Raw genomic sequence first — 72089 nt, forward strand, 5'->3', positions numbered from 1 at the left:
GCGCTCTGCATCCTCGTCTACATCAGCCTAAAGCGGATCCACCGGACCAAGATTACTTACGGCCGAATGATCACCTGAACCCGAAACTCCCCAGACTATCCGAATGCGAGAACCCTCGGGAGGATCCGCCCTAGAAATCTTCGCAGGGGGGGGACTGGTCCCCGGCTGACCCGGATTAGGATCCGGATCCCCTGATGGCATAAGGCCAGCTAAATAAGCCTTACGCATTAACAAGACAAAGTCTGCCGAAAAGGAGGATTGGCCCTTTAAATTTCCCCATGGGGGGGGGGCCCTAGAGGCCCAGGGGAGGCTGGCACCGAATCCTGGGGAGACCCAGGGCTCTGATTCTGTGGAGACAACTGCGGAGGGGGACCCCTCCCCTCCCCCTGCAGAGAAATCAGCAGCAACTAAAGATGGCCACCATTCCTGCGCTCCGCGGGATCGGGGCAGGCCTAGGACCACGAGACAGACTTGGTTTACCCGCGCCACGGGGCCATGCCGAAGACTTCCCCCTCCCCGCCAGCTGCCGCCGCCGCCGGGCCCTCTCCCCCAGGGATACAGCGGGAGCAGGTTTTCGCGGGAGAGCCTCACTGCTGGCTCCCCGCAGGCAGCACAACACTATGTGCGTGTGGCATCACCGCGGTGCAGTGGGAAGTCTAAAAATAACCTCCGGAGCCCAGGAGACCCTAAAAGCCGCTGACACCTAAATCTCAGGCCTCACCAGAGGAATAAGTGACCACCTTCTCTGAGCCAGGGGGGGAGGGGCCGGCCCACTGGTAAATCCCCCCCCCCCCCCTGTTACTCACCGGTGTAGAAAAGCTCCAGGAATGAGGGCTGCTAAAAGCTAACCCCTGCAAGCCTGCAACCAAGGAAGGAAGCTCAGAAGAAACTTCCCCTTCGGAAGCAAAGTGCTCTCTTTTTTTTTTTTTTTTTTTTTAAGAAATATCTGATTTAGCTAGACTGGAATAGATTCTGCTGTTTTTTTGTTTTTTTTTTAAACACCTAAGTACCAGGACCGCAGGTTCTGCCACTTTCATCTGCTGGAGACAGAGAAATACTGAAGGGGGCCGCAGATGGTGCACCCTACTTACATGGGGTGCCCTTCAAGTTTTTCTCTGTCTCCATCTGCTGGAAGGAAGGCAAAACCCAGCAGTCTGGACTGATCCGGGTACCTACAGGGAAATCATAAGAACATAAGAAGTTGCTAAACTGGGTCAGATCAAGGGTCCATCAAGTCCAGTATCCTGTTTCCAACAGTGGCCAATCCAAGTCACAAGGTAAGTACCTGGCAAGTACCCAAACATTAGATAAATCATGAGCTCCTGTTGCTTATTAATTACTGTAATAGTTTATGGATTTAACCTCTAGGAACTTATCCAAGCCTTTTTTAAACCCAGTAACACTAACTGCTGAAAGCATATCCCCTGGCAATGAATTCCAGAGTTTAACTATGTGCTGAGTGAAAAAGAATTTTCTTCAATTTGTTTTAAATGAGCTATTTGCTAACTTCATAGAGTGGCCCCTGGTCTGTCTATTATCTGAGAGTAAATAACCGATTTACATGAACTTGTTCAAGTCCTTTCATGATTTTGTAGACTTCTGTCATATCCCCCCTCAGTCGTCTCTTCTCCAAACTGAACAGCTCTAATTTCTTTAGTCTTTCCTCATAGGGCAGCTGTTCCATTCCCTTTATCATTTTGGTTGCCCTTCTCTGTACCTTGTGGATCGCAACTATATCTTTTTTGAGATGTGGCGACCAGAATTGTACACAGTATTCAAGGTGCGGTCTCACCATGGAGCGATACAGAGGCATTATGACATCCTCCATTTTATTTACCATTCCTTTCCTAATAATTCCTAATAATCATCTCTACCTATATAATTATCTAAGATATTCTGAAAAGACCTGCCTAAATGAAAAGGTCTTTAACTTTAGCTCTTGAAGCTCTTAAGATGGACAGACAATCAGCCAGAGCTGCTAAGGTAGGTCGTTCCAGAGAGTGAGGGTAGCCACAGAAAATGCACATCGAATGTCAGCTAGCCGTGCCTGATACATGGCTACAATGTCTAATAAGCCTCACTGTGATGTTTTTGTAGAGGTCTTGTGGGATTGGATATCCGTAGTAATGCATTAGTCCAAGGAAAACAGTTCAAAGATAGCAATTTATGAACAAGAACTGCAATTTTGTTTTTGATCCTCCACTAGACATAAAGGCACACAAAACAGACATAATATGTTCTCATTCTATGGCCAGAAATCAACAGTGTCATGGCATTTTGAAGTAACTGGAGTGCTTTTAGTGTTGTCATAGGTGAACCTAAGTATACAAAACTGCAGTAGTCGAGCAAGGGTACAACAGAACAAAAATCTGCTGGCTGCAGAAGAAGCTTAAGGCAGCACACTAGCCAAAGCTAGTCTATTTAATATTATTTATTTATTTATTTATTTAATACTTTTTTATACCGACCTTCATGAAAAATATCATATCAAATCTGATGAGCAAGCGATAATTTTGAATCAATTTCTCTTAAGTTCCTTGCCTAAGAAACAATTTTCAGTTCTACATTCTCAATTTTAATGCCGAGAGGTAGTGAAAAGTTGTTTCTGTGCTGAATGATTGTAATTTCAGTTTTCTAGCGTGTAGCAGATGGACTCAGAACCAATGGGTATAGTGTACGTACGAGCACACTATACCCATTGGTTCTGAGTCCATCTGTCTACACTAAGGAAAATGAAATTATCAGGTAAGTAATTTCTCCATTTTCTGAGATGCGGTGACCAGAATTGTACACATTATTCAAGGTGAGGTCTCACCATGGAGCGATACAGAGACATTATGACATTTTCTGTTGTATTCACCATTCCCTTTCTAATAATTCCCAACATTGTTTGCTTTTTTGACTGAGCAGCAGCCATGACTCTTCCCTCCTCCCTCCCCACCAGAGCTGTAGCTGTATCCTCATAACTACTACTACCTTTCTTCTCCCTGCTATTTCCAGGTAGGTTTGCCAGATACATTACTGTATTGTTTCTCCACTTAACATCGTTTTGTTTCTTGGAGTTGACAGCCCAGTTCAACAAATTTCTATCTGCCACTCTCTTCATCTAGTGTAAACGTTTGTTAATGTATGATCCAAACTTTTCACCTAGGCTCTTGGTTCCTCGCTTGGGCAGAGGCAGGCCATCACTGCAGTAGTCTTTTTATCTCTCCAAGAAATCCAGCACCAGCTTTTTCACATCAGTTCTTCAGCCATGCACTGAAGTTCCCAGTGTGAATGTTTTATCCTCAGAAAACACTACTGTCCTTGACAGCTGCTTAAAATCCTACCCTAACAGGCACATGTAAATGTGTGCACAACTTTACTCTGTTTAACTAGGAGTTTAGTGTGCAAACATGAGTAAAAATGTTCATACAAATTAGCACTCCTCCATGCATTAGAGGTTTTAATTGAATTTTTTTTGCAATTGGAACCTTTTATTGGATATTCACAAAGAAAATAATATAATAAAAGAGACGAATAGATAACCATAGTTTTCTGTATATACCCCAGTCCCACCCACTCACGAGTGCAGCATATAACATTGAAACCATGCACCTCACTGCACCAGTCTAAAAAGTAACACCAAGAAAATTTTACTGAAAACATCATCTTATAGAGTCACCTTGAGAGCATGCATCTTAATAAAGATGATAATAGTAAAGAAAAACTAAAACCCAATAGTTGGAAACGCTTTTGGAAACATCGTCCATTTAGGCAGAAACTAAGGAGCACTCACACCTCTTGAGACCAGTGCCATTTATCCAGCAGGTCCCAAATTTTCCTAAAGAGTGGCACACGTTTATGGCACAAAGCTGTGAGATAAGCTAGTCTGAAGAGAGGGGACCTCAGAATGTTTCCAAAGTAAAACAATCTCTCACCTAGCTGCGATGAAGACTTGTTAACACAATCGCTGTTGATGAATTGCAAGACCTTCAACTGGTTTCCCAAGCAAAATGTAGCGGGCATCATATACATCCCCCACCCCCATAATAGTCAATATCCACGCAGCAATTCGTTGCCAAAAGGGCACAATAACCTTACAATGCCACCAAATATGTATATAAGTACCCACCTCCCCACAATGCTGCCAGAACAAATCATTCACAGAGGGATAAATATGATGAAGCTTGGCAGGAGTTAGGTGCCAGTGAAATAATACCTTGAACAATTTTCTTGAAGGCGAGCAGAGATGTAACATCTGCTAGCACAAGAGAAAATAGAATTCCAGTTGTCTTCACTCAGAGAATCCCCCAAATCCATTTCCCAGGCCCGTATATAGTAAACTTTATCCGAGATGGGCCTATTGAGCAGACAACATACTTTAGAAACTAAACCGCTCAGTGAATCAACCTGGTTGCAAAACTTTTCAAATAGTGACTTCCCCTCCCTTAGAGCTGCCGTTTTCTGTAATGCCAAGAAAAAATGTCGATGTTGAGCATATTCTTATAAATTCAGCCTCTCCATATGATACTTACCTGAAATATCATTGGGAAGCAAAAAATCACTGTTGCAGAAAAGGTGCTCTATTCGTGTTATACCATTCACTTTCCAAGAATCAAACACTTTAGAGTGCAAACCTATTTGGAAGGATGTGTTGTGAGAGAGGTAGAAATAAGAACTGTTACCCACCAATTTAGGCTTCCACTGAAACCAAACCCTCAGCGTTATTTGTAGAGATAGAGGGATACATTTTAGAAGATGCCAAGTGGGTCAAGGTTGCCGTGGGAGTGCAGATAAAGGCATCCTACGTATTAGTTTGCTCAAGTGTAACCCATTGCTTGATAGTATTAAGTCTATGAAAATCAAGACGTGCATGAAGTTGAGAGGCCGCAAAATTACATAGGAAGTTGGGGACTCCCAAACCACTCCATTGCTTAGGCTGAAACAATATGACCTGTGAAACCCTAGGGGGACGCTTTTTCCATATAAAGTAAAAACTCATCTTGACAGGAACGCAAAATCGCAGTAGTGAGATATGGGTAGAGTTAAAAACAGGTAGAGAAGTCTCGGAAGAATATTCATTGTAACTATGGCTATGCGACCCAGCCAAGAGAAGCTTTCCCTATTCCATTTACTCAAATCTTTCTCTATGGCTTTCAACGGCCTATAATTCAGGGAAAACAAATCACCCACATTAGCCCAAATATAAACCCCCAAATATTTCAAAGAATTCTTAGCCCATCTAAAGGGAAAGGCTTGATGTAGTACATTTAACAGTAGACTTATCCAAATTGATGTTCTAATTTTCAGACTTTTCAAAGTTAACTATAAAGCCTGAGACCACACTAAAGTGAGTCAATTCAGCCAAGACTGCTTCCAATGAAGAATAGAGATCGGTAAGGATGAAAAGAATATCATCAGTAAATAGTGATAATTTGAATTGCAAATCACCTATCCCAACCTTTTTAATGTCATTAGAAAGGTTAACCCTAGTAGTGAAAGGTTCCAAAAAACGGCAAACAAAAAGTGGGACAAAGGACAACCTTGTCTCGTACTATGGCCAATTGTGAAACTATTCCCTATAACCCTCTTTGATCTTGACTCAAGCTTTTGGTGAATTGTACAGTGTTTTAAGCCACTGAAAAAAGAAAGGGCCAAACCGCATCTTCTCCAATGTCTTAAACAGGACTAATGCACCATGTCAAATGCTTTCTCCACATCAACAGATAATATACTAGGGACACTTTCTTTATGTACCACCATATAGATCTAAATTTTATGGACATTATCTGCAGCGGACCGATTAGGGATAAACCTTGCCTGATCATGGTGCACTAGATTAGGCAGGATCCGATTTAAGCACCCAGCCAACACTAGCTAAAATTAAGGTCTAAATTAATAAGTGAAATCAGTCTATATGACCCGCAGAGAGCAGGGTCCCTACCTGGTTTTGCAATTACTGAAATCCTCCGCCCTTAGAAAATTAAATGTATCAGTTAAAGGGGCCACTACGATGTGAGAAAGGTGTTTGTAACAACCACTAGAGAGTCCATTGAATCCTGGAGATTTACCTCTCTTCAAAGATTTGATCACTTGCAAGATCTCCAGAGTGCTAATAGGATTGTCAAAAAGGCATTGTTGCTCAGGGAAGAGAGATGGTAGATAAATACTTGTCTATGACATTGCTATAGCAACATCTACACTATAAAGATTTGTATAAAAGTGGGTAAAGCAGTGCCGAATATCAGCAGATTGAGTGGTCAAAACCACCTGCACATTTTTAATTTTTGCAGTGGAGCTCTGCATATGAAGAGCTTTCAGACACCTTGCTAAGTATCGTCGTACTTTGTTCCCTCCCTCGAAATGCTCCTGCCTAATCGATTCAAGATAATGGACCACAAACGCATCTGCAAGAGATTGCAATTCGGACTGGGCTTCCAACAGTTTCTTGAATATGGATTTGGATTGAGTCTGCATATGGGTTTGAGAGAGTCATAAAATCAGATTAGATATGTTTTAGGTTCCTTTGCTTTTTTGCAATAAGAAGCCCAAGATATAAAGCGACCTTGTGTAACCGCTTTAGAACTGTCCCAAATCACTGCCTGCGAAGTGGGTATAGAGGCCTGTAGATGAAAATACTTTTGTAAATGCCCACCTAAAGATTGAAGGAACTCCTCCTCATTCAGAAAGCTTTCATTAAGGCGCCAATATCGCTGACCACAATCCAAATCCTGTAGAGCAATAACCATCCAAATGGGCACATGGTCAGACCATATAATATTCCCAGTATCAATGCTGTGCTGGCTCAGTAAGAAACACCCGGGTTTCCCCTCTTCCATACAGCTAACTTATCTTCCCAATCAGTCTTCAGGCAAAGATCTTTTAAGTTTGAAATTATTTATTGTACAGATAATTTTCCATTACTTACAATTGTTGCTTCCAAACATATATATGCCCCAGGCAGAGATCTTTGTAGCTGCAGATAGGCAAGAGAAGGGAGATGGGAGTTTCTTGGGATTCAGGGTGAGAAGACAAGGGGTTCTGAAGCTGATTTATCTTTAGCATTAAAGCGATAAGAAGAAATGTAAAAGCTAATTGTATTCCAGAGGCTGCAGGCACTTCTAGCTATGAGGCAATATGCTTGAGAGTGACTAACAGTCTTGGAGAGTGATTACAGGAAACGTCCCCACAAGCTGGGGCTAGAGGGCGAGATCCACTGGCAGCGAGCCTAGGATCCATGTGACGTGGGGGGGGGGGGGAGCATGAAGGGCAGTTCCTTGAGCCAATAAGGCACTTAAGAAGACTCAAGTTAGATTGAGAGAGCATGCAGACCCTTCCCAATGAGAGAAACAGGGGGGAGGGAGTTTCTCTTAAAGGCAAAACTCCCCTTAAAGGTAAGGCGCTCAGGCTTTTATCATGGGTTACAAATAAAGACTGCACTAGACATAGTTAAACTACAATGTATATGCAGGTACCACATGTACCCACTGCTGGGGACAGAACAAATGCCCATGACCCAAGTTTACAACAGCTTGTCAATAAGAAAATAATGTGTGAGTAAGTATTGTGGGGTGTTGAGAAAAAAATATAGAAACAAAAGTTGGATACTTCTGTCTCCAGGTGTCAATCAAAACCCACTGAGACATTATAGAGAAAAGCATTTTCCTTGCTCCAGTTGGTGCTGAGGTAGAGGGCTGCAAGTTGTCCAACTTCAAATTCTTAGTGAGATTAAAGTTCCCTCCCAGGAGGATGATTCACTTCGCATGGGACAGCAAGATACCATCTATCGATAACAGGAATGACCACTGATCAGAACATGGTGAACATAAATTGATTAGTGTAAATATCTCTCTACCCACTCTGAATTTCAAGAGAAGAAACCTGCCTTGTGAATCAGGAAGTTGGAGAAAGATTTCATATGTAAAAGAATTGGAAATCAAAATGGCCACCCCAGTATATTTAGCCCCCATGTGACTAGCAACCAAAAACTGGTGAGGATAATCTTTATAGAACAGAAGGCGCTCATCCCATTTTTTTAAATGAGTCTCCTGGACAAATGCAATAGAAACTCTATTAACAGTTAATTCCTGGAATAAAAGCTGGCGTTTCTGATGGGTATTAAGACTCTTAGCATTAATAGATAGGATTTGAATTGACATTGTAATAATAAAAAAGCCAATGCCACCAAATTCCTAGCATAACTCTCAAGTGACCTTTACAGAAAAGTTCTGACAGAAGTGCACGTACAGAGCAGTGTATCAAGAGTGCGTAGTATCCCCCACTCAAAAAAGTGCCCCCCCCCCCCAATATTCGATCCGCCTGACCTTCACAGCGGATCCACCCAAACGTGGGGACAAAAGTGACCAACCAAGGAAGGATGAAAGTTCTGCCCCCTGATTGCCCATATACAACAATGTAAAGAAGATTCGCAAAATATTTCCATCAAATAAGCTAATAAAAAAAACAGCAACAAAAAACAATGCTTAAAGAACTGCAACTCCAGCTAGCTCGCTGAAGCTATAAAATTGAAAGCTGTAACCACAAATGAGGCCAAGCTGTAATGTCCACAACAAGAAAACAAGTCAGTTACTCTTCTCATCTCTCAGCCTTGATCTGACAAAGCTGAGTACAACTCTTCTGACTGCCGATGCAGCCTTCAACCGCCCTTCACAACACTCTGCCAACTAGGTTGATTGTCTGTCTTGGGTGTAGTGGCCGCCATCTTCGGCCCAGTGAAGGAAATAGGCAAACTCGCTTTTTTGAAGATGTCCACCGCCTCTGGGACAGATTTTACTTGGTAAGTGGCCTGTGTGATCATGAATTGTAGCACTAAAGGAAAAGTCCATCAGGACTGGACCTACTCCATATTCAGCGCCCGGGTCACTTTTCTAAGCTCAAAACACTTGCGTAGTGTAGTGGGAGCCAGATCTTGGAAGATGGCAATAACGTGACCATTCCAGGTCCACTCGAGTTGCTTCTGTGCAACATCGTAGATTAGGGCTTTTTGCTGCAAGCTAGGCAGACAGAGAACAATATCTCTGGCCCTGTTGGGTTTTAGGCCTAACGCCCTATGAGCCTGTTCGATTTTCATGAGAGTATTTGAGCCAACCACGTCAGTATTTTCACCTGTGTTGGCAGCAAGGAAAAAAGTGCAAATTTTTACAGTCACTGCCGACATGTCTTTGTAAGCTTGAGTCTCTGGCACCCCTGTGATTCCTAAGTTGCAGTGCTTTGAGCGGTTCTCAAGATCCTCCAACTTGTCAGCTAGGAGCATGTTCTTTCTTTTTTAAACTATAACTCTTGAGTCAGAGCATACACAGAAAACTGCTAAACGGTACATAATAGGTTAAGATAACAGGGTATCAAAGATTGTCTCCTTAATACACATGATACTCTAAAGCAAGTTGAAAAATTACCTGTATTGTTCCCAAATCTTATCCCACAACATAAAAGTCAGTTTCTCTAGTAATACCACAGAGTGAACCTGACTTCTCCAGTCTTCCAAAGTTGGGACAGACCCATTTCCAGGTGATTGCAAAGCGAGCAGCATGTAACAATTGCTGAATCATGAGCTTTTTATATTTATCCAGCCTCTGAGACACCCACACCCCAAGAAGAGAGACCTGGGTTCAGAGAGAGAGTACAACTAGCTATCTGCCCTATGAGTCTCTCCACTTGCACCCAGAAAGCAGATATAATGGGGTACTCCCACCAAATGTGGAAATAGGATCCAGGCTGACTGCATCTACTCCAGCAGAGTGGAGAAGACGCATCAGAAAAACAGGAGAAAACCAACAGGAATCTGTGAGCGTGCATAATTAGGTGTACCAATAGTTCTGCCCTCTTGGCGCAGAGAGAGGATTTATGTGCCCTTCACCAGATCCCCCTCCTCTCCTTTGGGCTAATCGTGATCCCCAGGTCCACACACCACTGCTGTTCTACCCTCAAGATGGGCTCCCGGTCTACATTTGCCTGAATAATTGCACGATAGAGAAAGAAGCTCATCATCCGCCGCATAAAACCCTTAGTAAAGGCAAGTTCCAGGGAGGTGAGAATGGCCCAGCACCTCCTTGTTCTCTCCTAACTAGTTCCTGCTTCAAAAGATCATAGTAAGGTTGGCTAGTGACCGGGATTTTGAATTCGTTCTGAAGCTCAGAGAAGGACAACAACCTGTTTCCTTCATAAAGCCGCCCACCATTGTTTTGCAGCCAAACTAAATGTTTGGAAGAACCCTGCCTTGTCAAGGTAAAGAGGTGAAAAAGCATAGGGCCCCTTGCTTATAATACCCAGCCCTCTGCAAATGGCTCTCCATGACTTAACAGTGCACGCAATGAGAGAGCAGTTGCGGCGTGCCCGTCTGCCTGTGGGCAATGGGGGACAACAAAAGCAGTGACACCAGATCAACCTCATCAGCAAGATATCTCTCAATTGCGAGCCAGGGTGAGGCCCAATCCCGATATAGCCAAGTAAAAACCCCTGATAGACATACTGCCCAAAAATATGCCTGGAGGCAAGGAAAGGCCATTCTCCCCCCCCCCCTCCCCCATTCTTTGGGCCTAACTAACGTATGCAGACTGACCTGGGCAGGTTTCCCTTATCACAGAAAATCTAGTAGCACAGTATAGAAGAAAAGAAGCCACTCGGCAATAAGCAGGGAACATGTTGAAAAAGATGAGTTAGGCGAAGTAAGATATTCATTTTAATAACATTGATCCTCCCTCCCCAAGAAAGAAAATGACCCCGCCAGTCCTGTAGATCCTGTTTGATTGCCGTGACTACTGGGGCATAATTTAGCCTATATAGATCACTCAAATTTCCTGGTACATAGATTCCTAGATATTTTATTAAAGTTATCATCTGTTTGAAAGGAGCAAAACAAGCTGGGATCCTCTCATGCGTATATCTACCAATGGGGAATAGTACTGATTTGAGGAAGTTGACCTTATAGCCCGACACAGCTCCAACGGCTGTCCGTTCTGCCAACAGCACTGGTCCTTCCCGTTTCGGGTCAGCATAGAGAAATCAAATGAAAATGATCACCAATCTGAAAACCATGCAGATCTGGATGTGCCCACAATTTCACAGCTAGAGGCTCGATAGCAAGGTGAAAAAGTAAGGGTGACAATGGGCAACCTTGCCAAGTACCCTTCATGATGGGAAAAGATCCCAACAAGAGACCATTCATGAATATCCTAGCTTTAGGACTATTGTATAAGGCCCAAATCCATCCACAGAACTGCTCAGGAAATCCCAATTTTGCTAAGACTGCAAACAAAAAGCACCAGCTTAAATGATCAAAGGCTTCTTTCGCGTTGAGGCTAACTTTTAACCCAGGAACCTTGTCTCTTTTGGCCATTGCCATGATGTCAAATAAGCGCTGTGTGTTGTTCAGAGCAGCGATCACTAATAAAGCCAGACTGATCAGGGCCAATTAGTTTTCACCATACAACTCTCAAGCTGCAGCTGCAGTACTTTCACAGATCTTGATGTCCACATTTAGTAAAGAAATAGGTCTACATTTATCCCGCCCGAGCTTATGTAGAAACACTAATTGTCTCAGAAAGACTACTTATATGATCAGGATGGGTCTGCAGATGATCAAAAACATATTTGAATGGTCCCACCAGGTCAGTTAAGAAATTCTTCTAGAATTTGACTGGGTATCCATCGAGACCAGGGCTCTTCCTCCCCGAGGAGATGGGAGATCGCGTTTTGGATCTCCAGAGTAGAAATTGGAGCCACCAGCCTCTCCCTCTGAGGATCAGTCAGGGAGGGCAGAGGTAAATCAGCTAAATATCCCGCAATATCAGCGGCCGAGGTAGGACTATCTGTGGAATATAATTGTGCAAAGAATTCCTTGAACCAGACATTAATACTCTTGGTAGAGTATACCAGTGATTCGACTTGCCAACGGATACCTGAGAGTAGCATCTTCTGTGATCGACGTCGCAGCAAGTGAGCAAGCATTGGCCCAGCTTTGTTCCCAAATTAATATACTCTCTGACGAGAATAGTGAAAAATTCACTCAACCTCTTCTAGGTGCAGCTCGCGAAGATCAGCCCTGTACTACTTCGTGTTCTCTTTCAGTAGGAGCTGTTGTTGCGCCACTAAATTATTAATGGCTTTGGCGTGCCCCTCTCCTTTAACATCTAGTTCATTAACTTGGGCGCCCAATGCCACTAAATCGTCCTGTTCCTCCAAAATGGAATCCAGAAGATCTTTTTTTGTGTTGCTTCAAATCAGCTCTCAATTCCATAAACCAACCCCGCAGTTCCTCGCTGCTTGGCAGGTCAGCTGAGCTGGAGCTCAATAAGGAGATAGAGTGTATTTTCTAGTGTGATTTCTCCAGAGTCGGCCGTGGCCTGACGGGCATCATCAGTAAGAAGGTAGGCGGCATGCTTGCTGAAGGAGAAATGTTTTCAGTCCATAGTTTTGCATTTAGTTGCCATCCCAAAGTATTAGGCAGCGATTTGGCATGGAAAGATGTGTGTTTAGATGGATTTAGCAATCAAGGGTGAGGAGCTTTCAAATCAAACGACCATCTTGGTTGGCCTCAGAACAGCACCCCCCCCCCCCCCCCCCCCCCCCCAGAGGTTTTAATTGAATTTGAAAGAAAATTGAAACAAAATAATACATATTCAAGAAAATAAATCTGCAATTCAAGATATATAACAAATTTAAAAAGTCCTAATAAGTAATTAAAGCCAGAGATGTCTTTTATCAAGCCCACAGAGTAGAAGAGCATATAAAGTACAAAAAAAGAAATATCGCAGTGATTGCATTTTTTTTGTAGCAATGATTATTCTCAAATCCCTTCCACGTCCAGATACCCCATCATCCAACAACTAGAGGGGCAAACATACAACTAAGCAATATCATAAGCTGATGCAGGTGACTGAATACATACACTGTGGAGATAGAATATAACTCCTTAGTCCTGTCCTACCCTTTACTCCAAATCAAACACTGTGGTTAAACTGGTATCTATTTGTTAACATGTCTATTAGCCAACAAAGTTTTGTACACCCCTTACTCATAGACAGGCCTATCCAGTACCGAGCGGTAGGAAGAGCTGCGTTAGTGCCTACGGCACCCGCGGTTACCGCCCGCACAGTGCAGCTCACCTACCGCTCGATCCTGAACCCTAATGATATGTAAATGTAAACCGCGTCCGAAAAGCCTTAGGCCCGCGCAACCCAGGATACTGGATAGAGCGCCTATACAGTATCCTGGGTGCGCGGGCCTAAGGCTTCACGCCACGCTGGTATCTGTCATTTCAAATGTCATTTGAAATGACAGATACCAGGAAGTCTGGTCCGATCGGATGCAAAAGTAAGTTGCTTCGCCGCTGTCAGTGTCCCCCCTCCTCTCGGAGCAGGGCGCGAAAAGCAGCCTTGCTCCGGGAGGAGGGGGGGCACTGACAGCGGGGAAGCAATGGCGAAGACAGCGGCGAAGCAAAAAAAAACCAAAAGCAATTTTGGGTTTTTTTTTTTCCAAAAGCGACTTACTTTTGGGATCTGTCAAGATCCCAAAAGTAAGTCGCTTTTGGACGCCTGCCAACTTACTTTTCTGAAGCCATCATCAGGAACCCATGCGATCGTAGCTCCTCCCGACCAAGATGGCCGCCTGCACAGGGAAAGCGTGCAATTGGCCGCTGAAGACGTGACATCGTGACGTCCCGTCTTCAGCGGCCAATTGCACGCTTTCCCCGTGCAGGCGGCCATCTTGGTCGGGAGGAGCTACGATCGCATGGGTTCCTGATGATGGCTTCAGAAAAGTAAGTTGGCAGGCGTCCAAAAGCGACTAACTTTTGGGATCTTGACAGATCCCAAAAGTAAGTCGCTTTTGGAAAAAAAAAAATTTGTCGCTTTTGAAAAAAAAAACCAAAATTGCTTTGGTTTTTTTTTTTGCTTCGCCGTTGCTTCCCCGCTGTCAGTGCCCCCCCTCCTCCCGGAGCAAGGCTGCTTTTCGCGCCCTGCTCCGAGAGGAGGGGGGACGCTGATAGCGGCGAAGCAAAAAAAAACCGAAAAGTCGCTCGCCGTTCGCCGTTGCTTCCCCGCTGTCAGTGCCCCCCCTCCTCCCGGAGCAAGGCTGCTTTTCGCGCCCTGCTCCGAGAGGAGGGGGGACACTGATAGCGGCGAAGCAAAAAAAAAATGAAAAGTCGCTTTGCCGTTGCAGTCTCCGTGGCAGCCCCAGTCCGGACATCGGAGGGGGTCTGCAACTTTTTTTTCGCTTTTTTTTTGGCTTCGGGAGCAGGGGAGAGGACTGGGGCTGCCACGGAGACCGGCACCCATGATCGCGGCCGGGGCAGGTGAGCGGGGGCTGGGGGAAAGCTTGCCATCTACCCTTACCCATGCCTCTACTGCCTGGGTCAGGGTAGGCGGTAAGTTTGCAGGTTAAACGCGCGACAAAACGGCAGGAAAAACTAGCGATAGTCGGGGTGCGGGTTACGGGATGCTAGGGAATAGCTAATTGGCTCATTTGCATGCAATATCCATGCCGCGTGCGGAAGGGGTTGCCCGGGGAATTTAGGACGCGGTAGGAGTAGGTTAAAGGGGATTCGGGATCGCAGGAAGGGCTAACGCGGCCGAAAACGGAGTAAAAAGCGGCTTAGGAGCAGGGTAAACGCGGCCGCACTTTACAGGATTGGCCTGAGAGTGAGTGTTCCACAGTAGACTGATATGGTGTAGGGTCACATTACTTTATTTAATTATCTTTTATTCATTTTTTTGCATGTTTTTTATATTAATAAAATCAATCTTCTGAATATATTAAATTCCAAGCTCTGACACCCTCTGGCATCTAATGTGCTATATTCTGAAATTTATACTAACAAGTCCTAGTCACAGTCGCAAAACAACTTCAACAATGATACTCATCGTGTTTTGTATCCCTTTACTCCTCCACCAATGTCCTCCTCTACTGGGATCTTCCACCATTAAACTAAATTCTCCTTCATGCTGGGCCTGCACCTTCAAACTTTCTGTTTGCACATAGGATATGACTGCTGTAAGCCTACAGGACATACTGGAAGGAAGTGGTTAGCATTTCTATAGAAAAATGAATACTTGCCATGGATTTTGGGAGAAGCAGCACAAGAGTGACAAGATAAAACAAAGAGACTCTCTTTAAAATATTGCTTTATTCTGAGTAAATTCTTAGATGAAAACATGATAGAAATAACCAAAAAGTGTTTAGCTTTCAGTTTTATTTTATCCTTGAAATGCTGTCTCCTCTTATAGGGTGTCAGATTGCTCTCCTTGGCTCTGCTGGATCTGCTGCTGCATCTTCTGCAGCATTTCTTGCATGCGCCGCAGCTGTGGGGGAGAATGAATATTTATTTCGCCACAGGGGAAGTCTTAATTTAGTGTTAATACCTTGCTTACCCCACCCCTCAGTATTACAGTGCCCATCCATGTTAACCCCGCTGGGAGAGATAAGAGAGGGTAGAGTGAGGGAACCTGAGGGTTGGAGGGCACTTGAGGACTTGTGGATCTCAAGGTGTGGGGGGAGTGTCACAAATATGATTGCCTGCCCCAGGCACTAAAATGCCTAGATGCATTATTGGTACATTGTAGAGACAGTCATAATTCAATGTTCATGGAAGAGATGTATACTGCCTGGGAGTTACCATTCAATGTTAATGTACTATATGCTTCAGTAGGAGCTGCTGTTCAATATTAATGAATGGTTTTACTGCAGGGAGAGTCATCTGTTGTTGCTGTTTCCTCATAATTCTCCTTACCTCTTCATCCTTCTCTCGGATGAGTTTTTCCGTGTCAGCTAGAGGTAGCAGTGAGAGCTCTGTCACACTTTGCCGTGATAGCTTGCTGCATGAAATGGAAAAATGTTTAGTACAGAATGTCCCCAGAGAAAAGGGCATTCAGACCTGCCTTTACCATGTCTGTTGCTGAAGGACGTACCCTTCACATCGCTACAAATAGGAGGTCAATGTTATTGCACCAGAAACATAAACAAAGTAGTTATCTTAGTAGAGGTGTGTCAATTATGTATTTATGTGCTTTTGCCTTGTGGATGACTTGTTGAAGTTTCATCTTTAAATCTGCCTACCTGTGATGAAAGAAACGCAGTGGTTGCTCTGGCCTTTCCCAAAAGCCAATGTAATAAGGCGCGCTAGGCTGTGGTCGTAGTTACTCCCGTTTGCGCACGTGTTAGTGCATGTTCCTTTGCTCAAGATTTAATAAGGACTTTGGCCCGCAGAAATGTGTGCACATATTAGTGCTCCTCCTTGTAAAAACCATGCTAATGAAGGAAGAGCAACTTTGCTTATCGTAAATGGTGTTTTCCTTAGATAGCAGATGAATTAGCCGTGCTGTCTGGGACATCCTCCATGCCACTAGGTGTGTCTCCTCAGTCCATATCAAAGCAAGACGAGATGCAATACCGGAACTGTCCGGGGAGGCGGGCGGGTCAGCACGGCTAATTCATCTGCTATCTTTCCCATAGATAAGCAGAATTAATTAGCCATGCTGTCTGGGAGTCCCCAGCTGAAGTATTGAGTGTGTATTGTTTAAATAATGTGTCCATGACGTAGTGAGGTAATGGCGCTCAATACAGTAGAATATAGGTGGACAGTTCTCATGAGCCGTTGTGCTGTGCTGCAGAGGTGCCTTTCTTGAGAATAGTCTGTCCCATGTGTGCGTCATCCGCAGCCTGTCTATCTAAACAGTAATGGGATGTGAACGTATGCAGTAAGGACCATGTGGCTGCTTTACAAATGTCCAGGAGAGGCACTTCATTGAGCTGAGCAATTGAAGCAGCCATCGCACGGACCTGAAGCGCCTTGGGGTGTGGCAGATAGGGTCTCTGAACGCTGATATTGAAAGAACAGGGATTCATATTTGAATGGCAAACCCTTGTCCCTAAAGGTTTAAACAGGGAAATTGAGTGGCAGGCATTATTATAGGTGAAGGCAGTTTTATATCATTATTGCATAGGTTAAAAGCAGTAGTGTATGTGTAGAAAAGTTTTTGGCATATGGCATTATGGGAATTGATGCAAAAATGAGTGTGAGGGTTTAAAAGAGTGTGGGGGAAGTAGGAGTACGCAGGCGCGGCGTCTTCATGAGGGAGGCAGTGTTCCAGACGGCATGGCTGTAAAAGGTATGGTGGATTTTGAATGGTTGTAGTTTTAACATCTTATAAGATGATGGATTTTGAATTGTTATACTTTTTAATACCCTATATATGGGGAGCTTTGAAACATTATGGGGCGGATTTTAAAACCCCCGCGCGCGTAAATCCTCCCGGATTTGCACGCGCAGAGCCCCGGGACGCGCAGAAGTCTCAGGGCTTCCTGAAAGGGGCATGTCGGGGGCGTCGCCGAATGACGCGGCGTTTGGGGTGCCGGCCCGGGGGCGTTCTGAGGGCGTGGCTGCACCCTCCGTAACAGCCCCTGGGTTGGGTCTTGGTGCGCCAGCAGCCCGCTGGCGCACGCGAATTTACGTCTGCCTCCAGCAGGCGTAAATCCATGGATAAAGGTGGGGGGGGGGGTTAGATAGGGCCGGGGGGGTGGTTTAGGTAGGGGAAGGTGAGGGGAAGGTGAGGGGAGGGCGAAAGAAAGTTCCCTCCGAGGCCGCTCCGATTTCGGAGCGGCCTCGGAGGGAACGGAGGCAGGCTGCGTGGCTTGGCGCACGCAGGCTGCCCAAAATCGGCAGCCTTGCGCACGCCAATCCTGGATTTTATAAGATATGCGCGGCTACGCGCGTATCTTATAAAATCCAGCGTATTTTTGTTTGCGCCTGGTGCGCCAACAAAAGTACGCAATCGCGTTATTTTTTAAAATCTACCCTTATATCTTTAATACATTATATATAGGGGTGTGTATAAAAAATGTAAGATGGTTTAAAAGTGAAAGGAAGTAGGAGTACGCAGGTGCAGCGTTTCTAAAGAGGGAAGCAGTGCTCCAGATTGTGTAGGTAAGGAACTCGTGAGGGATTTCATACTTTGAATATATGGGTTAAGTATTGGACTTGTGGATATTTGACTTGAGAGATGAGTCGGATGTTTGTGAAAGGACACGCGGGTAAGAAAGTGGGATCGTGTAGGTGATTGTTTTATTTAAAGGTTTTGATAAGAGTTGTCTGTTAGAAATAATTAAAAGAGTAGAAGATTTTTTTGTAGAGAAGAAACTTATTTAAAGAATTGGGAAAAACATTTCTATTTTTAGATTAAAAATGCATCGGGTATAACATCCGGGGTAACAGGAGGAGTGGCAATAATAGTGATGAAGTATTTGGTTGATGAAACAACAGGAATGGATGTTGTGGTAAATCATTGAGGTAAGAGATGACATATTCTTTATATGGTCAGGTCCTGAACAAGTATTAAGGGAGTTTGTATTATGGATTAATACAATTGATGAGAACCTTAAATTTGAATTCACATGTAAACAAAGTAGTATTCCATTTTTGGATATAATTATTAGTAAGTATAGAGGACAGTTGAAAACGTCAATTTATCGAAAGGAGACTGATAAAATACATATATATTTATGGTATTTTTTGTATAGTATTTGCAGAGGTCGATAAAAAAAAGAATAAGGGAAGAGAGTAGTGGACCCATTGAAAAGAAATTGGAAGAAAAATTAGAAAATCAAGTGAATAAAATTTAAGAAGAATAGGAATTTACATCAAAAGTGGAGAACATATTTAGGAGCGAGAGATAAAATTGTTTTTTGATGTAAAAGTGATTGTTGATATATTCCCTGAGGAAGCCTAACCTAAGCGAGCGAAACAAATAGGATCCTAATTTGTTGGAGTTTTAGTAATAAGTGTATTGAATGAATGTGCGTGTGTTTGAAAAAATGGGGGGAATATTTTAAAAAATGTATTGTTTACATATAAAAGTTTTTGTATTAATAAACAGAATATTTTGCACATAGCAAATTGTGTTTCCTTATGTGGTGGTTAAATGATTGATCAATGAAACAAGTTTTAACCTTCTGTGATATGTTACCATGGTGATATTTTATTTATTAACAATGTACCGACTTTAATTGCTTTTACCCAAGAGTCTGTTATCTATATCTTTTAATTATTTATGATGTACCATTTATCTTTTACTAGTTAAAATTTTAGTTCATATTACCAGGTGTATTTAAATTTTATAATAGTGGTTTTGTTTATGTTTTAATGTTATGTTGTAGGTTGTTTTATATGTAATTGAGTTTATTTAATTGTATATCGCTTTGATTTTGACAAGAAAGGTGATCAAGAAAATTTAATTCAATAAACTAAACTATAAGTAGCTTGGAATCTGTCTATCCCTTGGGATCCTGCCAGGTACTTGTGACCTGAATTGGCCACGGCTGGAAACAGGATACTGGGTTTGATGGACTTTTAGTCTGACCCAGTATATGACACATTCTGCTTACATTCTTTATTAGTTTGTAGGTTTTTTAGTTTATTGGTTGCACTGTTGTGTTCTTCCTGTAAGGCATCATGTAAATAAAACTTTTTTTTTTTTTAAATAAAGAATGTAGATATCGGGGTGGCTGCTACCTGTGAGGATCGCTTGATAACTTGCCTGCCTACTGCGAAGCCAGCAGATTTCATGCATCATTCTGATAGGATTTTAGAGCGTGCTGGGAAAGAGGTAGCAATTGTAGACTTCATAGTTTCCAAAGGGGGTTTTGAAGAGTAAGAAACCCATTTGGAGCAAGCAGAGATCCCACTTTCCAGCAATTGTTGCTACTCAAATGGCATGAGAATTTATATGTTTGTGCTATAGACTGTTGAGACTATACAAACTGTATTTTCTTATTTTTATGCTACTGAAACTTTTTGTATTTTGTCTTCAGTAAAAGTATATTTTGTTTTGGAACAACTCCTGTTGTGTGGACTTTTTTTTTTGAGAGACTGTGATGATCCCGTTCAGTGTTACAGCTTTGCTGTCTCCTACTGGAGAATCATGATCTGGAGCTGCAGTCAGTTTTTCCCTACTCTGCAACATGTGAAGGTGGCTCCTTGCCTATTTCAGGGAGTACCCTGAGAAAATGGGCTACCCAAACAGGGACCCGAAGATACATTTTGTTCCAAAATGTGATTTTTTTTTTTTTTTGTGGTTTTACTGAAATCTGCTACATTTTGTGCCATAGAGACTATTGTGGTGAAAATTCACATTTTGGCCTCCCATTGTCTTGAATGGGCCAAGATGGCCACCATATGTGCCCGTGGAGGGGTGGAGTTAATGATGTACACTGAGGAAAAGCAGGGAGGTCCCAATGATTACAGTTTGAAGAGGAGGATCAGCCTGCCATTGTCTCTGGAGGTACTGCAGCCTGCTGCAGGAGAGAGGATGGGCTGAGAGGCAGAACATTTCCCCACTCTAGGGCCTGCCATGGTTGAGTGTTGCCTAAAGCTTGAGCCATCGCTGCCACTGTCAGAACCTTCCCCGGGGTAAAGGAGCTTATGGGTGGGGAGGTGGAGAGCCAGTAAAGCTGGGAGAAATCTGCCACGGGAACCGGCGGTGTGGCCATTGAAGTGAGCCAGGTCTGGAGCACACACTGCTATGTGGAAGCTGAAGAGTTTGTTGTGCAGAAACTGTTTGCTACCTCTGGATTCCAACTGCAGGCCGAGCCGCTGCCACTGCAGCCCACTGCCCCTGGCACCCTCTCTGTGGTTGTAGAGCAGGAGTCTGTGTCTGCCGGCTGCTCAGCAGAAAATCCGCTGCAATGCAGCCGGCGAGAGGAGAAGCCAGGACAACTTGAGGCTGAAGCAAAGTAGAGTGTCAGCTCACACCAGAGTCTGAGGCTGGGGACAGTTGTGGGTTTTAGAGCCGGGGTGGTGCAAATGCACTCTTAAAGAGAAGGAGCCTTTCCCTTGCAGCCAATGGAGCCAGCAAACAAGACCAGAAGGCGGCAGAGAGGGGCAAGAGGGGGCCACTGTTGACAAGGGATAGGAAACTGCCCACCTTGTTCCTGGGGGTTTGGAGCCAATCAGACCAGGAGGGGCAAAAACCCCATGCAGCTTTCTACTAGAATTCTTTGAAGGGGACTGGCCGTTTGGCTGGGGCTGGGGATACTGTGGAGGCAGCATTCACATCCGCTAAAGGGGAGGGAGTCACGGTAATCATTAAGGGTGACACCTGGTGGCTGGATTTAGAACCCATGATAGATGGTTCTGGAAGGAGCCCTGATGCATGGCTTCTGACCTCAGGATTATTGCTGTTTCCCTAGATTAGTAAAACATGACTTTCCTTTGCTAAATCCATGATGGCTCTTTCCCATTAAGCTCTGTTTAGTTGTACGCTCACTAATTTTGTTCTTAACAATAGCTTACACTAGTTTACCGGCAACAAAATCAGGCTTGCTGGTCAACAGTTTCCTGCATCACCCCTGTAGCCCTATTTAAAAACGCAGCCCTTAAAGTTCAGGAAAACTTCATTTCTGTTTTGCAGCAGGGGTGTGCAACCAACAATTTCCATTTGATTTGGGGTTTTTAAATTTTTTTGTCATTTAATTTTGTGTTTGCTAAATTATTTAGTGTGCGTAAAAGCTCATTTATTGCATGCTAAAAGGTGAATTTCAAAAGAGTTGCTTGCATAAAAGGGCCCATATATACACAAATATATGGGCCAAATGTGCTCAACTCATTTATTTATTTATTTATATTTTAAAAACAGCAAAGTACATGCATATATGTGCATGCACGAGCAACAGACCACACCTAAAAAAAAGGGGCGTGTTAAGGATGTTCATGGGCGGGGCCAACATTTACGCACATAAGTTGCTATTTTACAACCTGCCAAAGTGTCACATGTAAGTCTCTTACTTGTGCATATTTGCTGCTGCTCGATATCAGATGCAAGTGAAAAAATGACAGGGTGAGGGGTCTGGGGGCTTCAGGTTGAAGAGCCAGGAGGGAGTTTCTGAGCTGAATAAAGACTAGGCAAACTGGTGGCCCAAAAAGGTAAACTGCTAATTTCCTTCCTGTGTGCATATTACAAAATTCGAGGAAGTACACGTGTAAAAGCTGACATTTTCTAAGAACAATATGCAAGTTAAATCTTCTCGTGTAACTGATTAAAATTAGGAGCACAAATATGCGAGTAGAGCTGAATTGCATTACTTATCAGGATACATTTTGACTTCTTCGAGTAAGTTGTGGCCTTGCTGCCAGATAGTTGGATAAGTTTGAAAAACTTCAGTAAGATAGGCTATATTCAACATTACATGCCGTGTATCATATGTTCCTGGGTAGATTTGCGCGTATTTTTATATCGTGTACGGATGCAAGTGCGAGCATGATATACAATACATATCCGCATATGTGGGCATGCACATGTTTGTTTTAAAGTTACCCTCTTAATTTTGATTCCACACACAATTATTTGTGTGTACACATAATAGAGTGTGTATGTGCATATTTCATTGTGTGGGCGCAAAAAAAAAAAATGTATGCGCATAAAATGAAACTAAACAAAGAACAGCACCCCCTTATTTTGCAGATGGGGAGAATGTTTCAGACGACTCACCAATGAATACAGTAGGTTTGGGGGAAAGGAAACCAGCAAAAGAAAAAAAAAACCATATAAGCTGGCATAATTCTTGGATCCCTGAGCCACCCATACTTTGGCAGAGACTTCAGAAATGTACGAGAAAATGTCACACTACCTGCGACTGCTGCGATCCCTGGCTCCCACACGTGTCATGCTCTGGATGCAGCGGGCCCGGTAGTTCTCGTAATGCACCTCTTGTGTCACGTCCTTCAGGTCCTGCATGTGGGTCTGAATCAGCATGTTCCGCAGCTTGGCAAAATCACAGTGACGTGTGTTCTCTACTGCAAGGGGAAGAGGGAGGAATCAGATGATCTTTGGGGAGAATGATCCCAGCCCTGCGCTGACCCCTCTCCTTAACTCTCATCCCTCAGTCCCTTTCTCTGTGTGAGAAGGTGCTAAGAGGGAACATCTGTGTATTCCCTGGAGATTCCCCTTTCTCTATTTCTTAACTCCTCGCATCCTTACCCCCCCCCCCCCGCCATATGTATTCCCTAGACAGAGAGTCCTTGCTCTGCAACTGCCCGCTCTTTATTAACTATAGGGACCTTGCAGAGGATTGCTCTGTCCTGTGCTGTTCAGTCAACTTGTGTGCATTCCTGTGAGATTTCGCTGCATCTTCTCAGCTCGAGCTTCTTACCTTCTGCAACTCCCCAGGGGTACTGCCTCCCCCGAACAGCCTTTTCCTTGGTCTCCTTGATGATGGTGGTACTGCCAATGACCGCAAAGGGAATACTTTGCTAGAAATGAAGGAAACACATGGAGTCAGTCTTCCAATAATGCTCAGTACATCACTTAAGGGGCTAAATACATTTCAGCTAAACCTTAGTGTCTTGAGTTTTACATTGCAATTTCCTAAATTTAAGCAGTCATAACTTGGCCACTGGATTTAGACTTGCAGCTCCTTCACCTAAACTTGGGCTCCTAAGTCAGGCACCTAACATTTTAATCAGTACTAAGCACCTAACTTGCTTTCCCTGCCCTATGCCCTCTCCTTATTACATGTCTTTTTTGGCAGCCTAAATTTAGAAATTCAGCTTCTGTAAATTTTCACATGGGTCAATTTAGCTGCTTAATTCTCAAAATGAGCAGCTTACCCCTCTGAAATTGATCCCGTAGGCATCAATGATATCTCTGCAGTCCTCTCATCAACATCCCTTCAGATCTCTCTCAGGGGCAGAAGTATCACTAAATGGGTTTATTTTGTGCACACCTCAACATGTATGAACCTCACTCGTAAGCCCAGAGCATGCTGGCAATGATCTCAGTCTCTCAAATTTACTACTAATGCTCTTTTTAATACTTGCATTGTGCCAAAGAAAGCCTCCTCCAGGAGTTCATAGGACGTGACAAGTTTTGATGCGTTCTTCTTTTGCATACCCTACAGTTTTAAATACAGGCTTTTTGGCATAAAAATAGCAGTGCACAATCTCCATTTCATCTCCAGGGCTCCACTTAACTGTAAGTAATCCTCTTTAATTTTTTCATTAGCTTCTGTGGTCTGTCTGTTGTTAGTGGGTCCATGAACAGGTTCACCATGGCCTATAGCTGCCTCATGGTCATTATCTTCACTTGAAGATTCAGCACTAGCGCTACCACCATCATTAGCCCTAGTGCTTAGCCTAAGGGTAGGTACTGGGTGACATGTAGCCAGTATGGAATTTTCTTTTTCCTTCCTATTATACTTTAGTAGAGGTCGCCTGGCTGAGATTTATGCAACAGGTGCACCACAGGTTCACCACATGAAGATACTCAGCAAGTCATTTACTCCACTTCTCTCACTCCTAGACATCTCCTAGGGCAATTTCTCCAAATGACTTTGTTTTGTCCATACCTTGATAGGAATGAATCTCATTTGTAAGACAGGGTATGGTAGCAGTGATTTCAATCTCTCAAATTTACTGCTAATACTCTTTTTAGTACTTGCATTGTGCTAAAGAGAGCCTCCTTTTGGAGTTCATAGGATATAAGTTTTAGAGGCAATATATCAAGGCGCACTTGGTAATTCTTCTTAATCAGGCCTATGACACCCAATATAATTGAGACTTTCTGTATTTTTGTGTCATATTTTCTTGGTCTCTGATTGCATCTTTTGATACTTAAGGATCTTTGCTTTTTCCATTCGAATCACAGAATAGTCACCTCTATCAGCAATGCTATTCTTGTGTTTTTCTCTTTCACCACAATAACTGGTTTTCTAGCATTGATCTTCCTGTTGGTAGGAATAGGAATGTCCTCATTCTTTTCTGTTCTATTAGGGTTGTGTGTTCCCAGTGTTTGGTACGTTGATGTTATGTTTACACAGTTTCCAATGAATAAGCCGTGCCACCTTGTTGTGCCTTTCTGTATACAGGCCTCCTGACATCAGCACATCACATCCAACAACAAGATGTGTAACTATTTCCAGTTCTGTTCCACAAAATCTGCATTTATCCATTTTACCAGTCTTTTCTATGTTGTCAAATCTTGATTCATGTGGGATTTTTGTAGTAGCTCTCTATAATTCTCACTCAGGCGGATTTTAAAAGCCTTGCTCGCCGGCACGCCTATTTTCCATAGGCCGCCAGCGCGTGCAGAGCCCCGGGACGCGCGTAGGTCCCGGGGTTTTTGGAAGGGGGCGTGTCGGGGGCGGGACCCGATGACGCAGCGTTTCGGGGGCGGGACCGGGGGCATGGTTTCGGCCCGGGGCGTTTCAGGGGCGTGGCCGCGCCCTCCAGAACCGCCCCCGGTCGAGTCTCGACGCGCGTGGATTTACGTCTCCCTCTGGGAGGCGTAAATCCATGGATAAAGGTAGGGGGGGGTTTAGATAGGGCCGGGGGGGTGGGTTAGGTAGGGGAAGGTGAGGGGAGGGCGAAAGAAAGTTCCCTCCGAGGCCGCTCCGATTTCGGAGCGTCCTTGGAGGGAATGGAGACAGGCTGCGCGGCTTGGCGCGCGCCGGCTGCCCAAAATCAGCAGCCTTGCGCGCGCCGATCCAGGATTTTAGAAGATACGCGCGGCTACGCGCGTATCTTTTAAAATCCAGCGTACTTTTGTTTGCACCTGGTGCGCAAACAAAAGTACGCGAACGCGCTTTTTTAAAAAATCTACCCCAATGTATTTCTGTTTCTGCTAATTATTCTTCCTTGTTTGCTGATCTGATTGTTTTAAATGACTTTCTCTGGTTTTGCTAGTTGTATGTATTTATTTATTTGGTTTTCTTTCCCTTCGTGTGCTGGTGGATTTTCAGTTATTTCCTCTGTTCACTAGAAAGACTGACCAAGCTTAAGAACTGAGACTGATGATGCTTGCTCGCGTTGATAAGTTAGCACTGTTTGAACATTTGGTCAGTTGATGCCATTAAGTATGCCTGAAGGCCTATTTTGATAGCTCAATATTATAGTCAATCTCAAGACTTTCCATTACTATACTATTATGAACTACTACTAATAATAATACAACTACTTAACATTTTTATAGCATTCCTATTCTGTCAAAAGCTCGAAGCCTTGGAGTACTTCTTGACTCTGAACTGTCTGTCTTCTCAAATATCCTCTGTGGTAAAGATTTCATTCTTCAAATTACACATACTCAAATGCCTTTGCCCTCTTCTTTTCTTTCATGATTTCCGTACTGTTCATCAGTCTTTAATTTTCTCTGGTCTTGATTATTTAATACTCTTTACCTTGGTCTTCCCAACTCTTCCCTTCGATCTTTACAATAGATTCAAAATTCGGCAGCCCATATTTTAACTGGTTTTTAAAAAATCACATAACCCCCATACAATATTCTCTACACTGGCTTCCGATTAGTTTCAGAATTCAATATAAAATCCTATCTATCATTCACTCACTTATACACACTCCATCCTCTATCTGGTTATGTTCTGCTGTCCATAGGTATAAACCCACTAGATATCTTCGATCCTTAAAAAAAAAACAAACCTCTTATCATCCTGTCTGTTTGTTTAGCTAGACTGAACATTACCAGGAAATTAACCTTTTCCGTCACCGGTCCTTCACTTTGGAATTCCTTACCTGATTCACTACGTCAGCGGTTCTCAACCTGTGGGTCGCGACCCCGGCGGGGGTCGAACGACCAAAACACAGGGGTCGCTAAAGCCATCGGAAAATACATATTTCTGATGGCTTTAGCCACTGAGAAGTCACGCTACTGTCTGCAGCAGCGCTATTCAGCTGGAACGCACGCCGTTATGGATGCGCGTTCCAAACTGAATGCCTGCGCGCATGCGCAGACGTGATTGCATCATCCGTCCGGGGCCTAAGGGGCGGGGGAAGCGGGGGGAACGCTCCACAGTCCATAGCAGCGCATTACATGTGTCCGGCGCTTGCTGACGTCATCAGTGGGCGGACGCAGCAAGCGCCGGAGGACAGAAGCCTAGGAGGCGGAGAGGCAAGAGGCGGAGAGCCAAGAGAGCCTGCGAGACAGCCTGCTGGTGTAAAAAAGGTTAATAATGTAAAAACAGTACACACACCATACACACAATACTGTGTAAGTGTAAGGTGCTTTGTGTGTAATCATTTCTGAATTGGTAAGCAAGAAGCAACCACAACCATCTCACTGAATTTGGCAGCATACTGTTGCAAAATATTGCACTGTTGTTTACTGTTATATTACTGTTGTTATATTTAAACCCGTGCTATGCCATGGTGAAATGTTATTTATTTGGAATTGTTGTTATATTTAAACCCATGCTATGCCATGGTGAAATGTTATTTATTGGAATTAGTAATAAATATTTCTCAACATATAATTAAATATTGTTTTTGTGATTAATCACTGTTTAAATTATGTTTGATTTGTAGCAATGAGAATACATAATGCATATCAGGTATTTACATTCCGAATCATAACTGTAGCAAAATTACAGTTTTGAAGTAGCCACCAAAATTATTTTTTGGTTTGGGGTCACCGCAACATGAGGAACTGTATTGCGGGGTCACGGCATTAGAAAGGTTGAGAACCACTGCACTACGTCAAACTACCAACTCCAAAGATTTCAAGAAAAACTTAAAAACTTATCTATTTTCTAGAGCTTTCACCTCCTATATCTCACAACTTACCTAATTTAACAGTAGCCATAATCAGTTACTAATTTTTTTAATGTTTTGTTATTTTTATCTTATTTTCAGTTTTTATCTACTTTATGTATGTGTTAACATTAACCGATTTTGACCATTTTTATGAATGTTTTACTGTAAACCATTTTGATTAATTTTTTTTTATTGTAAAGGCAGTATACAAACAATTTTAAATAAATAAACATTATGTAGCATATTAAGCCAATGCCAAAAAGATGGATCTGCCTCTTTCCATGACTTTAATATCACCTTTTTCTCCACTAAAAATTATTTCCCAATGAATAACTTTGCAAAGGTCAGGTGGCGCCATTTTGGAAAATGGCAATGACTGGCCCAGAGGTTATGGGGCACTACAGGGTTTACTAGACATCAGGAATGCCCACTAGACTATCAGGGCACTATTGAAAGATATGGGAGGTTCAGAGGATGGGCTAGGTCGAGGGGAGGTTAGAGGGGCAATTGGCCACCTTCAAGGGGGGGTAGGGCATTTTTAAAGGGGGATTGATGTTTGTGGACTGGGTAGGGGTGGGGCATTGCTGTGTGACTGCACTGCTTCATTTTTATTTTTAGTTGTGTCAGCTTTGGGCTGCACTGATGTTCTAAGATTAAAAGAATCAGTAATGGGATGAATTGACACTCCTGTCTTGTTCCCCTACCAAGTTCAAATCCCTCTGAGAGCCTTCCATTTACTGCCACCACTGCCCTTGGAGAGGTATACAATAGGCACACTACCCTAAGAAAATTACCTTTAGTGCCAAAATGAATTAACACATTGAACATGAACAAGTATGTCCATTCCACTCAGTCAAATGCTTTCTCATTGTCACAGCTGACTAATAGGGAAGGGATATTTGCTCTATTACACTATTCCAAGGCTGCTAGGATTGCTTTAATATTAGTACTGAGTTATCTTTGCCTAACAAATACTACTCGACTTCTATAGATCAATAAAAGCAAAATTAAAGCTAACCTCTATGACATGATCTTAGCTAATAGTTTTGTATCAAAATTTATTAAGGATGTAGGACTGTAGGACTCTGGTACTTTTGGCTTTGTCCTTTTAAATTATGCCTATCTATATGTTTAGCAATTTTTTTCTTTATGATAGTTTCCGCCATTTTGCCTGGCACAAACATCATACTCACTGGTCTGTAGTTTCCTGGTTCACTCCTTGATCCCTTTTTAAAACTTGGTGTTACATTGGCAGTTCTCTAGTTTTCAGGCAATATAGACGATTTTAATGATAGTTTACAAATTACTAATAACAGGTCCACAATTTTATTTTTCAGTTCTTTCAGCATTCTGGGATGTAAACCATCTGGTCCAGGTGATTTGTTACTTTGTTTATATTAACCTGCTTGTCACTTGAGGGGGTAATTTGGAATCTTTTTGCTCTGTCTGCTCTTTAAGTAAGTAAAGATACCCGGTCCACTTTAGCATTTATTGCAATCTCTCTACTAGGATGCCCTAATTTCCCTGTTCTTTTAGTATCCTTCAAAGATAAATCATTCCAAACCATGCGCTTCTGTGCAACTATTTTCTTTCTCCCATCATCTAGTTTAAAAGCTACACTATCTCCTTTTTAAAGATTAGTGCCAGCAGCCTGGTTCCACTCTAGTTATGATGGAGCCAGTCCTTTCAGAAAAGGCCCCTCCTTCCCCAAAATTATATCCAGTTCCTAACACACCTGAAATCCTTTTTCCTCATCATCGTCTCATCCCTGCATTGAGACTCTGGAGCTTTGCCTACATGTGGAGTAGGGAGTGTTTCTGAGAATGCTACCCTGGAGGTTCTGGAATTCAACTTTCTACCTAAAATCCTAAATTTTACTTCCAGAACCTCCCTCCTGCATTTTCCTATGTCATTGGTGCCCACATGTACTAGAAGCAATATCCTAAAACACCCAACATACACTCTGGGATTGTTAAAAGCTGGCACTTTAGATTTTTTATAAGGGGTGGGGGAGGTATGAATATAAGGGGTGTATGAGGTATGAATGTGAATGAGTGTATGTGGGGTGTTTTAGGATATTGCTTCTGAATATTTTTGGTATGTCCATATTTTTGGTATGTCCATGATATAAAGATGTTAGAAATTGATTGAATATTTATTGTATGGACTTTTGTAATTCGCACATGTGTTTTTGATATTGTATAAATTAATAAAAATGATAAGCTATGAAACACTGTGATGTAATGTTATGTTAAATTGAAGTAAAACAATAATATGCATTAATATTGTATAGTATACTTGGGAAATAGGATCTTGATGATTCCCTATATACATGTAAGGTAAGTCTGGTCGTGCCATAGAGCTATCTAGCTAACTTTAAGATAGCCAGCTATATTCAATAGTATAGCTGCACTATTGAATGTACCTCCAGTGTTAGCCAGATAAGTTTATCTGGCTAACTTTGCCATCCAAATAGTAACTGAATATGGAGCTCCATATTTTCTAACCAGTTTATGTATTACTTTGCCAACACGTACAAATTGTCATGCCAGCAATGTTACCTGAATCTGAATCTGTAAAGAGAACTAAAATCCTCTGAAACAGAAGCAGGGAAGATGTCACATCAATACATTCATACCTTGAGCTCTGAGTCTTGTTGTTTGAATTCTTCATCCTCATCGGAGTCACATTCAGGGAACTGGTAAATGTTGATTTGGTGCACCTCAATTTCATCACGGATCTGGGTGGAAGAAGGATCATGGGCCAGAATGCATACAAGAAAATGCGCAGGAGAGCCCTGAGCTTTCTGGAGCAAACACCAGCAAACGGTTCTGAAAATGCCAATGCAGACTCCAGAAAAATTAAGAATGCAGGCAGTGAAATAACTGGGACACTTTGGGGGTTTATTGCCTCGAGAGGATGATAAGATTCCTAGCAGTGTCATTCAGCATTCCTGCGAGTGGAGGTTTCATTACAGCTATTTGGAATTCAGTAAGATTATGAAGCCTTTGAAACTGAATAACTGCAATTTGCCAGGGAAGATCTGTGCCTCCTCTGAGATGAATTGTTGGCTTTTATCCCATAATGAGGCCCTAGGTCCCGGTTGCTCACCTTCTGCTTCATCCTCTGCACCTCAGCTGGGGTCAGAGTGTCGGCCTTCGCAATTACCGGCACGATGTTCACCTTCTCATGAATCGTCTTCATAAACTCCACATCTAGAGGACGCAGTCTACAGAGGAGGGCGACAAGAGAAACAATGAGTGACAGAAAAGTGACAGAAAAGTATCTTAAGGAAGATGTAATGTGAATGTTTCCCATTACCAAACAGCTCACTATAATTCAGAAAGGCTTCTTAAAGGGGTTGTGATGTGATCGTAAGGAAGAGTTGTGTTACTGTGAGCTATGTTACTGTTAAGGAGCCTCTTTCCTCTGAAGATCATGAGAGGAGCATTAGCTGAACATTTTTAAGGGAAATTTGGATAATTTCAAAAGGAGATGGAATAGTAATGGGTGCTATGATGTCGCACAGCACTGTGGAGGATACTGGAGAAAACCTGACATCTCTGGGGCGATGAGTCTTATTTTCATTGTACAATGACTGTGACATACAGGCCGATATAGAAAAATGCGTGGGAGAGCGGGCGAGCGCACAGGCCACTTTCCTGGGTGCGCGATTCAGGAGGGTGGCCTATGCAAATTAGGGCCCGCGGTAAAAGGAGGCACTAGGGACACTAGCGCGTCCCTAGCGCCTCCTTTTTGACAGGAGTGGTGGTTGTCAGCGGGTTTGACAGCCGACGATCAATTTTTCCGGTGTCGGTTCAACAGCCACGGGCTCGGAAAACGGACGCCGGCAAAACCGAGTGTCCGTCTTGCGGGCTGCAGGCCGAATTTAAAATTTTTTTAAAATTTTAAACTTTTTTTTTACTTTTGGGGCCTCCGACTTAATATCGCTATGATATTAAGTCGGAGAGTGTACAGAAAAGCAGTTTTTACTACTTTTCTGTACACTTCCCTGGCGCCGGCAGAAATTAATTTCTGAAAGTAAAACATGCAGCTTGGCTGCACGTTTTACTTTCTGTATCGTGCAGGAATAACTAATAGGGCCATCAACATGCATTTGCATGTTGCGGGCGCTATTAGTTTCGGGGGGTTTGGACGCGCGTTTTCGACGTGCTATTACCCTTTACTGAATAAAAGGTAAAGCTAGCGCGTCGAAAATGCGCGTCCAAACCTCGGCCTGATTGTGAGGCTCTCATGTTTTATAACTTGAGGCAATCAAACAGAAAAGTTGTATGTGATTTGCAGCTGTATTGAAGATTTGTCTTTAAGTTGTGCCATTGTCTGGAAGGAGTGTGGACAAACAGAAGACAAAATAACACAAGTATATTCAAGAGCTAACATGTAACACAGACATGCAGTGATGAGTCAGAGTTGCTGAAGCAAATGGAGCTAGAAAATACTGTGCTCTCAGAGACATATACAAAGTTGCCAACAACTGATCACCTCTGATCTCCCATTTTTAGGACGTCTACCCATGTTAAAACAAATTCCTTTACAGTGGATCATTTAAAGGGCAGTTTTGATACTGCTGGGACTAGTGCTAGCATTTTTTATGCCCTATGGGGCGGATTTTAAAAGGAGCGCGAATAGCCTACTTTTGTTTGCGCTCCAGGCGCAAACAAAAGTACGCTGGATTTTAGTAGATACGCGCGGAGCCGCGCGTATCTGCTAAAAACCTGGATCGGCGCGCGCAAGGCTATGGATTTTGTATAGCCGGCGCGCGCCGAGCCGCGCAGCCTACCCCCATTCCCTCCGAGGCCGCTCCGAAATTGGAGCGGCCTCGGAGGGAACTTTCCTTTGCCTTCCCCTCACCTTCCCCTCCCTTCCCCTACCTAACCCACCCGCCCGGCCCTGTCTAAACCCCCCCCTTACCTTTGTCGGGGGATTTACGCCTCCCTCTGGGAGGCGTAAATCCCCACGCGCCAGTGGGCCTCTTGCGCGCCGGGCCGCGACCTGGGGGCGGGTACGGAGGGCGCGGCCACGCCCCCGGACCGCCCCGGGCCGTAGCCACGCCCCCGTACCCGCCCCAAAATGCTGCCGACACGCCCCCGAAACGCCGCGACGACCGGGCCTGCCCCCCGACACGCCCCCCTCGGAGAACCCCGGGACTTACGCGAGTCCCGGGGCTCTGCGCGCGCCGGTAGGCCTATGTAAAATAGGCTTCCCGGCGCGCAGGGCCCTGCTCGCCTAAATCCGCCCGGTTTTGGGCGGATTTAGGCGAGCAGGGCTCTGAAAATCCGCCCCTATGCGAACAATTACTGTGTTGCCCCCCTCCTTGTTTTTTTTTGTTGTTTTTTTTTAACACAGAATACCCCACCCCAATTAAACATGCAGAACACAGACTCTCTCTCACCAAATTCAGAATAAAAAACTATAAACAGAAACTGAACCAGAAACCGCAACAAGCCAGACTCTGTATGCAGTGCAGCAATGGAGAAACAGAAACATCACCAATCTTCATAAATCATTCATCAAACAATAAAATCAAGGAATATAAATCATATTAGCAAAACCATACTTGGAAATAATCTTTTTATAATGATCTAAGGAATAGATTAACATCCAATAATTAAGAGCTCATACAAAATTTTTAACATTTCCCAAACTACAATAAATTATTTCAAAAGGGCAGACACAGATATCTAATAAGTAAAATTTAATAAGGATGGAAAATTCACCACTCTCCATACCTGAAAACTTTTTATTTCCAGTCATCATGAGTAAGGCATGAATTAGAGAGACAGCACATATTTTCTTCACACACCCACCCACCCACCCAGGCAAGCTCCCATTCACATACACAAACAGCTCCAGACAGAACACAGACTCACTCTCACCAAATTCAGAATAAAGATACTATAAACAGAAACTGATCCAGAAACAGCAACAAGCCAGACTTTGTATGCAATGCAGCATACATACACCCCCCCAGACAGGTTCCCATGCACACACCCACACACATACCCCAGACAGATTTCTAAACCCCCCCCCCCACACACACACACACACACATACATCCCAGTCAAGTTCTCATGCACACAGAAATACACACACACACACACACACACACACACACACCCCAGACAGGTTCCTATTCACATAACCCTCCCCCCGCCTCCAGTCAGGCTCCCATTCACATACAAGTCCTCCAGTCAGGCTTTCATTCCCATAACACCCCAGTCAGACTCCCAGGTCAGGAACATGACTGGTGTGTGCCTGAGAGACCAAGACTGGTCATGGTTTTCCAATTTCTGTCTCCATATTTATAATTTGTGGCCTTTCTGTCCTTGGTGAAGGCTGGCTTTATGTGTGACCGAGGTGAGGTATTTTACTAGCATGTCGGCATTTGTATCAATCTTATTTGTTGTCTTTTCTCAATAGGACATGCATTAGTGGTAAATTACTGTCTTTTCATAAGGAAGGCTATTGTACCTAGTGGTAAAGGGAGTTTGTTTTGCTTTTACTGAGATGTCATCAGAACCAGAATCTCTTTTTTGTAGGGTGAGTTGTACAGGGTAATGCCCTAGTTCTGCTCTGCACACATTGCTGGGGGGTCGAGGGGGTTCCTGTGGATGCAGAGTGCATGTTTACATTTAGCCCCGTGACGGTCACACATGTTCAGTGTGTCACGCATGTGAGAGCCATCTGTCAGGTGTGTCCAGGCCGAAAAAAGTTTGAGAACCACTGGTCTAGAAGTATCAAGATTCTGGATTCTCTGTAGAGAGAACCCTTCCGTCAACTGGTAATTGGCCCTGGTACTTAGCAATGGGGACAATATTTCTGATTTGTCGTGGATGATTACCTGGTATTGAGAAATCACCGATGGTGTGGTTTAGTATTACAATGCAGGCAGTGGGGGAGCCGGAGCAGCCTTACCAACGGCGTTTTGAGACCCGCGGCAGTGGTGCTTCAAAGCCGGCTGATGTCATCAGAGAGGGACTCCTGCCCCTTTAAAATCTCCTGCTCTGCAGTGCGCTGCTGCCATTGCACCAAAACCAGACACCTAGGAAACCTTTTTCCATGATTCTCTTTATTTCTACGAGGTGGATATGGGTAAGAAGAGGTGCAATGTTCGTGCTTTCCCCTCTGAGCCTTCTGGGCCCCCATCATTTTAATCCACTCTAGAAATGTTTCAGAGGCAGAGTGTTTCAGTGTTCCAAGAGCTTGAAGGTCCCTCCCTCCCCCCCCTTACCATCTGCGTTATTGAGCTCTTATGGTCCTTCTTTACTGCAGCCATCAGATGTCTCGTCTCCTGGACTTGGGGCTGAAACAGGGATGATGAGATCATTTACTCCTGTTTTCATTCCTGGTGGGGAGTCGTCAGGGTCAGACGAGGTAATGCTGAGTGACAAGGGTGGTTCTGCCACCTGAGGCAGGGTAAGGCAGCGGCCTCGGGTGGCAGAATTCTGAAGTGGCAAAAAGTTCCCCTCCAAAACACCTCTACAGCAGCCGCTGCCTCACCCTGCCTCCAGAATCAAACATCGGATCAGGCAGGGATAAAACAAACCCCTGCCTGATCCGCTCAGTTTCAACACACATCCCTAACCCTGGTCAGCAGGAGTTGTGTTCATCCCGACGTCATCTCCTGCTGCCATAGGACCAGTCTCGCAGCTTTTAATGCGAGTCTGGCCCCCAGCACCAGGACGGGATAAAGGCGATTTCTGCTGCCACCCACCCCTCAACTGGCGACCTAAGAGAAGAGGATGCGGTGTCTGACAGTGGACCCCATTCTATTGGCAGCTGAAAAAAAGGCCTAGACCCTATGGATGTGTGTGGGTGAATGCCTGTGTATATGTGCGAGTGGGTGACTGCTTGTTTGTGTGTTGGAGGGGGGTGAGAGTCTGTGTGTGTATATGAGAGGGGGTGTATATATGAGAGATTGGTGGGGTGTGTGTGTGTGTGTTTGTATGAGAGGATGGTGGGGTGAGTGTGTGTATGTGATTATATGAGAAGGTTTTTGTGTGTGTATTTGTGTGTATGAGAGAGAGAGAGAACCTAAGCACATGGGTGTGCGTGTGTGAGAGTACCTATATACATGTGTGTTAGAGAGGTTAAAGTTTGTGCGCCCTCCTCCAATCTATGACAATCTCAGGAGGAATGGAAATCTAAAGTTCCCAGGTATGGAGACTGGGAGATTTTTTTTATCCTTCTTTTAATTTTAATTATTGGATTTGATGTGTCTGCTGTATTGAAATATTTTATTAGTGTTTGGTAATATTTTAAACATTTTTGTACATGTTTTTAATTGGCTGAATTTATCAGCAGATTTGATATTCTTTTTATTGGTATGTTTAATGTTTTATATTTCTTGATTGTGTTTGCATTGCTTACAGAGTTTGGCTTCTTGTGATTTCCAGTTCAGTTTTTGTCTGCACGTTTCAATATATATTTTATGATCTCTTTATTCTGTATTTGGTGAGAGTTTATCTGGGTTCTGCTTGTGTGACTGATGCTTTAGGTATTCTGCTAGCAAGTAGTTTCTGTGTAAGGATTTACAACAACTTGGTTTTAATCTGTTTTCCTACTCAGAGGTGTATTGGTGTTTAGGGCCTGATATACTATTTGCAGTATGGCTTTTGAAAACATATGGCCAATGAAAACGTACCAACAATGAGAGAGAATGGCAATATTTCATTTGAGTTCCAGTCCGGTATGAGACAGGAATTTCTCTTCTGTGATTGGTTTGAACCTCACTGTGTTGGTACGTTTTCATTGGCCGTTTTTTTCACGCCAAAACCTTAGATCTTTAAATTGCTGTATCTGTTAATGCTGCTCGCGCTCCCTACGACTCAAATATGAACTTTAAGGTATGTTTTGGCGTAATATTTACGGTATGCCCTGTTGTCTTACAGTCCTCTTATTTTAAGATTATGTAATTTTCTTCTGTGTTTATATTCTAGTTATGGAAAAATACATACTGTAATAGTCCCTCCCGACGCAGCCTTTTGGCGAAACACGGGATCCGTGTCAGGGGAACCGGTTGATAACCACTGTCTATAGAAGTTGAGCAATGGAGTTGCCGTTTTAAGTGTTCCAGAAACAAATGAATTAAAATAATTATTTTCTAATTTTTTGCTGATATTCGGACTGTATTTATTATTTTTTTGCATCTCCTTTCGTGTGTGGATAATTTTTTGGAGTGCATTACCTTCTCTCCTGTGTTTATTTTATGGATAGTGATTACCCATCTTGAGAAGTTTCTTTCTTGTTTTATAAATGCTGCACTTATATTTCTTGGAACTTTATCTTCTCAAGTGGCTGAACACGCTGTGTTGTTAAAGGAGCATTCAGATAAGTTAGTTGAAATGTCCGATAGATATTCTGCTCTACATGAATGTCAAGTTTCCTTGATTAATGAAAATATGTTGCTTTCTTAGAAAATTGAAAATTTAGGTAGTTTATCTGAAAGGTTGAATTTGATATTTTTAAAGTTTTCAAGATGTTCTTTGATTTCTCCTTTAGAGATTTTGCATAAGTTGTATCTTAAATTTTTTTAAAATTCCTCAAGATCATGTGCTTATTTTCTCTAAAGTTTACTATTTGTATAGATACTGCTAAATCTTTCCTTAACTTCAAGTAGTCTGCAGGTCCCACTGAATTTCTGGCACCCAACAAATGTGCCCAGTTAAATGAATATTAATTATTTTCAGGTCCAGAGCTCTTGAATTTGGGGGGTGGTTCCTGGTGTAGGGTTCCTAGGTCTTGGGTTTGGGTTTTTTGGATCTAGGGGGCAAGGATCCAGAGCTTTCAGAAGCTGGGACTGAGGTTCCTGATCTAAGACTTTCAAGGATGGGGGTCCTGATCCACTGAGTGATGGATACAAGGTTCTAGGTCTGGAGTTCTCAGGTCTAAGGGTCCTGGGACCAAGGAGTCTGAGGTCGGGGAGACCTGGAGCCACAGGTTTAAGGACCAATGGTCCTGGTTCTTAGATCCTTGGGTTCAGGAGGCATAAGTGTGGGGCTTTTGGATATAGGGCTTCAGATCTGCGTGTCCGGGGACTCAGGTCCGGGAGGCCAGGGCTCTCTAGGGCTTTTGAATCCAGAGATATGGGTGTTCCAGGGTTCTGGGCCTCAGATCTAGGGCCTGGGTTTGGGGTTATGAAATCTGGGTGTCCCAGGCCTCTCAGGTTCTGGGATCTCAGGTCTGGGCCAACCAAATCTTGAATTCAGGTAGCCAGGGTCCAGCGCTCCAGGTCCAAGAGTACTCCATCTTGAGTTTGGCATCTTAGGTTCAGAGTTCTAAAGGCTGGGGTTCTCAGATACAGAGCTTTGACATCCAGGGCTCCAAATCAAGGTTCCAAGATGTAGGGTTCTCAGATTCAGGGCTACAGAGCTGGAGATTCTATGTATGTTCAGGGATCACAGGTTTGTGGTCTTGTCCAGGATTCTCAGGTCTGGGATCCTGGGACCAGGTGTTTAGGGCCCGGGGCTCTCTGATCTATCGTTCTCAGATCTGGGTCTGGGGTTATGGGTCTAGGATTTTGGATCCAGGATTCCCAGAGCCAGATCTATAGCTTTTGGGTTTAAGGGTCTAGGGTCTGGTGTTCACAGTTTTATGGCAACTTACTTGGCATTTGTGTAACCTTCTCTCCATGGACTTCCATTATATGAAAAATATGCTTTAAGCATGATTTCATTTTAAAGGTGAAGTTAGAAATTCAGCATGAAAATACCAGCAATAGCACATTTTTAGGAGGTTACTTAAATAAGAAGCAATAGCTATTTTACATTAACATTCACTACCATGTTCATGTACATGTATGGGTGCTATTTTTAGTGCACTTTTGCTGAACTCTTTTTGTTTGCTAAATCCATTATTACATTGGAAGCTAAATAAAAAGTGTGCTAGACCAGCACTAATGGGAGCACTATTAATAGCATGGTTTAGTACATCAACCCTTGTGCGGTGTCATCTAGAACCACATATCCCAGCCCTCTCTGGAGGCACAGCTATTCAATCAGGTTTTCAGGATTGTCACATTGACTATACATAAGATGTATGCAAATCTTTCTCATGCATAGAATACCCAGCTGTTGCGTTCGTGCCTGTTCTCGCCCTCGCTCCACCCTCTCTACCTTTGTGGCGACTCCCTTTGGTTCTGACGGACAGATGCTGCCGCGGCTTCTCCTTGCTGCTTCTCCCCGGAATCCCTGGGCTGGCCTGACGCTGCGGATCCACCATGTTCCTGATGACGTAAGTGCGCGCGCGCTCTAGAGTTTGTACCGGCAAGGGCGCGAACCTCGGGGGCGTTCCCCCGTAGTGATGTCATCTGCTTCCAACTTAAAAGGTCTTTGCTTGCAACTACGTATCGAGTTAGCAAGGACTCGAATCATACTGTTCCTGATTACGATTCGCCCAAGTACTCTGCCTTCTTGTACTTACCAAGGGGTACCCGCTCCTCAGGGGCCCCGTTCTCTTTTCTTGATTTCAGATTGCTAAGATGGGATCCGGTACTCGCTCCTCGAGGGCCTACATCCCTGAATGCTCAGAAGACTCCTTACTGCCTGGAAGCGATCGCAGACGTGAACACTGTGAGTTCTATTACAGATAGGAACTGGTACTCGCTCCACGAGGGTCTATGTTCCTAGTCTCTGAAATCTCTCTTCTGTCTAAGACGTTATCACAGGTACGGAGATCATGAGTTCTTATTGCAGATTGCAGATAGGAATCAGGCCCTCGTGGAGCGAGTACCATGTTCCTAAAACCCTCCAAAGACTCTCTTCTATTCCAGAAGCCATCTCATACACAGATATTGTGAGTTTTTATTCCAGACTGCATATAGGAACCAGTATTCGCCTACGGCTCCTGTTCCTGAATATACTGTTGCATAGAAGCCATTACAGATATCTACAATTGTGAGTGTATCATCTACTACTGGCTATGTATCCAGCATACCCTGTCTACTCACTACCTATAGTCTCTCTCTACAGCTCAGCACCCAGAGATCGCAGTTCCAATATTTGAAGGACGTCAGTCCTGCCAGGCACATCAGCTCACTACTGCCACCTCTGGTGGTTCTACTTCCTGTCTAATAAAGAACTGTCTGTGTTTGTCTCCATACTCCAGCCTAGCCGGTGGTCCCTCTCAGGATTTCCTCCTGGGGGCGCTGTCATCTGCCATTGGCCCAAGGATTCACCATTTTCCATTAAGTGTTTATTCCTTACACTACTGGAGCAGTATCATACAGACTGCCACTCTGTGGGAGCCAACCCACAACAGATCATTTACTCCACCTACGAAGTATTACAAACTGCTAGCCCCTCCCCTTGGGGAGCAGCATTGAACACTAGCCTGTTAGGTGTGTTTCCAGGCTGGGAAACATGGATCTAGAAAACCCTTGGCTGCCACCTAACAGCTGGATGTAATATTTTATAATGGTAGAGTGAAAAAACCTCATAGTCAAGGATTGAGAAGATAAAATGAGAGTGTAAAGATAAAAGTGTAAGGGAAGGGAGAGGGAGGGGAGGTAGGTAAAAGAGAAGGAGGGGGCAGTACACTGACGTTTCCCTCCCTACCCGTGTCCCAGGGAAGAGATGAAGTACAAGCAGCAGTGCACACGACTGTCCTGGATGTTCTTGCGGTTCAGGCCACTCTCGTCCCGAAAGTACTGCTCAAACTGCTGGTCGATGTATTCAGCAATAGGCTTCCAGCTATGGTGAGGGAAGGGAGAAGTATACGGAAAGAGAAACAGTATGGAGAGAGAGATGACAAGAAAATTAGTGATACAACATAGAAAACCCTCAAGCAACTTATTCTTGTAATAAAACTAAATACTTACCCCCTACTCCTCTCTTTGCTCCCCCGAGTCCACTCTCCCATTCCTTTCTCTTTCTTCCCTTGTCCCAGCTTCTCTCTTCTGCCCAATCAGTTAATCTTTCCCTCGCTTCTCACCTCTGCTACTTCACTTCCCCTCTCCTTCTCTCTTCTACTTCCCCCTCCATCTCTACCTGTCTTCTTACCTCCAAAAATGTTGCTACGGGGTGGCAAGGGATGGCAAGTGCCACCCCAAAAAATGGTTTCCCACCCCAATTTTATACATCAAATCAGGCAGGGATACATCAAATCCTTGCCCAGTCTGATGCAGAAATGACCTGCTGTCAGTCACCCAATCTTCCTCCTTAAATCCATCTCCCCCCACCACTCCCAGTCCTGTCAACATGAGATTCATTTAAGCGAATGTCATTTCCTGCAGCCACAGACCCAATCTCAGAGTTCTTACTGTATTATCAGCCCCAAGCAGCAGGAGCTAATGTTGCTTAAATGCAACTCCTACATCTGTCAACACCACAAACATAGGTGCAGTTTAGGAGCCTGCACCCCCCCCCCCCCTCCCATAAAGATAAGAGGATCTGGTGACTGCTAGTGGAGCCCATTTTGTGGCAATCAAAGAAGAGAGGGGTCTCGGCAGCTGCCAGGGAGTCCCATCCTGATGGCAGCTGAAGAGAAAAAGAGGCCCAGCAGGCTGCCATGAAGCCCATCCCATGGCGGCCAAAGAAGAGAGAGAAAAGAGCAAAGGATCTGGCAGCTACCAGATAATCTCATCCCACTGGTGGCTGAAAAGAGGCCTCGAGAAGAGAAGATGACACAGTAGAGTGGTATTGGCAGAGGGGTTACAATTCCAGTATCAATAAATAAATTCCTTTGCAATAGCCAAATCCCAAATTCCATCATCTTATTGAGAGAAAAAGGAAGAGGAAGGAATGGCAGGTTTTACAGGGATAGAAGATTTGCTGTAGATCCAGCCCAGTCTACTAGTAGCAGCAAAAAAAAGGAGTCCTGCTCCTAAATTGAAAAGAAACTTCTTTAGCCATAGAATTGCAGGAGTGGAAGGCAGCTCAAGGAAGAAGCAATTGAAATTTGGAGAGCATGTGCCATTACGGCCCGTTTCTCTCCTCCTTGTTTTGGAGAAGAGGGAAAAGGCAGGAAAGCCATCCATGGCTGACAGTAGCAGGGCAGGGACATGGGCTGTGGCAGAAGAAACATGATCTTCTACATTGGTTACTGCTTCTGCGACAATGGAATTACAATGGAATCTACCTTATAAATGGGCTCTGACCAACGGCCCGCAAATGCGCAGTAGAGAGCAGCTCTACCGCGCATGCATGGGCGAGCACGTCGGTCAGAGCGGAGCGTGCCCGAAAAAAAAAAATAGCACTGGGAGGAGCAGGAGCGGCGGCGAGGAGCAGGAGCGTGGCAGCGGCGGCGAGGAGCAGTAGCGGCGGCGGCGGGGCGAGGGAGGGAGGGACCCCCCCCCCGGAGATCTTCCGTCTGCCAGTTGTGGATGAGCTGAGAGGAGGAGTGACTGAGGGGATGGAGGAGAGAGTGAGGGGAGGGGGGATGGAGGAGTGAGTGAGGGGAGGGGGAGGGAGGAGAGAGAGGGGAGGGGAGGGAGGAGAGAGGGAGGGGAGGGGGGAGGGAGGAAGGTGAGAGGGAGGGAGGGAGAATAGAGGTGGGATGGAGAATGAGGGGGGGGAGGGGGGAGGGGGGAGGGAGGAAGGTGAGAGGGAGGGAGACTAGAGGGGGAGGTGAGAGGGAGGGAGGGAGAATAGAGGTGGGAGGGAGTGGGAAGGAGAATGAGTGGGAAGGAAATGGACCGAAAAATGTTTTTTAAATGTAGCCCGTTGTTATGGGCTTAACAGCTGGTTACAAAGTATTTTCAACAGCTGGTTATGAGGAAGAATCTTGACTGGGATTCCCTGAATCAGAAATTGAAGAGCTAGTAGCTGAAGAAAATTTGGGAGGATTAGACAGTTGTATCTTAGCCTCCAGTGCAGTGATGGGGGAGATAGATGATGATACTGATGGTGATTAGAACAGCCCCCAGTAAGAGCAGGCAGTACAGGTAAAGAGCATGAATGGAGGCCCCTGGCATTTTTCTTCAACCTCATCTCCAGTGCCATCAGCCCTCAAGGTTGTAGAGAAGACTAGCGATCCAGAAGACATCCCTGATCTAGAGTCACTTTAAAGGAGGGAGGACCCATGTTTTTTTCAGCGTATTCAACTGCAATAAGGATATAAGTCAAGGGAAGCAAGTGGGGCATCTGACAAATGCTGGTATGCAGTATCACCTGCAGAAGCAGCACCTGCTTACATCGGCATCAGGGAACGATAGTAGTACAAGCCTGGGGACACCCTTCTGCCACTCAAAGTAGAAGTCAGAGGAAATAGGTAGAAAAGGGGAAGACTTTTTCCCAAGCTGATCCCATAACCCTTTCCAGCAGACAGGTCGTAGGCCATCAGCCCCTTGCTATGCATGGTGTTTCATATCACTGTTCTAGGTAAAGAGGCAGTCAGCATCAAAAGTGGTAATGAGCATTGGGGACATGAATGCCCTGGATGACTAGCCGCTGCAGATAGTGGAGAAAGTGGGCTTTAAGTGTCTGCTGCATGTATTGGTGCCCAATTATAAAATCCCCTCCAGCAATACATTTAGTAGACAGGCTATCCTATACAACTATTGCCATAGTTGCATCCAGGCACAGCTGGATAAGAGTGAGGGTAGTAGAGTGCATTTTACCAGCGATATCTGGACCAGTCTGAATGTTATGCACCTATTCTTGAGGGCATACTGGTGGAACAAGGTTGACACAGAGGCAGCAGAAGGTAGCCCTAGTGGGGACCAAGCATCAGGGTGCAGGCAGGCTGTGCTGGTAATGAACAGCTATCATACCTCATGCAATATCCTATTAGACATAAGAAAGATGCTGGAGGAAAGGCAAAAAGAACAGAGAGGTAGGAATCTTCAGGTAGGTTTCTTTGTGACATACGGTGATGGAAATATTGCAAGGGCAGTGGAAGAGGGGAGTTTCAGGGCATCCATTGCTTTACACATGCTACATCTGGCATTGAGAGATGTCATGGGCTGGGGCCAATGGGAATCTATTCCTGAAAAATCCAATAGAGAGGTGCAAAAAAGAACTGGGGCATTTCCATTGACGCATCAAGGGTGGGCAGCCTTTCTTTAAAAATAGGAAGATTTTGTGATAAACATCTTGAATCATAAGCATCTAATTCAAGATATTGTCACCCACTGGAATTCCATCTATATGATACAGATGTTAGTAAAGCAGTAGACAACTCTTCATAATTTGTCTCTGGAAACAGAGATAGGTGTGGATTACCCTTGGGGCATCTTGATTGGGTAGCGATGAGGCAGCTGATACAAATACAGAAGTCCTTCAAAGATACCAAGGAGGATCTGAGTTCCAAAACAGCACCATTGGTGGGGTCATTCATATATTAAATATTCAGGAGGAAAAATTAGAAGATTCCCATGAGCATGAGACAATTGAGGCAGAGGTGTTGTGGATTCTTTGCAGTAGCAGGTGCAAGTGAAACTGAAATCTCTGACAGAAAACAATATATACATTTTTGCCACACTTTATGATACTTAGGTGAAAGAGAGTCTCACCCTTCAGTCCCAATGTCTTACATCCATAAAGGAGATGCTGGCAGCCATGGTGTGTGAGCAGAAGAGCCAGAGGCAGAGGTACAGTGCAGATGTAGTACAGGAAAGAGTAGCCACCCAGAGAGTAGTGGAAACATGAGCAGCACCATCCCTTCCTCTCCCACCTTGATATGCTAAAGCCTTCAGAGAACCAGCTAAAGCAGTTGGCAAGTGAGAACCTCTGCCCACCCCAGCAAAGGAGACCCCATGAGAAATGACTGTGCTATGCTATCTCATAGAACCCATTGAAGACATGGACACAGATGTTCTGGAATATTGGGCACACAGTCCATCGTCTGGCCAAACCTAGCCAAGGTGGCTCAGCACTATCTTTCCTGCCCACCAACCAGCGTGCCCAGTAAATGTGTCTTCTCAATGGCAAAGGACATCTTGAACCCTCATCACACAAGAATTGATGGAAAAGTTGGTCTTTTTAAAAATCAACCTGTATTTGATGGGCTTTCCAGAATTGCAATGTGAGTGGCAAGATGACTGAAATCACCTTAAAGTTCTTGCTGCCACTCTGTGTACTTGCCATTCCTTAGATATACCACCTTAGGAGTCTTGCTGATGATCTGCTTACTTGCCATACCCCTGATAGACCACCTTTAGGGTCTTACTGCTACTCTGCCTACCTTTTATGCTTCTGATGTACCACCTTAGGCATGTGCCAGCAAGATCCCTATCTGTCTTGCCTCAGATATACCACCTCAGGAGTTTTGCTGCTTCTTTGCCTACCTGCCATGCCCCTGATATACCACCTTGGGCGGGGGATCATGCTGTTAATATGCCTACCTGCCATACCTATGATGTATCAGTATGGGAGTTTTGATACCTCTGATTTGGAGTTTTGGATCTTAGCTTAGTTTTCCCACTCTGTTCTTTGTTGATTAGACTGGAGTTTTTTGTCCCCAGAAAAAAGTTGAGAAAAAAAGAAAAAGAAATACAAGTTTCTCCTCCCATACCACCTATTTTCTGGTTCTTCATTTTGTTCTACCCCTCTGTAATCTCAGCCTAGTTTTCCTACCCTATGTCTTTGTTGGTTATATTGGGGTGTTTTATCCCCAGAAAATAATTTGAAAAAAGAAAAAATACAAGCTTCTCCTCCAATGCCATCTGTTTCTAGTTGCTGTCTTGCAGTCAAGGCCTTTGTGCTGATTTTGATGGATCATACTCCATGCCTTGGGGCTTTAGACACCTTTGTGCGGTTTGCAATTCATACTATTCCATGCCTTGGGTGTTTAGATATCTTTGTGCTGTTGCTATGGATTGCATGCCATGCTTTGGAGGTTTAGATGCTTTTGTGCTTTGTGATTCTCCACACTGTACAACTTGGGGGTTTTGATGCTTTTGTGCTGTTTGTAATTCCCCACAGTGTATATCTTGTGGGTTTTGAGGCCTTTGTGCTGTTTGTAATTACCAGCTGTATGGCTTTGGGGTCAGCACTCATTGCCATGTGTTAGCTCTACAATTACCACAGTTATACAAGCAACAGATGGAACATAACTGATTGAATGAGCCATTCCTAGTTTCACTACACTAGCTGTATATAAATAACACGTGCATGGATTGATCTTTACAGTCTGACAGAAGCATATGTTACTGGTAGGATCAACCAGGTTGCCATGCGTCCAACTGGAATAGGCATTCCTCACTTTGGCTATCCAAATTCCCTTCTACTATAGTACTTATAGTCTCTTGGTATTGCCCTGGCCATCCGTTGCTTTGCACACTTGCTGCGCCACTCCTTGAACCCTTCATGCCAGACCAGGAATTGCTTTGCCCATGCTGATGCCTCAGGTTTTTTATGCCATTCTTCCACCTCCCACCTCAACCCTCAGGTATACTTTGGTGAGGGGGTTAGCTACTTTTCTTGCTGTATTGTTCTACTCCCTATTATTTCTGTTTTTTAATAATCACCAGTGCCATTACTACTTCCAACACTCTAAGCCACTCTTGAAACCTTAATGTGCTTTCTTATCTGCTATGGCTGTCTTGGAGCTTATATCCAAATCCACTTCTCCTATGATAATTGCCAACTTTTAGTTTTGCTCTGGTCATCTGTTGCTTTGCATGCTTGCTGCACTCCTTGGGATTTTTATGCTATTTTAACTTTTCCTACATCAGCTATCACTTGGGGGTTTTCAGCTACTCTTCTTGCTTTGTTGCTTTTCTCCTACCATTTCTGTTTTTAATCACCAGGGCCACTGCTGTCATCACCACTCCAAGCCAATCTTGATACCTTAGGATGCTTCCTCCACTGCTCTGACTGTCTTCTTTGTGCTTCCAAATCAGCTTCTCCTACAGAACTTGTTGACTCTTGCTATTGCCCTGGCCATTCAATGCTTTACAAAGGCCTTACCACCCAGTTATTTTTAATTGTTTTGTGACCTCTTGGACATTTTCTTCAAACTCTGTTCCCTTAAGAAGTGCAGCACCCAGCACCAGTACTGTGCTCCTCCATGATTTCTTCTTCTGCGGTAATGGAAGCAGTATTTTCAAATATTAATTCAGAAAAAGAATCATGTCCTGGATTTCCTGAATTACAGGATATTAAACAGCTAGTGGCTAAATGGCATTTGTTGCCTCTAGTCAGTTCCATCTTATCCTCCACTGAAGACCAACTCTAATCCTGAATAGTCAGCTCCTTCACCTAATGATGCCATATGGAATTCATATCAGGCCTCCTCCAAGAATTTCTTCGGGCTTCTGTCTGCCTAAGGCTTTCTACCAATTTGATTAGTGTTCTTTGCCCCTCATTTAAAGCCTTGGGGTATTCTTGCCACACTAAGTGGCTGCTTTGTATCTCTCTTGATGTTTGGGGTCTTCAAGCCACTCTTTCAGTTGCTTTCACTTCTATCACTGCCTTGGGGATTTTCTGCCTCTGTTGATGCTTTGATCCTCCTTTGTGATGCCTTGAGCTATTCTTGCCACACTTGGTCCAGCTTTGCCCCTCTTATATAGTGATGGGAGGTTTCTGCCTCTGTTGTTGGTGCCCTTTGCCTACTTTTGCAACCATGGATAACCTGGCCACTCTTGCTGCAGTTTTGCTCCTCTGATGGTGCCTTGGAGCAGTGGTTCTCAACAGGTGTGTCAGGACACACTAATGTGTCACAAGGTCCTGGAAGGTGTGTCGCAGGGCCAGGAGGCAGCTGATCTCTCCTTATCAGCCCAGATGGGAGTTGGTTGACTTCTCCTTTATCAGACCTGATGGGAGGCTACTCTTGCTTCCTTCTCCTCTTTCTGTCTCAGTGGGAGGGTGTTTCCTCATTCAGCTAGATCAAATTAGGATAGCTGGACAGGCAGGGGAGAGAAGGAGCACAGAGAACAGGATTTGGGGGCTGGGAATTCTGGACAGGGATGTGTGAGGGGATAATTGAAATGGAATAATTGGGAGAAATGACGGATAATGGGAGCATGGAGGGAGAGTGACAGGATGCAAGAGCCATAAAATGTCAGTTTTGGGAATGTGCATTTCTTCTATCTTTGTACTTTGCTTAGTGTAGGAGAAAATATATTTCTGTTTCTGTTTCTCCAGTTTAGCACTGCATGCAGAGTGACTTTTTGGGGTTGGCATTTTCCCGTGAGCAAGTCTGCCAGGTATGTGCTACTGTTGGCTTCTGGCCAACCCGTCTTGCGGGCAGTCCTTTCAAAATTTATCAGGAAAACCTCCGGGTCCTCCCCCATCTTCATGTTAAACAGGACAGGAGGGGAGTGGATTTCCCTGGGCTGTGGTAACTTGCATGGCTTGAGCAATCTGCACCAGCATGCCCTCTTCCTGTGCCAGCACCCTCTGTTGCTGGGTGAACTGTTCACGTAAACTTTGAACAAATTTCTGAAGCTGATGCTAGCCATTTGTCAGGACATGAACCATCCACACAGTGTTCTCTGCTCCCCCATGTGCCCAAGCCACAATCCGTTCACTCTCCGGAGAGAATGAAGAGATACAGGGAAAACTAAAAAAACCAAACAAAAAAAACCTTTCTGGCCTGTCCAGTCCTTACTAACTGATTATTTCACTAGCTGCTTCAGGCAGGGCTAACCCCCCATGGCCTGATATACTGAAGTCCTATACTGTTCCTGCAGCCAGGGCCTGGGAAGAGAAAAAAAAAATTTCTCTTCTCTTTCTTCTGTATCTGTGGGCTCCTGTCTGTGCTCCCTGCTTACAACACAGATCTCAATTTTAATACCATATGTGATACCGAGCAGTCAGAGGGTAGCCAGAGAACCGACTGCAGGTTGGACTCTGGCAAAAATCTTTTATAAATCTCTTTATCTGTAGAAAGTAACAGCCAAAGCAACTTTGCTATTCTATGCAGTATAACAAACAAATGTGACAATGCAACTTACAGTTCAGTGCAATTCTCTTTCTCGAGGCTTCCTTCTACCTCCAGGAGTTCTCCTAACCCCTCTGGGCCCTTCACTCTTATACCCAGGTGAAGGGAACCTCTCGGACCCAGAATCCCATGCTGGGTGAGCTCTTAAGGAGAACTGGGCCAGATAACTGTGGCCAGTCCTTTAAAGCGTTCTGAGGGAGTTCTTATACACTCCCTCACATTCTTTAACAGTTAACTGATACCCATGGGTATATTTTGTTTAATCTACAAGGTATTAAATATCATCTGGATAAATCTTATATCTATTTTCAAAAATTGTTGATGCAAGGCTGTCAGATTATTTTAAGGATAGTTCTGCTGGGTGGCTAACAATGGCCAGGGATTTCTTTATTGCTTATAGGGCCTTTAAGAACTTTTCCTGTAATTTCTTATAGCTAAGTTGCCAGATAGAGTTAATGTCAAGCCAAAATATGCATAGTCTAGAAGTGTGTTCTACTTCATGGTTATTTAGAAAAAATTTGAAATTTGTATTGGAGATTTTTGCTCCTGTGGAAAAATCCCAAACTTTTTTTTTTTTTTTAAGTTTAAAGATTATGAATACTTGCTTGATCCCTGCACCAGAGCAGAAAGAGAAAGAGGTTTCTCAAAGAATAAATGAGTAAAGACAGGGAACCACAGGTTCTGCTATCTGCCTCTGCTGGGAGACAGAAATACCGAAGGGACGCAGGGTGAGCTCTGTCCTCATATAGGATACCTTTTCAGTTTCTCTCTGTCTCCCTTTGCTGGACAGGAGGCTCAACCCACTGCCTGGACTGATCTGGGTACGTACAGGGAATGGAGATTTTTTGGCTCAATTCTGTTGGTGATATGTGATACAGGGATACACGATAGAAGATGAAAATATGTCTGATTTGTTCTGTAAAATACAACTTTTCGACATCTAGGCAATGTATATTTCTCTCTTTCTAAGGCCAGCATTGGAGTCGTGGGGAAATGAGGAAAGTGCTGGGGTTAGGGGAATGACAAAATGTGTCCCCAGCTATTAATCAATGTCAATCTGCTCTTGGTTTGTGCCAACCGGCAGCATATTCTGTTTGCTGATTTCACGATGAAGAAATTAGGGGGTTAATATTCAATGACTGGCCGAATTGCAAAGTCTGCAGAATAAACTTATCCAGCTAATTTTGGAAGGATAGTCAGTGGTGTATGTGTACTATTTAATATAGCCGACTATCTTAAAGACAGCCAGATAAGTTTAACCCCAGCTCTGCCCCTCAGCGCTACTCAATATCTCACCATTCCGAGTTATCCACAGCATCCCCAAATCCAGGTATGTCCACTACAGTCAACTTCACCTTGACACCTCGCTCCTCAATGTCTACCTCATGCTTCTGGATTTCAAGGGTTCTCGTGAGACGTTCTGAAATGATAGGAACTTCCCATGGGTGACAGCATGACAAAAGATAAGGAAGGGGCAACAGAGTGAAAAGCTCCTTCCTTCACTTCTCTTTCTAGGGGATTTGTAACAATGGAGGCACGCTGTCACTTAATCAAAGCATGAGTACAGTACATGCAAATCAAAAGCAAATCAAAATGCAAATCAAAAGCAAATCAAAGCATGAGTACAGTACATGCAAATCTTCAAAGTCAGCATGGCTTTACCCAGGGCAAGTCTTGCCTCACAAATCTGCTTCACTTTTTTGAAGGAGTTAATAAACATGTGGATAAAGGTGAACCGGTAGATATAGTATACTTGGATTTTCAGAAGGCGTTTGACAAAGTTCCTCATGAGAGGCTTCTAGGAAAAGTAAAAAGTCATGGGATAGGTGGCGATGTCCTTTCGTGGATTGCAAACTGGCTAAAAGACAGGAAACAGAGAGTAGGATTAAATGGGCAATTTTCTCAGTGGAAGGGAGTGGACAGTGGAGTGCCTCAGGGATCTGTATTGGGACCCTTACTGTTCAATATATTTATAAATGATCTGGAAAGAAATACGACGAGTGAGATAATCAAATTTGCAGATGACACAAAATTGTTCAGAGTAGTTAAATTACAAGCAGATTGTGATAAATTGCAGGAAGACCTTGTGAGACTGGAAAATTGGGCATCCAAGATGAAATTTAATGTGGATAAGTGCAAGGTGATGCATATAGGGAAAAATAACCCATGCTATAATTACACAATGTTGGGTTCCATATTAGGTGCTACAACCCAAGAAAGAGATCTAGGTGTCATAGTGGACAACACATTGAAAACCGTCGGTGCAGTGTGCTGCGGCAGTCAAAAAAGCAAACAGAATGTTGGGAATTATTAGAAAAGGAATGGTGAATAAAACGGAAAATGTCATAATGCCTCTGTATCGCTCCATGGTGAGACCGCACCTTGAATACTGTGTACAATTCTGGTCGCCGCATCTCAAAAAAGATATAATTGCGATGGAGAAGGTACAGAGAAGGGCTACCAAAATGATAAAGGGAATGGAACAACTCCCCTATGAGGAAAGACTAAAGAGGTTAGGACTTTTCAGCTTGGAGAAGAGACGACTGAGGGGGGATATGATAGAGGTGTTTAAAATCATGAGAGGTCTAGAACGGGTAGATGTGAATCGGTTATTTACTCTTTCGGATAATAGAAAGACTAGGGGGCACTCCATGAAGTTAGCATGGGGCACATTTAAAACTAATCGGAGAAAGTTCTTTTTTACTCAACGCACAATTAAACTCTGGAATTTGTTGCCAGAGAATGTGGTTCGTGCAGTTAGTATAGCTGTGTTTAAAAAAGGATTGGATAAGTTCTTGGAGGAGAAGTCCATTACCTGCTATTAAGTTTACTTAGAGAATAGCCACTGCCATTAGCAATGGTAACATGGAATAGACTTTTTTTGGGTACTTGCCAGGTTCTTATGGCCTGGATTGGCCACTGTTGGAAACAGGATGCTGGGCTTGATGGACCCTTGGTCTGACCCAGTATGGCATTTTCTTATGTTCTTATGTTCATCAGCACCCTATACTGATATACATAAAGGGGTAGATTATAAAATCCGCTTGCACATATGCACACGGATTATAAAATCCGGCACGCACACATGGATGCGCTGATTTTACAACATGCATGCACTAGCATGCACGTATAAAATACATAGGTCACGCGCACATGCACGACGGATTTTATAATCCACATGCATATGTGCAAGCGGCACGCGCAATTTTGTCTAGGCAACTTGGAAAAAGAGACAGGGCTAAGGGTGTGCCTATGGCACCATTTTAGTTTGTTTGGGCAACCCTAATATTCCCTGCTAGCTACACAGAATTAGACAGGTGAGTGGGAAAACACCTGCCTAAAGTTACCTGGGTATCTTTGTCTGGGTAAGTTCCTCTGAATATCCAGTTCAAGTTATCCGGGTAACTTTGGATAACTTTTCTACTCTCTAGTTTTCTGAATATGGACTTCTGAGTGGGTACCTGAGGCATCAGGAGATAAAGTGACTTGCCCAAGTCACAAGGCATGTCAATGAGAAAAGTGGGATTTGAACCCTGGTTTTCAGCTCAATTAACCATTCAGCCACTAAACAAAAGCAAGTGTGTAATACCCTGAAGGAGCAGAGAGAATTGTTGGTCTTACCTTGAGCATTGAGAAGGGTTCTCTCCTTGTACAGGTCAGTAAGGAACAGGCTGTCCACCAGCGTGGACTTCCCAAGGCCAGACTCTCCTAAAGGAAAGAGAAACAGAAGGGAGAAGCAAAGAGAGACAGAGCTAAAGAGAGTCAGATCCTGGTAATAATGTTAAGAAGTGGTTCCAGTGGAATGGCAATGAGCAGCAGCCTGAGCCTCCTTTTTTTCCATAAAAGTGGAAAAAAGGAGGAGGCTGATAACAATAGGCTACTAGTTAAGCTGACATCAGTTGTGGGTAAATGAATGCAGTCACTTCTAAAGGAAAATATATTTGAGTATATTCAATCCAACAGATTACAGGATCCAAGGAGACAGAGTTTTACCCAGAGGAAGATCATGTCAAACAAATTTGATCAATTTCTTTGAATGAGTGACCAAACTTGCAGGCCGATAAAGTACAGTGCGCTCCGGTGGAGTGCACTGTTAACCCGCGTTTGGACGCGCGTTTTCGACGCGCTAGTTTTCGATGTGCTAGTTTTACCCCTTATTCAGTAAGGGGTAATAGCGCGTTGAAAACGCGCATCCAACCCCCTCGAAACTAATAGCGCCCACAACATACAAATGCATGTTGATGGCCCTATTAGGTATTCCCACGCGATTCACTAAATAAAATGTGCAGCCAATGCACACATTTTACTTTCAGAAATTAGCGCCTACCCAAAGGCTGGCATTAATTTCTGCCGGCACCGGGAAAGTGTACAGAAAAGCAGAAAAAACTGCTTTTCTGTACACCCTCCGACTTAATATCATGGCTATATTAAGTCGGAGGTCCCAAAGTAAAAAATAATTTAAAAAAAAAAATTAAAATCGGCCAGCGGCTCGCGGGTTGAAAACTGGACACTCAGTTTTGCTGGCGTCCAGTTTCCGAACCCGTGGCTGTCAACGGGTTTGAGAACCGATGCCGGCAAAACTGAGCGTCGGCTGTCAAACTCGCTGACAGCCGCCGCTCCTGTCGAAAAAGAGGCGCTAATGTCATTGCGTTAGGGCTATTTCTTCTGGTCTGCAGTGGTGCATCCTTTGGGGAACATTCATGAAAAATGCAGCAGTTGGTTCCACTTTCCCGATAGTCCCACGCCCTGAAACATCAGTGCTCCTGTGTCGTGCTGATGTCATTGCGCTAGGGCTACTTCTCCCAGTCTGCAATGGCACACAGCCGCTGGCATGTGCTACCAAAGCCATGTGCCAAAGGGGCGTACCCCTTAGAAATAATTTTGGAAGGTATGGGCAAGAAACCCAAGGGGAAGATAAGTGGCGCCCCTGTAAACCCTACCCCAGTTAGAGGTCCTCTAGATGGCCGTCTAGTGCGGGTAAGCGACGGCGCTATCAGCAATACAAGTGAGGAGGGCAAAGTCCAGGGACAGAACCACATGATGGGGCAAAGTCAGATCAAATTTTAGAGGCAAAATCAGGTTGATGCCATTTTGGAAAATGGCATCAACTAGATCTAGAGTTGCTTTGGGTCCCCACTATACAATGATACTTTGGAGAGGTGGGGGGGCCCTGGGGGGGATAGTGGGGGGCCAGGGTTTCCCCCCCCCCCAGTCCATCGGGGTCTTTTTTCTGGCAGGGGGCGGGGAAATGGATAAGGAAGGGGCTTACGGGGTCAATTAGAACCCAGGGAGTTTTTCATATTTGGATGAAGGGGAAGGGGAGAGGGGGGTGGGGGTCTGCTGCGGGTGGGTGTTTGAAAAGGAGGAAGGTTTTTACAGTGGAGCGGCCAGTTTTTAAGTAAAAAGGGAGGGGTTTGGGACCAGGTTATCACTAAGCGGTTTCAAAAGTATTTTTTTTGGGGGGTGGGGGGGGGACACAAAACTACCTCAGAAGGCAGCGGAGGGACGGGTGCAAGTCTCCAAAAACCCCTGGGGGAATTATGAGGTTCAAGGGGCAGAGAGATTTTGGCCACTTGACCCTTTAACACAATGGCAGCCCTGGCCATGGTGGGCGGCCCTTGCGCAAGTAGGCCTCGTATTGCGGCGTGATTTTTTTCTTGTGTGTTTGGCCCATAATAAAAAAAAATCATGCTGTGATATAGCTGCGATATTTTGTTGGGGAGGGGCTCTATCATGGGGATGCCCCCCCCCCCCCCGTGATGAAAAATCATAGATTAGTACATTTTACCCTATGTTAGGTACTTATTTTCAGCTGAACTTAGGATCCTAGAAGACCATTTTTCAAAGGATTTAGGATCCTAAATTGGCCCTTTTGAAAGTTTACTAGTGTTGAGTCCCTAAAACGTGGGTGGCTACTGGGGCAGCGTCAGGGCATGGAAACAAAGTTAGGAGCTTTGCACTGAATTTCAGCACTAGGCACCTCGCGTAGGAGCTTAAATCTGGACACATGAATAGCAGGCCTAAATTTAGCATCCTGAAGATTTAGGAACCTAACCTAAGAGCCCAAATTTTGAAGCTCAGCTTTTTTGAATATCAGACTCTTATGTTTTCAGCTGAAAAGTCACCTAAATTCAAGAGACTTAAACTTAGGACCCAAATTTAGGGCTGTTATTAATTTTCCTAGATTAAGGACCCTAAGTTAGGTGCCAATGCTGAAAATCAGTTGTAAACTCATTACTTTTCCCCCCACCCTAATTCTGCCCCTGCGGCTACCCACCCTAATTCCCAGTTAGTCTCCTAAACCCTTTGAAAATTACAGTTCTATATTTTGGGACATTTTCAGCCAACAATTTAGCTACGGAAGTTTGACTGAAAATTCCCTAAAACTTAGAAACCTAAATAATCTTCTGAGCATTTTTTAAATTTTTCCTTACAGTAAACAGTGCAATCCTGATCAAAAATGACTTTTCCCCTCTAAAACACATGCACACAATTAGGGGTGCAGACAGACGGACAGACATACCTTAAGAACTGCAGCGTCATTTCAGTGGTAAAAGGCAAGGCAAGTACCCCCAATAAAAATGGTTTGAACCCTTTGCCATACTAGTCTTGGAGCCCCCATCATCTGACACTGGGCAGCTGGCAGCAGAGTGGCAGGAACATGTCCCACAGTTGCTGACTCCTCGCTCTGTGACTGTCTATTCTGGGCTGCTGGTACCACTAGCATGATCAAAACTGGTAGGCCAGCACTTCCTAGATGTTGAGATTAGCAAACAGCAAGTGCCCATGCCCATGGGAGCTGGAAAATGTGCTGGGCCAAAGGGAAGAAGTAGCTCAAAATGGTATCGGCCTGCACGGGCTTCATGGAGTTTTTGCATTTCAGCGTTTGCATGTTTCTGTTTCTAATTCGTGGTCTGTCTGTGGTGTGTGTTCGTGACAGAGGGTGAGGCATGTTCCTTGCTTTCAGTTTCTGCACAGAGATCTGCTGTAGCAGTCCAGCTTATTCTGTTTATCCAATAGGATGTGCATTGGTGTTTTAGGGCCTGCTGCTATATTTGCAGTGCTGCCTTTTAATAGATAGGATTGTTGCTGTTTGAGTCTTGGGAGTGCTTTCTGGAATGGCAGATTTGCTATATTCTGTAGGTTCTGAGGGTCTTTTTGGCAGGGTTTTGTACTACTTCACACTGTGAGTGGAGGGAATTTGTGTTTTTGTTAATGAGATGACACCAGAGTTTTCACATTTTTTTTTGTTTAGTGAGTTGTAAGGGGAAAAGTCCTACTTCTGATCTATACCCACTTTTGGCAGATTTACTGTGAATGTAGGCTATGCTTTTAGAGCTCAAGGTGGAGGAGTTTATATTCTGGTTGTGCTATATGAAAGATCTGGTTGAATGATATTCTGTCTCATCTGCGTGTTCCCTATGCATAACTTAAAACAGATAGCTTAACTCAGTCTTTACTTGCAGACAAAGGAAGCTGCTTTTCTGACTCCAAATGTTATTATCAGATTTATCACTGGGCATAAACTGGAGAAAACAGCAAGCAGCACCGTCTGGGCCACAGAAATAAAACGAAGATTCCCTGCACGTACCCGGATAAGTCCAGACTCCTGGGTTTTGCCTGCCCTCCAGCAGATGGAGACAGAGAAAGTTTTGACAGACTCTGCCTTATATACCAGGTGGTGGTGATGCTGGTCCTCCTGGGGTGAGTGAGCTGGGCTCCCCAGTGTCAACCTCGAAGCTGCCGAGTAATGGCTATCGGGTCCTCGACCACAGTGGCAGCTGCCTCACACACCAGGGGGGATGGTCCCTCAGGACCTGGCAACCCCCTGGGAGGCTGAGGAATTCTTCAGAGCTTTTTTCATTCTTTTTTTTTTTTAAAGAGCTATTCTCCTTCAGAATGAACTTAAATTAAATCAAAATTAATCACCCAAAATTAACTCACAAACCTATCTCCCTAATGAATACAGACTGTGGGTTGAGCACGCCTACCATCTGCTGGAGGCAGAGTAATACTGGCAGACTGTGGGTGGCACCCTGGTATATAAGGCAGAGTCTGTCAAAACTTTCTCTGTCTCCATCTGCTGGAGGGGAGGCAAAACCCAGGAGTCTGGACTGATCCGTGGTGCTACAGGAACGAAAACTATCAGGTAAGAACCAATTTTCTTTTATTCTGCAGGTTTGGCTAGATTAGCGCTGAATCATTTCACAGCTGACTGAAAACAGATCTGCGGAAAGCACCCAGGGTCCTCTGCTTCCAAGCCAGAGGTTAACCCTTCAGAGCTAGCCGCAATGAGTGCAACAGAAGCTGGGAATGCACAGACTGGCATCCGGTTGGCAGTTTAACAGAAACAAGGAAACTATGCAGAATAAAAGGATGAACAGCATCATTAGAAACAGAAAAACTCTGTGGAAGCAGGACCCTTGGAAGGCAGGACAACAATAAATAAACAGAAAAAACACCTGTGGAGACAGAGCAAAGGATGCTATTGAATATTTCATAAAAGGCCCTTGGGACTTGTTTTTGTTGTGTCTTTTATAGCCGATTTAAAGATAGGGGCCAAGCCATGAGGGAAGGACCAGCTCTAGAGACGTGTAAGCTGTGCCCCGCCACAGAGCAAAATCATCCTTCAGGATCCCAAGAGCGGCAGCAATGGGCAAAAGTAAAAAAAAAACAAACAAAAAAAACAGCACAGGTTCTGTGATCCTGGAAGAGTTCACAGGCCCTTCTCCCTCACAGGTTCCTGTTCCCTGGGAAACCTATACAGGGAGTGCAGCCACTGCAGGGGTCTGTAAGCTTGCATTGACTCACAAGTCTCACACGTCAATTATTATTATTATTATTTTTTTTTAACTTTTGGTTGTTATTGCCGGTTAAAAATCCTGGAGGTGGTTTGGGGTAATTTTTGTTCCTTCTCAAATCTCCTGGATCTTTGAGAGGGCTTCTGCCCCATAAGATATCCACCTTGAATCTCCCGACTAGGCGGTCGAGAATTTTTTTTTTTTTTTTTTAAATAAAATAAAATGCAATAAATATCCGAGGGCACCATTTTGTGGAAATACATCTGCCTCTAGAGAAGCCACTGATTGGGAGGCAAACTATTGAGGAATTACTCAGTGACGGAGTTTGGCACCCCAAGCACTGCTGGTGCTGTCGACACCTGCCCTCCACTGTTCTAAGGTTAGACAACACAGAACAGAAGATCTAAGGTACAGTTCCCTAGTTTCCTGTAGCAGCTCAGGGGTAGATTCAGTAACAAAAATTTAAAAAAATTCTGAACCAAACATTTCCATCTTTCTTATTGCATTATAAAAATACAGTACTGTTCCATTATAATTATTCTTAGTATAATTTATTTCTATTTTAATTGGTGAGAAAAGGGGTTTCAGGGATAGGGAGGAGGAGGAGGAAATAGAGGAAGGACTCTGAGAAGGATAAAGGACTTGAGATGGAAGATTAGAAAGTTGGGATGGAGGAAGAGAGAGGGAAGTTCCCGGCCTGGGAAAGAGAAGGAGGAAAGGTGGAGGAGTGAGTTCCATGTCTGAGGACAAGGGAATGGTAGGAAGGAAGAGAGATTCCAGGATCTGGGGGATAAAATCAAAGCTTAAGGGAGGGAGGATCTGAATTGCAGTGGATGGGGAGGAGAGGAGGGAGGTGTCCCTGCCATGGTCTGGTTCTGCTCCTCCTTGCATTCCCTAACATTCCACCTAATCTCTCACACACACACACACACACACATACATACACACACACACACACACACACACACACACACCATCACTTCCTGCTCTCACACACACAAACACTGCCCACCTATCCTTGTTCCCCCTCCTCTTATACACAGACATATCCACCCCCCCACACACACACACAGCTGAACTCCATCTCATTCCCCAGCCTCTCTTCTCACCCTCTTAATGATCTCTTTAAACCCCTCCTAATCTACCTTAATTTATCCCCATTTGCTATTTCTGTTGCAGGCTCACTCCTCTCCTCTCCTATTCCCTGGAAGATGAGGGGCTGGATCTGGAAACAGAGGGCTGCTCTCTGTCCAGTGAGATTCAGCACAGCTGGAAGGCGCCAACCCTGCTGCCCTAGGCACAGGCCTAGTGTGCCTACTTGACAAATCCAGGCCTGGAACTACTGCTATGATCACAGCCATAACCAAGAACCAGAACTGGATTTATGTACACTCTTGGGGATGGAGTCTCCTTACCTGCAACCATCAAGGTGAAATCAAAGCCTTTCTTTACAGACTTGCGATGCACCTGGTTGGGAAGTGTAGCAAAGCCAACATAATTATCCTGAGAGAGAGAAAGAGAGAGGAGTCTTGATATGGACAGATTTACAGTTAATCAAGCACAGTAGCACAGATGCTAGCAGATGTGGCACTGAGGACGTGACTTAGGAATTGGTTTGAATGATGGTGACTTTCCTTCTTACAGTCTCTCTGTTCTGTGTTTATTCAGCTCTGTACTTTCAGTTCCCCAGCCATAGCTGCAAATTTATGTCACCAGCTTCCTTCTCACTACCTCCACTCCACTTCCTATTCTCTGTGAGACCTAAAACGAGACCTCCCGTATCTGTATCATGTATGGTAGACTGAGTGTGTGTCTGTACTGCTGCCCCCTGTGCTGTGCTAGTTTTGCGGTGGGGTAGCTGTCCTGCTGCTGCCTGCACTATAGACTGTAAACTGCATGGGGCAGGGACTCGCTCTTTTGTGCATCTACAGTGCCGTGCGTGCTGAGTAGCGCTTTAGACATGATAAAATAGGAGGAGTAGTAGCAGCAGCAGCAGCAGCACTTATTTGTAGTGGGGCAAAGTATCCCAGGGAAGCTTGCATTACTGCTGTCCAGGTTGTACCTGCTCGGTGGTGGGACAGCGTATAGGAAAACCTTGGCTTTGTCTGCTCTGTAAGGGGGGGGGCAATGTGTGTGGGGTAGCTCTCTTTTTCATAAGATGGATACTCACCATGATACTGTGAGCTTGAAGAGCCTTCAGTACAGCCTGCCTCTTCTAGAACTGCACCTCACCCACATCCTCTGCCCAGAAAACACAGGAAATTCTGATGCTTCGCACGAAGAAACCGCAACTCATATACTATTGGTCGTCTGCTTATCATCCTTGATGCAAGGAGCAACCTGTCCTGGGGAGCAGGTGGTGAAAGATGCTGATTGGCTAATTACTAAATTAGGGTAAACAGATCTATTCAACTGAAAAAGACACAGAGACTTACTGATTTATAACTCTCTTTATATGTCTCTTGCTTTCTCTCATTGCCCTCTGTATTTTGCTGGAATCTCCTCTGGCATTTTCAGCCCCTGTGCTCTGCTGTCTATTAGAACCAGTATCCTTTCAGTAATGGCACTAACCCCACCTAATTTCACATGCGTGAAAGGAGCTAGTAAGCAGCGTTGAATGTCCTTACTCTGTGCTCCTTCACTGCGCTTGCTCTTAGGGCAGACAGCGCTAACTCTGTCTGTTTCATGGGTAAAAGCACCTTTCGCTTTTCCTAACAAGAAAAGATGGTGCTGCAATTCCATGTATGACCACCAGGACTCAGCCTTGTACTATTTGATCTTGACTTGGTGGTCCACAGTGGCCACCTCTCGTTAGTGTGGCTCTAGTACTGCTTCTTATAATTCAGATAGCACATTTCTGAAGAATTCTTTTTATTCTCAATTAACTGGAAGATGTGACCTTTCCATAACTCTAGTCAAGAGTTTTCCTGGAAAATGCTGGAAACCTGTTGATTTTGCTATATTTATTTACTCTGATTTATGAGTTGTCTTATTTCTATAAGATCTTAAGTGATGTACATAATGCTGTAGGCTCTAATATCCATGCATAACATTATCACCAGAATGAGCAAGGTTATTGTATAGAAATGTGGGGGTGTTGACAGCTTTCATTAACTTGGGTGCTCCATACTGAAGCAATGTCAAAAGAAGTACCTTCCGTGGACTTGCAGGGCTGACAATACCAGAGAAGACTCCAGCAAAATTCAGAAGTAATTACACATGTCACTTCCTAATACTGTGCTAGTTAGAGTGATTATGTAACTATAATGCATATTCATATGGCCTGTCAAGGATTTCCATCTAGCCCATGGGTCACCTTGTCCTATGTATGCATACACGATTAAAGATGGTTTTAACAGCCTACACATTTTAAAGAAACTAAAACCTCTTCTAAATTTTAGTGATTTTTGGCCCGACTTGCAGACATTGATTTTTTTTTCAAAGATGGATTATTGTAATGCTCTCCTCTTCGGTCTTCCCCATAGTACATTGAGACCTCTTCAGCTATTACAAAATGCAGCTGCAAGAGTCCTAACTGGATGAAGAAAATATGATCACGTTAACACCAACGCTGGTAGTTTTGCACTGGTTACCTATAAAATTTAGAATAGAGTATAAAGTTCTTTATCTAATGCACAAATCAATATATAATGACAGAATAGAATTGCTAAATGCATCTTTACATATTCATACTCCAAAACGTAACTTAAGACCAGCGAATAAAGGGTTTGCTTTTTTTTAACTATCCCATTGGTTAGGTCGGCCCATTTGAGCAAAGTTAGGGAAAGAGCAATATCTTTCAGCTGGGCCCAAATGGCACTCGCTTTCGATGGAGCTAAGACTACAGACCAATTTTCAAACTTTTAAAAAAGATTTTAAAACCTGGCTATTTAGACGAGCATTTGGAGAGGAAGCAATTAAATGAGTCTTGTTTTTTAAATTGGGCTGTTTTGCATGAGCTAGTGAGGCTTTATGATGATATTTCATTTTATGAATATTTGTATATTTTTTGTGTTTTTATTGAATTATTTGTATTTTATTTTTAGGGTTAGAATATTTTTATAGTGTATCATTTACATGGATTTTAAGTTTTTATGTTTTATGTGACTTTATTTGTATTTATGGCGTGAATCGTTATGCTTATCAGAATATCAGTATACAAAATAATATAAATAAATAAATTTGGATTTAATATACTTCCTTTAGACAGTCCTAGGAAATTTACAAATAAAACAACATACAGAATTTTATAAAATAAGCATCCAAACTAAAATAAACAAGTCACAATAACATCAGCAGCAATAAGCATTATAACACCCCCCCCCCCCCCATATTGTCTTATTTATTTTCAACCTTTCAGCCACTTCAAAGTGGAATATATTCAGGTACTTCCCTGTCCCCAGAAGGCTCACAATCAGATAAGTGGATTCACTAAACATGCAACACACGTTAATTGATGTTTATTGTGAGATATCATATTGCAGCACTATTGCTTGATATGTGAGATAAAACACAAGATTTTCTCCTGCTATGGAAATAAGCTGCTTTGCATGCATTTGCATACTTAAAATTGCCTAATGCATGCAAAGTAGCTTATGCATAGACAATCCAATGTAAAAAAATAACATGGCTGATTTAGAACAAAGTCAGTCTCGTTATAGTAGTGCTTTTCAGGAAGCTGTAGCTATTTTCCCACGGGAGTATCAGGATGCTAATGTGGGTTCCCAGTGGTCCCATGGGAAAATTAACGGTGCCGAGGCCCAAAAAATCACGACCCCCTCCCTAAGGGCACAAGTCACCCTGGAGGTCATTGAAGACTTCTGCTTGCCCCCCCCCCCCCCCAATAAATAAAAATTAATGTGCCCAACCGCATGACAACTACCCCTCCTTTCCCTATCACCTCCCTTAATATAAAAAAAAGCCCCCTTGGTGTCAACATCTTGTCCCCCCATTCAAATAAAATACAATCCCTGATGTCTAGGGTGCCCTTCCCACCCTCTAGCACCCCCCATACCTCTAAAATGGATCTTCCATAGCCAGCAGGGGCCCAGAGCTACCCCTAGCTCCAGATCCGGACATCACTTTTCACAATGGTGCCAACCTGACCTTGCCCCTGCCATGTGACAGGTCTGTGGCTATCAAAGATCCATTTTAGAGGTATAGGGGGGTGGGGTCCGCCAGCCATCTCCTAGACCACCAGGGTCATTTTTTGGGTTGGGGATGGGGGGTGAACCCTAGACACTATTTGGATGGGGGAAAGGATAGGCCAGGTGGGGAAGAAGATCTTGAGAATAAGGGGACTTTTTCACTATTAAAGGGAGGGGATGGGGAAGGGAGAGAGCTGGCATTGCACAGTTCAAGACTTTTTTGTCCTTTGGAGTGCACTGCGATTTTTTGGACCGCTAACCCTTTAAGGTCCTGGCAAAGGTGGGCTGCCATCATGCGAGGAGGGGCCTAATATCACAGGGATGCCCCCCCCCCAATATTTGGCCCCTCCAGCAGTAAACTGTCACATCTTAGTAAATCTCCCAGACAATGGAAGGTGAAGTGACTTGCCCAAGGTCACCAGGAACAGCAGTGGGATCTGAACTCTGGTTTCCCTGGTTTTTGTAGCCCGCTGCTCCAATCACTAGGCTGTTTCTCTGCTTACTATTCCCACGTAAAATTACGGTGGCGCTGCAAGCGTCATCAAAACTCACAGGCCAGTGATTCCTGGCTGCCGATCTTGTGCATTGCAAGATCGGCAGCCAGAGGTAGGTGCCTGCAGGTTCTGAAAATGTTCACTTTGCTTCTCCATTCCCTTCCCTCCCATAGGAAAGAGAAAAAAAAATGTCTGGTGCAGGCCCAACAGCAGCTGCACCAGGGCCGAAGCCGAAGACGGCGTCAGGCACCTGCCAGACTGTCTCCACCAGAAGGGGAAGAGGAAGTGAGAGGGATGGGGAGAGGAAAGGAAAGGGGGATGCTGCTGGTGGGAGGGGGAGGCCAGAACGCTCGGGGCACAACCCGGAGCCGCTGCTCAGACAGCCAGCTGGCCAGGGATGAATGAGGCTGGGAGGGAGGACTAAATTAGGACGAAGTTGAGCGTGAGGAAGGAAGAGGAGTTAGGACATAGGGAGATGGAGGTTACAGATTGTGAGAGGAGGTGGAAGGGTGTGAGATGAAGATGTACTGGACAGCAGAAAGACAGGCAGAGAAGAGAAGAATGAGATCAGAGCATGTTGTTGGAAGAGAGAGGGAGAAATGAATGAAGTCAGAGATAAAGTAGAAAGAAAATCAGGAAGAAGATTCAGAAGACAGGCAAGGGAAACACCTAAACTTTAAAATGGGAAAAATACTCTTACAACAAAGGTGTCAATACAGTTTTAATTTTTGATTACTTGTTAGAATCCGTGGCCTCCAGCTACTTCCCCCAGCCGTCCAACTTACCGGAATCCAGCTCCTTCCTCCTGCCAAAACGCCGCTATTATACGCACACAGACGCGCTTACAGCAAGGACTTGCCAGTGGAGGCCTTAGGCACGTGCATGCCTAAGTACTTGCATAATATACGTGCCTAGGCGGGGAAACTACTGCAGTCGCACTTGGATGACGTCTCCTGCCTCTAGCATTTTAAACCCGTTCGGCCCTGTATTCCTTGTGTCAGAACCCGGCTGCTGGGTGATCTGCTCCTCAGTGCGTGTTGCTTTTCCTTCCATTGTCTACTCTTAGTCCTGGTTCCTGTGTTCCTCTAGTTTGGTCTGTGTTCCCTGTCCGGTCCGGTTCCTCTGTGTTGTGGTCAGTGCCTTTCCTTGTCTTTGTCTTGCTCCATCTCCCCTGGCTTGACTTCCTGGTATTGACTTCAGCCAGTTCTCTGACACTTCTGATTGCCTTCTGGACCCAACCCTCAGATTTGGACCTGACCTTTGTTTCTCTGCTGCCTGTCCCGACCTCTGGCCTATCTCCTGGATCTTCGTTTGTCTGCTGCCTGTCCCGACCTCTGGCCTGACTCCTGGATCTTCGTTTGTCTGCTGCCTGTCCCGACCTCTGGCCTATCTCCTGGATCTTCGTTTGTCTGCTGCCTGTCCTGACCTCTGGCCTATCTCCTGGATCTTCATTTGTCTGCTGCCTGTCCCGACCTCTGGCCTATCTCCTGGATCTTCATTTGTCTGCTGCCTGTCCCGACCTCTGGCCTATCTCCTGGATCTTCATTTGTCTGCTGCCTGTCCCGACCTCTGGCCTATCTCCTGGATCTTCATTTGTCTGCTGCCTGTCCCGACCTCTGGCCTATCTCCTGGATCTTCATTTGTCTGCTGCCTGTCCCGACCTCTGGCCTGTCTCCTGGATCTTTGTTTGTCTGCTGCCTACCTCGACCTCTGGTCTGTCTCCTGGATCTTCGTTTGTCTGCTGCCTGGCTGGACTTCTGGCCTGTTTCCTGGATCTTTGTCTGCTACCTGCCCTGATCTTCCCTGGACTTGGACTCACACACTTGCTACTGCCCCTAGCACCCTCCAAAGACCTGCTGACTATCAGAACCCAAGGGCTCAATCTGTGGGGAAGACGGTTGGTATTGGTGAAGCTCCTGTCAGTCTCACTTGTGGTATGTTCGCTAGCTGTCAGTGTGGGCCATTCAGGTTTGCTCATCCAGTAGTGCCAACTACACCACACCACAAGGGTCCACTTTCCCAACAATATTATTGGGATATGCAATATGTTGCAGTATTAAAACTTACATTTTCTGTACAGGGGAGGGAGGAAGGGTTAAGCAAGTTTTGAAGAGTGCATTTAAGAAAAGGAAAGTTATTTTGATAGATATGAAACCCTTTTTCCATGGATGAGCTGTATCCCAAAGGGTCATAAAATAATGTGTTTCTTGGGGCTAACTCCTCAGTCTTTTCCCCCCTTTTCCTGGTCTTAAGGAGTGTGTTCTTGCTGTTGCGAGGAAGGATAGCCTTCAAGGCCGAGGGCAGTGGTGACCTCCCTTGTATGTGTGTTGTCATGGCTTTTTGGGACAGGCACACTTACAAACCAGACCGGACTCACTGGATGGGTGTTCAAATGAATATTTACTGTGATTGATTTCAAAATAATTAATAGGAGAAAACAAAATGTCCAGTCACATCCAACTCCTTCAGCTTTAAAGGAGTACTGATTGTTAGTGTCTCTACCCCTGTGGATGGTTCCCTCAGGGCAAGGGCTGGGATGGGATGGAAATAAGTGGCCAGATTATCCTAGGTATGGAAATCCCTGTCCTTCCCTACAGTATCGTATTCACGAGCTTCAATCTGCCAGTATCCTATGCCCCAGGAGTGGAAACTCCACTGGGGTCTCCAGCTGTCCCATCTCCTCCTTCTCCCTTGAATTCCTCTCCACTTGAATAGATGCAGCCCTCCAGGGGGAAAGGCCAAACGCTGGAAGCACCCATCAGTTCTGAGTAGGAAGAGGGATAGAAAAATGCTTCCTTTCCACTTAGAGGGGAAAACCCACAACCTTGAGAAAAGCAATACTGGATGGTCAACTGCTGGTCTCTGCAACCTCTTCTTGCCAGGGCGAAAGGGTGCACAGATCCCTCCTGTACTTCTGGAAAGAGGATTTCTGCCTTCCAGAAAGCACAGGTGTCTGAATACAAACATCTCACCAACTGAGCTAAAATATCATTAATCCCATTCTCTCTCTCTCTTGCCTCTAGTTGTTATTCCAAAGTTTTGGCAGGGCAGTGTCGCTCCCTTCCTTATCCAGGCAGAGGGGGGAGGGGGGGGGGCTAAACTTGGAGAGCACACCAAATACGTCCATCTTCTCCAAAAGCAAATCTACACTCCCACACCCTAACGTAGATTAATCCCGCTTGTGCCTCAGGGACCCTCCATTCCAGTCATTCTCTGGAAGGTGCTGTATGCCCCTCTGCAGCTGTCTACCCAAGGGCTGGGAACTAAGGCCATCCTAGTGGAGACCACGTGGTCTCCACAGATAAATTAAAACATATTTTTAGAATTTCAGGAGGACAGTTTCTATAATGATCATGGCAACACTGCTTGGTCCAATCCCCACATACCCTCGCACATACCGCAATCCTCTCCTCCTCATCTGGACCTGTGTGACGGTGCTGCGTCATGACATAGCTTAATTGCTAACCGGCCCCTGGGACTGCAAAAGAAATTCAGTGTGTCTCTTCACACACTGTGGGACACTCCTGTACTAAAGGGTTTCTTCAATTTTGGGAGTAATTTTGCATCTGCCTACACTGGCTCAAAGTCCACAGGTAGCTTTTACCAGTGCACTTTACACTGATGTGCCCTCTGCTTGGTTACTAGAGGTGAACTAGCAGTGTAATGGATTGGGCCTATGTGGTAAACTGTAGAATTTTCCAGCTTGAAGGGTTCAAAAAAGGGGTCAGAGGTGTTAGAAGTGTTCTCCTATCTTTTACAATGGGGATCTTCTAGCTAAGAAGGATCAGAGGAAGTTCAATGAGTGTATGCGAGATTTATTTTGAGTACTAAAACCAAAAAAGTCCAAAAAAGGGAAGATTTCTAAAGTGATTTTTTTTACGGGATTTTATTTTCGTTTTATTTAGTGATAGGGTGGTTCTTCCAAAAATCGGATGGATCAATCTGGGGATATAAAACAGCTTCTCACAAAGCAGAGAGTGAGTTGTTTTTTTTTGGGAGGGTTTGAGAATGTTATTGGTAATTGTGTTGGGAGTCTTTTGGGAATTTGGAGCTGTTGCCCTCACGTTCACTCAAAGGACTCTGGAAGAAGTTTTGAGAATTGAATCGAATGAGCAGGAGCTGTAATGAGAACCAGAAGGTCAGCTTCAATTGCTTAGAGGAAGTGGAAGAACTTGTCTTGGACCATTTCTGCAAGCATTATGAGTGTGGCCATTTCTTTAAACATTGTGTTTTGAATTGGCGGAGGACCCCCTGTTCGACATTGTCTGTATAATTATTTTCTTATACTGGGGAGCACCACTGTTTCCGTTGATACTTTCTCTGTTCCAAACAGTCAATAAAAATTGTTATTTAAAAAAAACAAAAAACAAACCATTGTGAGTGTGGGGAGACCCCCAAAAGATGAACCTCTGTTTGGTTTCTAGTCGCACAAGATATTCTGAGTGGGGAGACCTGAGATTAATCATGTGTGATTTATTTGGGAACTGAGTTGAATGTTTGTAATTGTAGTTCCATTAAAGGACTACTGGATGGCATTTTGTAGGAAGTGAGCAATGTATTAGGATGGGTTGGTGTGGTTTGGCTTAAGGAGTGGTGGGTGTCCCTTTAAGAACACAGGGTGTGTGATTGGTAGAATGTGGTTTAACGGGAGGTATAAAAATGGGACGATTGGGCAGGAGCTGAGCCTTTTCTTTTTTCTGCCTTTATCAAGGATGGGGCTGGCAGAGGAAGAAAAACCTCTAGGTTGCAGTAGTTTTTGTCTAAATTGGCACACAGGAAAGAGTTATATTTAGCCCCTTTAAATATTAAGATCTTGGCATTTAAGCAGTACACAACAAAAGAGGCTTACATTTTTTGCATTATTGTATTGTTTTTGTTATGATGTTATTTTTATGTATGTTCTTTTATTGTAAACTGCCTCTGTTCCAGGAGCGTGTGGTATAGAAAAGATTTTTAAATAAATACCAACATCTCAGATACACTGTTCTCCCTGCTGTGTTTCTGTATTGGGGAGACAGCATTCTGAGAGTTTTGCCTTGCAACATCCTAGGTGGAGGGCTGTGACAGCTCTGTCGCTGTTACACTCTGCACACTTAATGATTGCCTTTAGAGAGGTGGCTTATTGAAGAGCAACATCTGTAACAGATTCCATACTCTTTGAGAAAGCTTTCATGCTCAGTTAAAGTCTTTTCCCTAAAGCCATGACATTTCTTTAGAGGGTGAAGTTTCTTGTGTATAGGGCATTGTCTGGGTCTTCTGCTCTCCTGTTTGTTGTGGAGAGGGGGGGCAGGAAGTTGTGGGTGACACCTCTTTCTTGTGTACAGATGTGCTTTTTTTTTCATGTCATCATAACTTTTTAGTTGATCTTCCACCTCGAGGGTGGTTTGCACTGGTCATGTCTATCTACGAGGTTAAATATCTGATGCTTGGTCCTGGAGAAAACTATGAATGGAGGAAAAGCAACATATGCTCTACTTTAGATCCTGAGCCCAGGGAAACCCACTTTTCCTGGAGGCTGTGTGGCACGTTCTTCATAATTGGACTCACCCCAGAGAAGCTTAGATGAAGCATTTCAGGTGTCAGAAACAGGGGGTGCCTACCCAGAGAGGCATCCGGCGGATGTACCCTTTTCAGAACGGCTTTCAGCTAATGCCTCATCTGGCTGCTTCTCTCTGAAATGCCTCATCAGTTTCAAGCTTTTGAATCCCTAAGTCAGAAACTTGACCTTCCCGCACACACGCATGTAAATTACTTACAATTGCATCAAGTACTTTCTGCAATCATTGACCTTCCTATCCCTCTTAAAGAGGAATGGAAAAATCTCTCTCTGACCCAGACGCTTCTGCTAAGGGTATTTATGCTTATCTACTGGGGTATCTTGACGGGTAAATTTGGGAAAGGGACACCTGAGGTTTTAATAAATAGATGGAGTATAGATCTGGATGTTTCTTTAAATGCCTCGAAGTGGAAGGCCATTTGGTCTAATGCTCATCATAATTCTCTGTGCCAACGCCAGGTTGAACTAATGGCTCCACTGCTTCATAGAACACATCACACGCTGGTCTTCTTTTTACACCATTTCCTGCATGTAGCTCACAGTGCTGGAGAGGATGTGGTGAAAGTAGTGGCACTGTTTGAGCGTGAGACAATTCTGGAATAAAGTGATGGAGGAGATAGCAAACACAATCAATCTCCGTGTTTACACAGCGCCCATAACTGGCCTGCTGGGCTGATGGGAGGCACCGTTGATACCTCGCAAGCACAGAATGTCGGTCAGTCAGTTACTATTGGCGGTGCACTTTCCTTTTGCCACTTTTTGGAAAAGAACCTCCCCTGTATTGACCACTGGCATAAGCAAGTGCAGAATATTGCTGATATTGAACATCTGTGATATATTATGAGGCATAAACAATTTAAATGCAATGCTATATGGGGTCTCTTTCAACAGTACCTCATAGATCCAAGAAGTTGAGATTTGGATCTATATGTGTATTATTTATCTCTACAGGAAAGTCTGATTATTCACCTTGTGTGCCGAGTTGTTCTGATGTCTGAATTTTGTATCTTCCTAAAGTGATGTACAGTGTCAAAATTATACTTTGTTCAGTTGTATTTTATGTGTTGTGATTGTATGCCAAGGAAAATTTATAAATAAAATGTTTTAAAAAAATAATTTAATTTTAAGCTTCTTTGGAGTGGAATTCCCTCGCTCTAACAACTGAAATGTTTCTTTGAAAGCTTCTCTGGAGCGGAACTCCTTCTCTCTGACCTCTGAATCTTGGGTCATAGGATTGCAGCCTAGAGTAGTGTATGAAGCTTGAATGTATATGAAAGTTGTGTGAATGCACAGTAGCCAGGGTCGAAGCTCTGATGTTTGATGCTGCTGCTCACAAGTTGGTAAGTTAACTTGTGCTAATTTAACCTCATTGGGGGTATGATTGGTTTGTGAATGTGCTGTATATGTGTGTTTATGTGTTGTATGTGTGAGTTATATAGTTGATTGGAAGACTTTTTTTTTTATAACCACGAGCAGAAAACTAATCATGACTTTCCAAGCTTGAGCTCCCTAAAATGAATTAAAGTTTTCAAAACAAAAATCAAGAAGTGAGAAAAATATCAATAACTTTTAATAAAATAACAATATAGCTACATTTAAATATATATTTGCAGAAGAGGAAGGGAAACCTTTTTAGGAAATATAATATTATAGATTTTCTTAAAAGGACGATTTACTTACTTCAAAAAGAAATACTTCACACACAGCATTCTCCAGTGTGTGACTGTCATGGAACAAAAGTGACTGATGATCATCACTGCAAGCAGATAAGACCTCTCAGCTAATCCTCCTTCCTATCTCTTAATGGCATTTAATGTCACACTTTTCAGATCAAAATAAAACTGTTTCCAAATATACTCCCACCTTTACTCTTGAGCTACTCAGTATTCCTGGGGTAAGCTGCCTTCCTGCAATACCCGTCCTGGAGGACATTCCAGGCTGCAGTTTCAGCTGCCTGATTCAGCTTGCAGCCTGGAGGGGAACATTGTTTATGCTCCTCCAGGAGGATGAGCCTGGTGAGGAGGTCCACACCTGCTTTGGTGAAGCAAGGCTTCCTGGACCGAGGTGCTGACACTGAATCTGATGATGGAGATGTTTTTGAGTGGAAGGATTCCATAATTTCCTGATAAATAAAAAATAGAAAAAAAAAACTTCAAGTACTGCTACCAAATTACTTACAAAAAACTACAACACCCCCCCCCCCCACACACACACACCCATCAAGAAGAAGAAATCAGAGAGAGTAGCCATCCAATGTTTCAGGAACTTGGTGGAAAGGGAGGGACTGCTGAGAGAGATAATTGTTGGGGGTGGGTGAGAGAGTGAGAGACTGGTGTCTGGGCTCACTGGGGATAGCTGGTGAGTGAGAGAAAGAGACTGGAGTGATGGGTGACTGGTGAAAGAGAGAGACACTGGATTGGGGTGACAAGTGAGATAGAGGGACTGGTGTTTGGGGATGACTGGTGAGAGAGAGGAACTGGTGTGGAAGGGTGACTGTTGTGAGAGAGGGACTGATTAGGGGGTGACTGGTGCAAGAGAGGGACTGGTGTTTGGGGTGTTGGGTGAGAGAGAGAGATCAGAAACTGGTGTGGAGGAAAACTGGTGAGTGAGTGAGAAACTGGAGAGGCGGGTAACAGATGAATAAAAGAGACTGGTATGGGGATGACAAATGAGAGAGAGGGACTGGTGTAGGAGTGACTGGAGAGAGAGAGGGACTTGTGTGGGGGTGACGTGAGAGAGGGACTGGTGTAGGGGTGACTGGAGACAGAGAGGGACTGGTGTGGGGTGACTGGTGAGAGAGAGAGGGACAGGTGTAGGGGTGACTGGTGAGAGAGAGGGACTGGTGTGGGGGTGACTGGAGAGAGAGGAACTGGTATGAGGAGTGACTGGTGAGAGAGGAACTGATATCGGGGATGCTTGGTGAAAGAGAGGAACTGGTATGTAGGGATGACTGGTGAGAGAGTGAAAGAAATAGAAACTGGGGCGACTAGTGAAAGAGAGACTGGAGTGATGGGGTGACTAGTGAATGAGAGTTGTGGGTGAATGGTGACTAAGAGAGAGACTGGAGTGGCGGGTGACAGATTGAAGAGAAAGAGACTGACATGCAGGGTGACGCGTAAGAGAGAGGGACTGGGGGTGACATGGTGAGAAAAGCACTGATATGAGGGGTAACTGGTAGGAGGGGAGGGGCTGGGTGTTTGGGGTGACCTGCTGAGAGAGAAATTGGTGTGGAGTGTGATTAGTGAGGAGAATGAGACTTTGGGTGACTAATGAGAGAGAGAGAGACTGGAGTGAAGGGTGACTGGTGAATGAGAGCTGGTTAGTGGGGATGACTTCCTCCCTCATACACACATGCTCTCACACACATACACACTCTCTCAATTATATGCTCCCTCTCTCTCACACCCACACATAGACTTCCTCTCTCTCACACAAATATTCTCCCTCTCTCATATACACATGCTTTCACACACACAATGCTCCCTCTCTCTCTCTCTCACATGCACCCACGATCCCTCTCTCATACACACATGCTCACAAATCCTCCCTTTTTTTCAAACATACATACTCTCTTTCTCATTCACACACATACATACAAGCTCCCTTTCTCTCATTACTCCTGGGGGAATTCTGTGCAAACAAATTGAAAATTCTGCACACACATTTTCTAAATTCTGCAAACTTCTGCACATTTATTTGTCAAAATAAAAATATTTT

The 72089-nt window shown here is 44.2% G+C and overlaps 1 protein-coding gene across 1 annotated transcript; it reads right to left on the bottom strand.

Moving 5' to 3' along the window:
* Window positions 1–15104: 15104 nt before the first annotated feature.
* Window positions 15105–59447, bottom strand: SEPTIN1 (septin 1). The gene is made up of 11 exons (XM_029606796.1): window positions 59345–59447; window positions 58590–58677; window positions 51995–52081; window positions 49670–49793; window positions 40105–40239; window positions 30641–30758; window positions 30168–30269; window positions 23140–23239; window positions 22618–22783; window positions 15728–15812; window positions 15105–15299 (listed from the first exon to the last, which is right to left on the bottom strand). The coding sequence occupies exons 1-11, from the start codon at window positions 59345–59347 to the stop codon at window positions 15219–15221; spliced, it is 1089 nt and encodes a 362-aa protein (XP_029462656.1). The 5' UTR covers window positions 59348–59447; the 3' UTR covers window positions 15105–15218.
* Window positions 59448–72089: the final 12642 nt, after the last annotated feature.

This window comes from Rhinatrema bivittatum, chromosome 6 (assembly GCF_901001135.1).
Source record: "Rhinatrema bivittatum chromosome 6, aRhiBiv1.1, whole genome shotgun sequence".
Lineage (NCBI taxonomy): Eukaryota > Metazoa > Chordata > Amphibia > Gymnophiona > Rhinatrematidae > Rhinatrema > Rhinatrema bivittatum.

Coding starts and splice junctions, on each gene's coding strand:
- SEPTIN1 (XM_029606796.1), bottom strand. Junction 49,794..51,994: donor AACCCTTCTCAATGCTCAAG/GTAAGACCAACA, acceptor CTATCATTTCAG/AACGTCTCACGAGAACCCTT. Junction 22,784..23,139: donor CCCCTGGGGAGTTGCAGAAG/GTAAGAAGCTCG, acceptor TTCCCCTTGCAG/TAGAGAACACACGTCACTGT.